Here is a 65,435-nt window from a genome sequence, read left to right on the forward strand (position 1 = left end):
TAATTAAAAATTGTTATATTACAATATAATGAGTCTTAAAATTATTCGTAAACTCTTGGAAATAATAATCATAGTTCTTACCGTCGTCATTTTGAAACTTGTTCGTATATTCAGTCCTACTTTCCGATTTCATAATCAATAATAAATGAATAAGAAAATGGAAAAAAAATAGAATATGAAAATAAGATAAAGGAAGTTATTAAAACGGGATAAAGAAGATTTCTTCGTTTTTGTGCGAAAAAAAAGAAATTTGATTTAATCGTAGGAAAGAAAATCGTACGATTACGAAACAAAAAATTATTATTCCTGTAATGAGAAATAAAAAAAAAAGTAAAAGAAATAATAATACGTTCAGGTTGATTTAAATCGCAAAGAAAAACCCTGCGGGGAATTTTTCGTTTCTCTCTTCTGTTTCACACGACGGGAAGAAACTTCATTGGAACGTTTTAATTTGTTCGTCTCCTCTTCTCTCAGCCCGTGGAAAGATAAAAATTCTCTTTAATATTTTTCGAAATTTTGATCTCGATAATTTGATACTCCAGCACGGTCGCGAGCATTCGATTTCATCTCTGCCCGACGCAAATATCAAATGGCTCGCGAATAAATGGAAAGCATAAGTAAATAAAACAGCTCTCCTAGTAGAAAACAAAAAAATACTGCAAATTTTAAATAAACAAACCAAAACTCGTTGGTCGTCATTTAGTTCCTCTAGCATTAGAAAGAATACAGTATCTAAATAACCTGTTGTTCTAAGTAAACGAGTAGTACAGTTCTAATATCGATCGAGACAACATTTCATAATTTATTTAACAAATTTATATTTGGATTCAAGAAAAATATTTTTCATACGATGAATTATTTGATATTAGTCTAATTGAAGGAATATTTTTATTTGATCTCTCTCTCTTATTTTCATGATTTATATAAAAGATTTATATTTGAATTTGAGGAAAATATTTTTCATACAATAGATGATTTGATATTGTCCTAATTGAAAGAGAAGTAAAATAGTCATTATAATTTTAAAGTCAAATGAAGAAAAGTAATATAAAATTCGTGAATAAAAATGGAACGGTTGACAGGACCGGGACCGGAACTCAGGATCTTTCGTTTTCCGGTCAACTGCTATATCCATTAACCAATCCAGGTTTGACCTCTGGATAGGGGTGCCAGATTGACCCGAGAGTTGACCCCTCGGTCAATTTCCTCAGGAATATCTATTATATTTGGTATCAAGTTGTCCGATAACATAGTACCAATGTTACAGCTAAATCTCAAAAGCAAATGTGCACATTAGCTAATCTGCGGATTAACTGATTTGCTTCGTTAACGTGTGGAATTCTGAATTTAATAAATATTTTAAATAGCATTGTGTTAATTTAAATGTACAGAAAAACGTTCCAGTTGTTTCCAGCAAATATTTTATTTATAACGCTTTATTAATTTGCACATAACCAGATAATCTACAGATTCATTTTTGTATTTTAACATTGAGTACAGAATATAAATAATTGACAATTTAAAATTCCTTTTCGTGATACGTTTAATGTTAAAAATAACTTTTACGAGGCTCAAGAAAAAGTAAATCTTCAATGTATAAAATGAGAAAACACCGGATCATGAACGACCTGTCAACGATTTATACTACCTTCTCAATAAGCAATTTCGTGTCAGTTTGTTGGCAGAGAGAAATTCTAGCACTTGCGATGCAATTTAAACTGATAGCTAGAACACCAATCCGGTGTTAGTCGTACGCTCGTTAATGGACGTTGCAACGCAAGTAATGCACCTATTCTACCTGTTGCCGTCACGGAACACCTCGTTTAAGCCTACGAGCCAAATGCCAAAGATTTTCTCTTTTGTCGATAAAACGGTAAAGTTAAAAAAAAATACAAAAAATGAAACGGGTAGTTTAAGTGAAATGAATCTATTATTAAACTGTCAGAGTCTCTTTAGCAAACCAACTACGTTGTTCATCTTGTACCTATTTTCAACATAATCTCTTTCCACGAAAATACGAAAGTTCTTTTTATTATTCGCAGACCTGCAAATCTTTTCTTAACTCTTTCAGACATAACAGTATTAAAATTGTCCTATTTTTTTGATACGTAAACGTACGTGGTAAGATTATTTGGGTCCCATTTTATTACAAAAAATTTAATTGAATTATTATTATTATCTTTTTATGTTTTAATAATAAGTAAACCAACTTTATATGCAATTTAAAAACGAAATCAAATTTATGTCCTACATGGTTCCTTTTATTTTCTAACATTCCGTGCCTCAAATGGTTAAATAATTTTACTTTTAAGTAGTACAACTCATTAATTCATGCATGATCAGATATATTTTAAGTAGTACAAGTCAAGCATCTATGCATGCTCGGACATATTACTAGACAAACGTACGAATGAATTTTTCATTTACAAAAAGAAAAGAATATTGATTAATAAAGCGTGATGATATTAATTAGAAAATGATTATTTTATTTAAAGTAGACATCTAATAAACTAATATGACAAGTAAGGACATTTATACGCATGTCAATAAAAATTTGTTATTGGATGTCAACGCACGAAGAATTTATTGCAGCACTTTTTTTTTTTGGATTCCCTACTATTGGAATTTTTTTTCTTTTTTTAGGATATTAACTTTAACTCGGTGCTATTCGTCATCCAAAAAAAAGGGAAAAAAAAGAGAAAGGGAGAATGGTTTTCCGTTCAATTTCACCAACCGGAAGGAAGCATCTTTACTCGTTTCTTTTGTACTTTCAGATAAATTTAAAAGAGCGGATAAAATTCGATGAAAAATAGAAAAAATACTTAGAGAATTTTCGCTGCAACTTTGTTACAAACTTTTAGATGTCATAAAAAAAGATTATTATGAAAAAATTGTTCACAAAAACGTTCTCCTATTAAAGTTTATTCGTAATGAACTAATTCGTAACGAAGTTAAAGAATTAGACTTAAAAAATTAAATTAATTGTGTAAGAATTTTGAAGGATTCGAAAAACTATATGAAAGATTGAATTACGTTTATGATTTCGTTGAGAAATCATTGTAATAAATATTAAGTATATATATTACTTACTTGAATATCATTTATTTTACGATTAGGTTAACCGAAAAGTGTCGTTTCTGATGAGAAGGTAATCGAATGACCCTATTTCCTGGCCGAGAGGAGGAGATCGATACGAGAGAGAATCGAAATTGCAATGACCAGGAGAATAATCGGCGGCGATGCCCTTAATGGTTCGGCGACGTAATGATGGTGAACCGGCTTATATCGAATTATAGGGAAACGGGACGGGATTTAACGATGCGTCAAATACCAATGACGTTATATGCCTAAGAGATTGCTCCGCATGTGTTCTCTTTCTATCTATCTATGATGGATAGAATGATATATACATAGTACATATCTGTACTATGAAAGTGTTTCTAAGTTCAATCTAATAAGAAAACAGACAAAACGATAGCACGTAATTGAACAAAAAATAATATATATATATATATATATTTTATAAAAGAATAATGACCCCGTGTCAAATACCAATAATGTTATATGCCTAAGAGATTGTTCGGATACGTTCTCATTCTATCTATCTGTACTATGAATGATATACTTTAAACGAAAGTGTTTTTAAAGCTCGTTCAATTTGATAAAAAAAAGACATAACTATGGTACGTAATTGAACAAATAAAAACATGTATATATTTCATGAAAGAACAATGATCCCACTGTCTCAGATTTGTTTAACTTTATATAAAATATTTACGAGTATTATTAATTACACATAACATTCTTATAAAATGATTTTCATATAATACAATAAATATCATTCCCGGGATTCGTACTATTTTTGGAATTCGCTGAATACATTTTCGATGTAAGGATAGAACGAATCAAGATAAAGGAAAATTGAATTTGTTCTCAAATATAAATCATAAAAAATTAAAAATAATTCACACTATAAGCTTGTACTATTTTGAGACTAAATTTTCACATATAGTTTATTCGTACACGTGCATATACATACGTACGTGTGTACACTGTAGAAACATGGACGATGTTAACGCAAAGCTCGGCATCGATAACACACAGTTTTAGATCCTTTGTCAGCATTCTGTATCACGTTTACCATGGACACAAATTTCAATCGAATAATTATCCAAATCTCTATATCCATTTCTATTCGATATTATTACACAAAATATAATTATTTTGTAAATATGATAATAAGGTATATTAAAAAGAAATTGGCTACAATTAAATAGCAGAAAAATAAGACTAATTTTGATATCATTAGCAGAGAATCTTAGACTATACTTGTTAAGGTGTTTATTACTTACAGACTCAAATGTTATCATGAACATAAGTTTCAAACGAATAATTAGCCAGATCTATATATTCATTTTAGTTGTATTAAATGTTATTACTTAAAATATAACAATAAGGCAAATTAAAAAGAAGTTAACTAGAATTAGATGGCAAAAAAATAAGACTAATTTTGATATCATCAGCAAAGAATCTTAGATTGTACTCATTAAAACGTATTGTTACTTACAGACACAAGTTTTACCATGAATATAAATTTCAAATGAATAATTAGCCAGATCTATAATATATTCATTAGTTCTATTAGATGTTATTACCCAAAATGTAACAATTTTGTAAATATGACAATAAGGTAAATTAAAAAGAAATTGGCTGGAATTGAATAGCAGAAAAATAAAACTAACGTTGATATCATTAGCAACGAGAATCTTAGACCATACTGTCGTTAAGACTTATTATTACTTACGAGAGTAGAAACACGAGGACTCGTTCCTCGCATCAGCTCAAATAAGTACTTCAACTTTTACTCTTTGCTCTCTTTTACAACTTCTTCTCGTTACCATCCGCTTGAAGTAAATTCGCACGAAGTAGTCGGGAGAAAGAGTAATTGCGGTCTGGTTCTGATAAATATGAAAGGAAAAAAAATAAAGAAACGAGGCAAAAGGGACGAAGGAAATGGTCGTGAATGATAGTAACAAGCTTGCATTTCATACTAGAGAGATTCTTAACGAAAATAATTGAGCTCGATAAATGAGAAAAAAGACGTGTGGAAGGTAAAATACGTAGAAAATAACGCGAAAAAGAAAGAAACTAAGAGAAAGGAAGAGAGTTTGAAAGAGACGGAGAGAGAAAATTTTATTTTACTTTCACACGTAAGTAAAAAGAATCTCATCTGCGGCTGACTTTTTTCCTTCGAGCATAATTCTCTTGTTTTTCTCTTCTTATTATTTTTTTCACTCGTTTTCTTCCCCACCATGTCAAGGATTCATTTAATTTCTTTATTCACCGTCTCCTATATTTCTCTTATGAGAAAGTACTATTTCCTATTTTCTATTCGATTTTCCCCTGAGTCGCAACCTAACTTCATCTGTTTTACGTTTCGATAAAAGAATATAAGAAAAAATTGAAAAATGTAATCAAAAGTCTCATTTATGTTGGGAATTCCTTCTCTCTCTCTCTGTCTCTCTCTCTCTCTCTCTCTCTCTCTCTCTCTCTCTCTAGTGTGTCTTACGAAAAAATAAATTCTGACGAAGGGGAAAAATAGAAATTTCAGATAATGTTGATGAAAGGTTTGATATAGAAGAAAACCACGTTTCTTGCAAAAATGTGATTTATTCTTATAAATGGAATATAAAAATAATAATAACACGTTTAATGTATGTGAATCGAATTATTTTTGCTAGACTTTTCATTCAAGTTAATTTGACATTTTGACAAGTGTTAAATAAATACGTCAGTGTACACCACCGATGGTATCACGGAACATGATAATACAGTCAGACGTTTTACATATGGTACTTTCACGTATATACTCAAATTTTATCTTATCTTCGCAGACACACATTTATTTTTATCTATTATCGTTTCAAAAAATCATTTCATTTCGATAGAATATAATTAAATCAAATATATATATATATCAGATAAGTTTTCTCGAATCTTTATTTTATCGTTCATCTTGAGTATACCTAATTCGATTAAAGCAACCCTTTTTGTTGTATTCTTTCAATTTATCTTGAACATACTCAAAAAAAATAAAACAACGACAATGAAATTGTTCGTAGAATAAATACAAAAATGTTTAAAAGACGAGACTGTCGACGTTATCGAGTAAAAAATCCGAATCGAAAACCTGCAGTTTATGCATTAACGCGAATCGAATAACCACGAACAGGTAGGGATTTTTTTCTTTCCACTTTGGTGAAAAGTTTCAGCAATCCTTACTCGTACGAGGCAAGCTGTTCAATCTTCTGTAATCGATGGGGAAACAACGAGGAGTTGAAATATTTCAAAAGCTGCTTCGATCTATCTCTTTCGACAGAATGCACACTTTCTTGTTATCTTTTTTACGCTTTTGCGTAGGATCGGCCGACTCGAAATATGTTCGATCGAACGGAACGGAACGGAACGAAACGGAACGGAATAGAACGGAATAGAACAGAATAGAACAGAACGAAACGGAATGGAATGGAACGAAACGAAACGGTCCGTTCTACACAGGAATGAAAAATCTGTTCGAAATAAAACAGACGTTTAAATATTTTTTTTTTCGAGTTGATGTTAATTTTGGCAAAGAAAGAACGGAATATAACAGCATAGAACAGAACGGAACGGAATGGAACAGAACAAAACAGGCCGGAACAGAATAGAACGTAACAGAAGAGAACGGAACAGAACAGAACAGAACAGAACAAAACGGAACTGAACGGAATAGAATGGAATGTAATGGAATGGAACGAAACGAAACGATCCGTTCTACATAGGAATGAAAAATCTGTTCGAAGAAAAACAAACGTTTAAATATTTTTTTTTTCGAGTTGATGCTAATTTTGGCAAAGAAAAAAGAAAGAGAGAGACAAAAAAGAATTAGTGGAGTCGAGTAGTTAATGGGGTCATCTGGATAAAAGATGATATAAAGATGCAAAAAAAAATAGTGCTGGTGTTCCTGATGATGGCAACGATACCAGGAGCTAAGGAAGGCCCAGTTAAAGCCGTTAACGATTTTCCTTAATGATCCAGCCGAGAAACTATGAATTAATCTCCTACGGCGTCCGGTATAAACGCGTAAACCGTATTTCTACTGAATATACTCTCTTTATCTATCACTCTCTATCTTATTCGTTGCACATTCTATTTTCTTGTCTATTTTTATTCTCTCTCTTCCTTTTTATTTTTTCTCTTTTTTCAACACTCTTATTTTTCGACAACGAAAACAAAAGCGTGAATCACCGTTCGAGTAAAGTTCGCATGCAGGCTTTGTGTAAACAGCCCAAGTATACTTAAATTTTCACGTAGTGTTACCCTTCACAGTCTCAACGGAGTTAACATCCACGATTTATGGACTATAAAATAAGAAACATGCAACCAGATTCGTCTTTTCTTTTCGCGAGTTTTCACCTTGCCTAGGATGAAAACACACAAATTTTTAACAGTTTTTTTCCCTCCAACGTATATTTCGTTTTTGTTTTTTTCTTTTGTTTTTTTACATTATTACACAGTGGTGGTTTAGAAATAAAAGAGAAAAGAGATATAGAAATTTCTTTTTAAATTAGAAAAATAGAGCGGGAGAAATAGAAGTGTACGAGTGTACTCTTTAAATCAAATATAAGTTTAACAAGCAAGCGATAAAGAAAATAATCGATAACCCTCAGGATCCTTATTCTTTTCAAAACGCATTCGATGTAATTATCTTGCCACCCAATTATTGTACGAAAAGTGGGTGAACAAGCGATATCTATAAACTAACGGGAGAAGAGCTGCTTGTAATTAAATAATTATTTATTGAAGTAACGAATATTAATTAACTTTTATTGAAACAATGTATCAAGATAGATAGATAGATAGATAAGTATATTTTTGTAAAATAACGCGAACTTGAAAAATCATCTTAAAGAGGCTTGAATGATTCAAACGAATAAGCTCATTAATATTATTTCCATTAGAGGTCGAATCTTTCAGTAGCACAATACCTGCTATTCCATTAAAATAGAAGTGGTCAGAGAGAACACGGATAGCAACAATAGAACCATTTGCAAGCTTTTCGAACTACCAATCCGATCCCACCGACCACGTCCAATCCGATTTGAAGTTAGAATTGTCTTAAGTCGTTTCTCTCCTTCCCATGTAAGAACAATCGTATTTGCTCGGGTTTCGATCTAGAACTCTCTGTTTGCCCGTTCTAACCTAACCGAAATAGAAAAAGGAAGATATTTAGGTATTTACGTAAAATCCTAGAAGGGGTCTTAATAAAAAAAAAAAGGAAAATAAACAAAGAACGTGATAGGCATACAAAGTACTCGTTAAGAGTGTTTCTATACAAATGGAGAGAAAAATAAGATGAACCAGTATAAGAAGGGTTGGAGAAATTCTACAATATCGTAAATGTGGTCTAGGAAAAAGAAAATAAAATAAAATAAAAGAGAAAGAAAGAGAGAGAAAAAAAGAACACGAAGATTTTTCTCGATGGCTAATATATATATATGCTATATATATATACTATAATATATATATTATTAATATTATATTGTATATATATTAAATTATTAATTATATTAATTATATTAATTATATTAATTAAATTATATTATTAATATATATATTATTATATATTATTATGTGGTCGTGCGTGTAGTGGTCAAATCATAGAAATAAATATGCACATAACTACAATACAAAATACACAGAGGAGACATATATGTGGTACACTTGGAAGGTACCTATACTTAGAGGTACACTTCGAGGTTGATTTAATTTATGCCACCGAAATCGGCAGCCAGGACTACTTGCTTTGTCGTATACGACAGAACAACAGTGTACACGATATATGCATAGATATATAGTACATATATAACGAGATTAACGTTCACCACTCGGGTGTGACGTCTTTGCAACGTAAATCGCAGCACGGGAAGCCAAAAGTGTAGGTTGCCATTTGGGGTGGCTAGGTGATGTACTTTACTTACATAACCAACAGTGGTGGGTATCTTCGTGTTCCTCGAGGTCGATGTCGCTCACCGTTTCGAAAATTATAGGTCCGCACTTTCGAACAAAGTCTGTGTGGATGTGTGTATGTGTGTGTGTGTGTGTAGTGTCACCCGTTTTCCAGTAGTACTACATATATATGATACTATGTATGTGTGTTGTGTGTAAACGTGTATACGTTTAGCTGACACATGCTACGCTTCTTAAGATTTGTTGAACCTGACGTGTCCTGTCCTCTTTCTAGTCGACCTCGTACTCGAAAAAAGGCCCGAGCAGTTTGAAATTTCCTTGATGTATGCACACATAAATCATTCGTCTTAACGTCGGCTTTAACCTTAATGTTACATCCTTACTCTCCTCCTAGTCAAAAATTCATATCCGTACGAAATTTAAGCGCGTTCGGAAGTTTCGCGAGAAACTCTTTGATTTTTCTTTTGATTTCTTTTTTTTTTCTTTTTCTTTCTCCTATCTTTCACTCTCTTCAGATCTCTTTTTTGAGATCTTATCGAATTACCAAGTACCCGGTAGTATTTCCTGTTCCACTCGAAAGTTTTCTTCTTCTATTTTCTCTATCTTTTCTTCTATCCACTTCGTCCGGGGGATCAAATTGAGAATAGCGCGTCGAAAAGCAATAAAAAAAAGTCGAAGATTTCGAGGGAAAGAAAAGTGACCCATCGAGACGGTTTGAGCAATCAAGATAGAAGAAGAGGGTGGAAAACTGATAGCATCGAAGGATGAACATTCTCTACCCTTCAAAGATACCCACTCCCTTTCTTCCTTCCTTCTATTTCTCGTAAAATAGTAAATAGTAATATTTTGAAATTGGTGATGCAAGTAGATTTTCTGTTGTTTCGAGAAAATGAAATGTTTGCATATTGGTGGAGTCAATTGAAAAATATTCATTAATTGTGTCAAGTCCTAGCAAACGTTTCTATTAATTTATCGATATGTCATTTGATTATGCTAATTTAACTAAAATAATGTATATTTACAAGCTGCAAATATACTTACACTACTTTCATTAATCAATCGTTATGCAATTTCATTTATTCTTCAATTTTCATTTGAAAACATTGGCATATTTTAAGATATTAAATACTAACAAGTTATAAATAAAAAGTTTACACTAAATTAAGAACAAATTAAGAGTGGCATATCATTTTTTTTTTTAAATAGACTTACACCACTTTCAAAATGAACGATCCAATTCTTGTACGAAGAGTGTGAGTATGAGTATAAGTGAAAGAAAGAAAGTAAGACGAAAAGTAGTTACCAATATTATTCTTCACTTCTATCTTTCTCTTTTACTATCGGCCAATCGTCCTGTGTGTTTTTTTTTTCAGAGAAAGGGTTTTGAAATTGAACCCTTCTTGCGGTCGGACGAGTAACGATGATAAAAATCGTCTACGATGAGGATAAGTACATAAATGGAGTTTGCTAGAAAAGAAAAAAAAAGAAACGAAAGAAAAGTATTATTTTTCTTTTTCTCAATTTCCGAAGAAGTTATAAATAAAAAAAAATAGAGAGAGAGAGAGAGAAATATCACGTACCGACAAAGAGTAAAACATGGTTCATATGATTCGAAAAGCACGAATATTTCCTACGATTGGAACTTATAAGTGGATAAAATCCTTTCACAAAAAGAAGGAAAAGAAGAAACACGAAAGTATGGCGAGTCGATTTACCGTATCTGTCTTTTATTTCCTATTCTTCTTTTTTTTTTTTTGAAGGAAAATTTAAGAGGTAAAGGACAGAGTCGGATGAATCTGAAAATTTAGTCACGTACAACAGTGACTGGCACAGTTCCAAAACGCGTAAGGCGCTGATTTTACTTCCGATCTTGGTCAACGTTTGTATAGACGACCACGGACTCCCTTCATTTATCTTTCTTGAAATAGATATTACCCTAATCGAACCCACCTCGGTGTTCTCCCATCCCTCAATACCCACCCACCCCTTTTCTTCCTTAATCTTCTATTTAAATTTCTCAATTTTTGTTTTCTTCGTTTAAGATTTCCGTACGTCGTATTACGTGCCACGAAACGAAGTTTCACAAAATCTTACTCGCTTCTCAATAAAACATTTATTATCTGTCTGGAGACCACCTGCTTCCACTTTCGGAGAATCGAAATTCTCAAGTTGCTACTTTTTCCTTCTTCGAAACTTATTGAAAGAGAGAAAAAAATAGAAAGGAGAAAAAGAAAGAGCACGAAAGAGAAAGAGAGAGAGAGAGAGAGATAGAGAGAGAATTTCGTAATAACTCCGATATTACGTTTCCGACAACGTTGACTTATATCACTGACAATAGCACACAGTGATCAATCGTTATACATAGTCATATGATACGGATCAATGAAAAGCGAATATTGATTTACAATTCAACGATGTTTCTTATATTACAATAAATGTAAACAAATAAATACAATAATTACAATAATTACAAATAAATACAAATATATTACAATAAATGAAACAAAGGTTTTAATAACATTAACATTGCATATGCTATTTTAACAGATTAATAATAAATGTAAAAATAAAATGATCAAATTAACGCACAATTTCGCGTGTTATAACAAATCTTGCTCGACTAACTATAATAAGAGTAAACTAGACAAAACATAATTTATAACTACGTTGGGTACTGTTCAAAAGGATTCATTATTTATTTCTTTTCAACGTTCCTTCCAACGATGTCCAGATGAGAGTAAAAATAATAATAATAATAATAATAATAATAATAATAACGAAATGATGACGACTACGGTAAAGTGAGTATCCGTCTGTGATTCTTGAAAGTTTCAACACCGTTGAGCACAACGAATAAAATCTCTCTTTCACGATCTTCATTTTCTCAGCCTCGATTACTTTGACACAAATTACATTTTTAATGTATATTATATTTCATATGTATTTACTCTTCTTTTTCTTCTCTCTCTCTCTCTCTCTCTCTCTCTTTCCTTTACTTTCTGAAAGATGCTTTATGGTTGTCTCGAAAAATAAAGGAAACTCACTGTGGCGATAAACTTCGAACTTCCAGTTAGTCCTTGAAAATATGCAGTTACTCTGGTCTAGAGGCATGAATTTTAGATACTTTTCAAGTGCAATAAGAAAAAGACAAACAATATTTTTACTATCTATTTTTTTTTTTACAAGATATTTATTAATATTTAAAAAATACATTAAAAAAAAAAGAATTGAAAAAATTAAAAATTGAGAAAGATATAAGTTAATGAGAAGTGGGGGATCCCCAAAAAATTGTGCGCAAATGATCGTTGTAACCCTCCTAGTAATCTGAAATGAAAAATAAAAAAGATTATTAATCTGGAGTAACGCTGCTATAGTACTAATTCTAAAAAAGATGAGAAAAAAATTTCTTTTCGCTAAATTGCGGCTGCCTGAAAAAAATGACTAATCTTTGTACCATTTTTTTTGACTTTTCAGAATTTTTAAAAAATAGTAAAAATTGAAAATTAGTGTTAAACTATGATTAGTACGATAGATAAATGTATAGAGAAGACTCACGCCAAATTTCAAGTAAATCGGTTCAGTAGAACTTGAGAAATCTTAACAAGAATTAACAAAAAAATAGTTTCGAGAAAAAGTGTAATAAAATGATATTTTATACTTACATTTATTCAATCTGCCATTCTTGCTTCATACATGGGACCTTCCTCGACTTCGAAAAAAGCATTTTCCGCGTTTCTCTCTTCCGTAACTATTTTCAATAATCTCTTCTTCATCACTTGACTTACTCAATTTTGCTGTTGATGCACTCGTAAAACTACTTTCTTGCTCTGTCGTGAATCTATTCCCGTGGAATCAACTTTTTTTTGATCGATCCGTACGCGAAGTACTTTCCTTTTTGGGTTTTCGATCCATTTTACTTTAAAAAATTCAAATTATAACTCAAAATATTTTAATTTCACTCAAGGCACATGCGTCCACGTGGTTTGAAGGTTAGAATTCAACTGTTAGCAACTGGATCTAACTGAACACTAAATATGAAAGATTATTTCAAAGTACATTAAGGTAAACTTCGGTTATTATATTTCAACATATATATTAGGGTACAAAAGGTTTTACGAGGGAACACGATTTGTTCCAGCCGAGCTGGTTTGGATGCCGCGTCGCTAAAACAGTTATATATTCGAAAATAATTTGAATTTTAAAAAATCCTCTTAAAGACATATTCTTAAAGGGTTAAGCTTTGAAAATATGAAACAAAAAAATCGTTTTTTTTCAAATTTCTAGACCAAAATACCCCCTTAAATCAAAATTGTTTAAAACAACATAATTAGGTGTATAGTATTTGACACGATCGTTTATATTAGAGTGAACTAAAAGTTCGTGAGTTCATTGTGTTCTTTCAGATAAATGCAATATGTTTGAGATCAATAAAAATGATTTTATATGCAAACGAAATATTCATTTAAAAATGCACGAACTTTTGGTTTGCCATAAAAAGAAGCATAATCGAACAACGATCGAGTTGATATCTAGTTTGACAACGAGATAACAACAAAGGATGCTTTATCGTTGTCTCGAAGGACAAAGGAGGATGCACCAGCACCGTGGTGGTACACCTCGGACTTCCTGTTAGTCCTTGGGGCTATGCGGTTGCTCGGTTAAGCCTTCGTGACACGCTTGCCGCACTGGGACAAGCTTGTAGTCCTTGATTAGCTGGCCGATTGTTCCTACCCATTTCGAGTCTACCATAGTTAATGCGTGTTCTATGTGCGTGCGTTAAATAATACTTCTCGTTTGTCTTTATGTTAATGCTAAAGTGCAGAAATCAGTTATTCTACAGATTATCTAAGTAATGTGCAGATTAATTAAGATGATTTCATTTCTCAAATTACCCAGATAATCTGCACTCTGCACATTATTTACTAACCACTCGTTAAACTGAAAATAAAATCTTAAGATTTTTGCTGGAACAACAGCAACGTTTCTGTACATTTAAATAATCAAAATGTTATTTATAATATTTATTAAACTCTAGATTCCAAAGGTTAACGGAGCAAATCAGTTAATCACCAGATTAGCTAGGTAATGAGCAAATTAACAAGGATGATTTCATTTCTCCAATTACTCAGATGATCTGCACATTATTTACTAGCCACTCATTAAACTGAAAATAAAATCTTAAAATCTTTGCTGGAACAACAGCAACGTTTCTGCACACTTAAATTAATAAAATGTTATTTACATTGTATATATATATATTAAATCAGTTTTATAATAATTAATAAATATTAACTGAAAATATAAAATCCTAGTTAACTATGTTGTTTAATATATTCAGGGCAAGAGGAGGAGGAGGTTTAAGGGTGCTACTCGAAAGAAAAAAATTAGCGGCGCCCTTTTCTCGAAGAAGGGGGGGCTCCGCGCGAAAAAGAGGGTGAAAACGTCCTCCTGGGTTCGTCGTGGTGTTGTCCGCCGGGGGTGGCGGTGGCGGCGGGGGCGGGGGCGGGGCTGGTTGCAGGAGCCGTGACTTGGAACGTCGTGCGGGTGGCGGCCGGGGTGCCCCCTGCCTTGCCACCATCAGCTCCTCTGTCGCAGGAAGTGCGGGGGGTTGCGGCCCTGTCGTCGGTCTTCCCTCCTACAAGAAACGTCAAGGTAAATCTAATTTTTCAAAACTATTCGTCATCGTCATCATATCTCCTCCCAATTCATTTATATCCTAATTATTTATCAACCAATTATCATTTGTATTATTTCGATTTAACGCGTAGTTTCCAAGGAACTTTTATACCAGGGTTTTTCAAAAAAGAAAATTAATCAAATTGGAATTGAACAGAGAACGATGAAAATGAGGTAGGAGGATTGAACGAACGGTGGGCCCTGGACAACTCAAATGGATAAAAACAGTCACCTGGTAAATTAAAAATCCGTGGTGTTCGAGTCCCCGGTCCAATCAGAGTCCTACGACTCAATTGTTTCACGAATCCTACAACATTAACCCCTTACACTACGCTGAAATTCGGAATAAGCCGTTGTAGCAGCAGAACCAGAGTTTCGGAACTTTAAACACGATGTCTTACGACTGACAATAAGACCACGAGTACGGCTCGTGATATTCACGTTTGGCCTAAAATTTTCCTCACGAGTCAGACTCGTGAAAATATTGCAAGGAATTTAATGATGTTAAAGACGAATGTATAAAATAATTTAGAATAATTTGGAATACCTTAATCTGATCAAAGGCAGCGCACCCGCCTGGAGCCGTGGAAGTCGTGGACGCGGGAGGGGTCGCGGGGGCGGCGCAAACCTACTTGGTTCCGGTGTCGCCCCCGCGAATTATTTATCGGGACTACAGGCCGTTGGGCCCGAACTTCGGGAGGTGGTTCACATTCTAGGAGAAAGGAATCAAGCTGGCACCTTAACTGGGGTCGGACCACCACCGGGAACTTTGGATTCGGAAGGCACCGGAGATGAGGAAGAAGGAACCTCCATCAAAAGACCACCTAGGCCTCTTTACAGGAGGCTGATCAATTACGTACGACAAGCTTGGACTGGTGTCAAGTTTGCTTTAGGTATTATATCAATCTTTCACCCATATGTCCCCATAATTATGAAACTGATCTAAATCATATTTCTCTTGTTTCGAGATATTCAAAGGATTACAGTTGAACACTGAATGAATTCTGTTTAATATTGAAATAACAAACATTAGATAGTGGTTCATTTTTAACAATATCGTGTGAAAATTACATTGAATTAATTTAGTTTAAAATAATGTGTAATGTTAAATATAGCTGATAAACTTATATTGTTTTTTTTAAATCTAAACTTAGACCACTTTCGTAATTTTATGGGAATATATATATATATTTAACTTTCTATCTCTCTCTTTGTCTCTCTCTTAGGATTATTAATATGAACCAAAAGTTCGTGAGTTTTTGTTTTATTAATATTTCCAAAGAAAATTGTACAAAAACAATCCATTATGCGCAGTTTCAAAGTAAAGTTTCAACACAGTGAACGCACGAACTTTTGATTCAGTTTAATATTATCGAAAGGTACTCTGTAGTTGTACGTTTGGTTGAGATACGTTTCGGAAAACGGGTACGTAAATTATTCCTTATCTTAAACTACTCTCGATACATAACATCTTAACACCAATTGATGATAAGGTCTCCCGTGGCAAAACTCTACTCCTCTAAACTAAGTATCCGTTCGTGGTGTGGTAAAGAGAACACATCTAAGAGAAACTTCCGAAGTCTCTTGGGTCAATTCTTAACAGTTTGGTCAACCCTGTAAAGCTACTCATGTGTTACATCGAAACATTAATATTCTCTGATCTTTACCGTGTCACGTTTTCGTATTTTTCCCTTCGCGTGTTTATTTTCTACTGATCTGTAGAAAACGAGTTTAAAGATCGGTTCTCGTTTTTTTCTACCTTCCAAACTTTTCCTAAAACCAAATTATCATCGAATTCGATAAAAGTAAGTAAGTTTTAAGAAATGTCCTTGAATATATAGAGTGTCTCACATAACTCTAATCACGATTTTTCAAGTTCTTGCGATAACCTGACAAAAAAATACTTTAAACAAAAGTTGATCTGTTTTTGGTTGACTATTTTTTTTCCTTTCAATGTCATCCAAAAGCCATAGAATACTATATCGTTAAATTCGTATTAATATGGGCTATAATACTGTCAAGTCAAAAATACTAAGTGCCACTTAAAAAAATAAAGGTAGCCTCAAAAAACATTTAAAAAAAAAATGTTTTGAACTTTCTTTTATTGCAATGTATAGTTAATCAAAAACAGATCAACTTTTGTTTAAGTATTTTTTCGTCAGGTTATCGCGAATACTGGAAAAATTGTGACTAGAGTTATGTGGGACACCCTGTACAATATCTAACGGTTAGAGTGATTCTTAGTCCAACGGAAATTGATGTTGGATTTTATTTATCCTTTTTAACATTTTCGATTTTTATTTTTTTTCCGGTTTATGTTGAACCGTAATGTCGAATGATCGTTGAAGTAAAAAGAACGATAAATAAAATTTGATATTAGCTCCACTCGGCGTTCGTGAAAACAGAATCTTTTCGATGCAATGCTCTAGAGAATAAAAAAGAGAAATAAAGAAACAAAATGAGAGAGAGAGAGAGAGAGAGAAAGAGAGAGAGAGAAAGAAAGAAGGAAAGAAAGAAAGGGAAGGAGAAGTTTGCTGCATATTCTATTTTGACGTCCGGGAGAGTTCTGAGTCGCAAACCGGGCTTCATGAAAATTCATATAAACGGTTCAGACGGTTTTCGTCCCTAAATTACGTTTTAGCTCAACGATTTATGAAAGAAATATTCTATCTAACTGATAGCGCATCATACGTTGCGCACGTTCACCCTGCCGGAAAACAACGGCTCCATAATGAATCTCTCTCGTGCATCTGTTTCAACGATTATTATTATTGGAGCATGTAAATTATATTCATTTTCTCTTTCTCTTTCTCTCTCTCTCTCTCTCACTCTCTACTCGATTATTTTTTGAAGTTATACTTCTTTTTTGTTAAATAATTAAATAATAATAATTAGTAGCTTATCTTCTCATACTTCCAATCCTCCCCATTTTTACCTATATATATTATATATAGGTTACGCTATATATATATTTATAAAATTAAATAAATAAATGAATAAAAATATAATAATAAAAGAAAAATAATCTCTCGGCTTACATTAGCGAATATTATCGATCATCAAACAGGGAGGGAGGAACAGGTTTCTTTATCAACTATATTCTATGTAAAAATAAAAGTAATAATAATAATAATAATAATAATAATAATAATAATAATAATAATAATAATAATAATAATATGTAATCATTGTGATAGTTAATCTGTAATTAATTATAAAAATATCGGGAGTGTGGCATAAAAGACTGGAAACGTATCGTGCAATGTGAATGTTGTTGTTTTTTTCTTGAAGTTATTTTTGAGGTTATTGAGGTTATACTTGTTTTACAATAACATAAGTACACACACCAGTTTTTTTAATGTACTTTTCTATTTCTACGATATTCTTCCTACTTGTTCAATTAAACGTGTTATTCCACGTTTCACATAATTAATTTCAACGGAAAACGTTTACACGTGAACGTGTAGGATTTTGGTGGTGGTTTTTTTTTGTTCTTTTCTTCTTTTTTCTTGTATTGTTTTATCCAAACGCATTTATGCCAATAACACGGACCATTTTTGGATTTTCATCGGGTCAATCGAATTTGATATATGTGCCCATAATTATGAAAGTGGTTCTAAGTCAAAATTAAAAAAAAATCAGTTTATTAGTTATTTCACACCACATTATTTTAAACTAAATTAATTCAATATAATTTTCACGATATTGTCAAAAATGAACCGTTAGATAGTGTTTGTTATTTCAATATTATATAGAATTATTTAATGTTCAAATGTAATCCTTTAAATATCTCGAAACAAGAAATATATGACTTATATTTTATATTATCAATGGTTCTTGCATCGCTTATTATTATTATTATTCGCTACGTAATTTGTTCTAGCGAGAATAATATAATAGTCAGGTGTTAAACCAATCAAATAATAAAGGAACGTTATATAATAATTATATAGATGCTTGACAACAAAACTTGCCGTGTCATTAATATGTAACGATTTTCTATAACGCGGTATTTATCGTATTATTTGTTACACGTTGGATATTTATATAACGTATAGGCACATTCGATAAAATAATATAATAATAAATTACCATAGGAATATACGTGTTATTCAAAAAATAATTCGAGTTGTTTTCCGGAATTTAATCTTGTTCCTCCTCTCCTTCCCTTCATTGTTTGTCATTATAGTCCACAGATACGCAGAAAAATACGCATAACTCGTATATCGTTCGGTTTATAAACAAAAACAAAAATAATAATAATAATCTTTCTAACGAATGTTCGTTTAATTTTTCATCCTTGTCTTTACGTTTACAAAATAAATTGATCGAACATTACGATTATTCAAATATTTGTAAGGATCGAACTCTCGTTATATAATTTATTCCTAGTTGATCCTAGTTGATGTTCAGAGTCTTTTACATATTATTACGAAGACATACATTCTTATATTTTTAAAAAATAAACTATACTTAACATTTACGCATCGTTATATCCTAAAACTGTTATATTCAAACACGTAATCAAAACAATACTGATTCAATCTAGATTTGTGTCTAATAGTCTAGGTATCCTCCAACTTCCAATTTTCCTGTGACACTTTTATTAATAATTTTATTGTTGGACGCGATAAACAACTAATTGACATAAATAATATATATTATATTAAAAAAAAAAATATCAAATTTTCTTTTCAAACTTAACGAAACTCGTAGTAGTTAAAAAATTGTAAAAAAAGGAAAATATTCAAACAGTATTATAGAAATAATGGAACGTATTTTTCGAGTTTAACATCGATAGATGAGTTGGATCGATATTATTCGGTCGTGATCAAAAGGGCTAACTTGTTCCTTGGGTTAATTATTACGCGATCGATTATTCGTAGTCTATTATCATCGCATTCATCGGCTCGCATACATACACACATACATACATACATACATATATACATACGAACGAACGAACAGCAAATGATTTTTCGACAACGTTTCCAAGCACCTGCGTCCGACGCGAGACATCGTTTTAAACCGCTAACGCTTTCGTACAAATGAGAGAGAGAAAGAGAGAGAACGAGGGAGAGAAAGAGAAAGAGAGAGAGAGAGAGAGAGAGAGAAAACAAAGTATGGCAGATTGCTGCACATGCCGAAACAAGCTGACAATAATTCCACGCGTTTTTCATTTTTGTTTTCACATGCGTCCGATATATCAAAGGAGAAGATAGAAACTGATATACAGTATCACACATTTGTAGTTATGTGTTGTATGTATATGTGTGTGTGTGTGTGTGTGTAGATACACATGATAAAATTCACACTAAACACGAACGAATAACCGTTGATCGTCATTGTCCCATTTCCGGAAAAAAAAAAGAAAGAAGATATCGTCGAGCAAATTTAATTCACACTGGCGTGGCAACGATTGGTTAAATATTCTATGTCGTGTTCACCGTTTCGCTGGCTATTCCTATCGATGTGTCCCGAGCGACGGGTTTGATAATAGTGAGAGGTAGGTAACGTTTGAAAAACAAAAAGAAGAAAGAAAAAAAAAGAAACAGTAAAGGGGTATATATAAAAAAACAAAAACGAGAGGACCAAAAGTGTGGGTGGAAAAAATTGATGCGAAAGAAAACGGGAAAAAAAATAGGTAGAAATTTTGTGTTGTTTAACAATATTATTATATTCGAGGAAACAAAAGAATACAACTCGAAATTTAATTTAAATTGTTTTTATTTTGTTGTTTATATATATATGAAATTTATTTGAGGAGGCGTGTTAGATTCGGGCGTTAATACCGAAAGATATAAATTTTTCGGATAAATAATTCTTGATAAGGGTTTAACACGGTCCACGAGTTAAAGATAAGAAGATATAACTATGTTCTATCTATCTATCTTTCGTAGCTTGCTCGATAAGGATTATCTTGGATTGAACTAGTAGTTGTAGTCGTTTATTGGTCAGCCGATCCTCTAATAAGTAATAACAGTCAATATTAATCGGACGGAGAAACGTGTGAACAACGACGCATGCCAGCTCAACGAATAATTCGAAATTGTGATAAGTAGATTAAATAAAATATTTATCTCTCTCAATTGTCAGCGAATATTGTTCTTATCATATATATAGAGTTTAAACGTTAATTTGTAATTTTATTTAACAGATATTTGATGAAAAATAACGATCACACGTATGATCGTGAAATAAAACGAAATAATTTTCGATTAAAAATAATCTCTGTGATGCTCGTCTTGAAATAATTTATTCATACGATATTATTATCATTCATATTTATTTAACATTTAAATGAACACTTAAATCAACCTTCGAGAACGTAATTATTAATTTGACAAAAGATATTTGATATTAAAATTTTGTATTTTAAAGGATCGTTAAAGATTTAACAAAAAGAGGAGGGACCACTTTCCAATCGGTTTTTTTTAAAACAATGAGACCACCACAGAAGGATGTCTATGTTTTAAAGGAAACAAAGCTACAACACAGCACGCTCAGATATATCTCGTAAGATCAAAGGACGTCAGTCGCACACTCTCTTATCTTTGAATTCGTTCTATCTTGTCGTCTTCGTTGTAATATATGTAATAGGAAGGTAAAACAAGGAGACCTTTCAGCAGACCTTACTAGGATTTAACTTAACTACCCCTCGTCATTTTCACAAAGACTCCTCACAGACAAAACAGATGCATCGCGTGCATGCCACATCATCTGCACGAAGTCATAGTACGAATTGGACCGTTTATTTTGAAACTAGTGGTGCAAGTACATTTTCTGTTTATTAAAGGTTTGCATTTCTTCCGGAAGGAAGATATTGTAGCTCTAAGTGATTATAAAGAATTTCGATCAAGATATTACACTTACTTCATTGATAGAGACATTCAGCGTGATTTATGATTTATGATTTGCATTTAATTATAAATTTTTATTTTTAACATTATTTTTGATGTTTTGAGCCGATATTACTATTATACAACTATTATACTTTTATCTACTTTCAGTGCGTTACAATTACAATGATAAGTTTAATAATGATTAAATAAATTTATTTTCTGTTTTGTTTCATTTATATATATTATTACATTGTAATTAATGGCCTTTGGGAAGCTTAGGCTCTAGGGTCAATAAAATATAATTAAATAAATAAATAAATAAATATTGTAGTCAATTGAAAAATATTCATTAATTATGATGTCAAGTCTGTAGCTAATGTTTCTATTAATTTTTTCGATATGTAATTTGATTAAGCTAATTTAATTAAAATAATAAATATTTACAGGCTGCAAAAATGAACTTACACCACTTGCAAAATAAACGATCCAATTTTTACCAAACATTTATGTCAAATTTTCCTCTTCTTGTTAATAGAAATTTTCTCTTTTTCTAACAAGAATATTTAGCTTTTACCTTGTTAGCTCTCAGAAAAATGGATAAAATAAGACAAACAAAAAGTATAGTAGATAACATTCGTCCAACGATGAGAAGAAAAGACGCGTCCATTGGGAACACCCGTCGACCTTTTTCGAATCTTCTTCAGAGGAAAGAACGAGTCTCGAATATAGATGAGCATAGTCGGCATTTTTATATCTTATCTCTTTCGTCTCTACCTACCACCTACCTATATACGTTTTTACCTTCTGCTCGGTTGCTCTTCGAATTTACTTTTTCCCTCTCTCAAATCTGGACGCCATTTTTTTCCCGTTAACGTAACACCATTCGCTATTTCCCACCTTTAACTTCTACAACGATCAAAAATAATAATATGTCATTTTTTATTTGATTTTATTTGATTTTATTTTACGGGATAAACTCGTTAACACAAAATTTACAAAAAAAGGTCGGATAATAAGAAATAAATATTGTTAGAAAAAAAAAAAAATATAATTAAAGAAAAAGAAAATAAAGATAGTTACAGAAGTAAAACGCGTTTTATGTCATAATATTATATCGATTTCGAATTACCCCTGGGTGACTACTTGAAATCAGATCTAGAAAAGTAGTAGACATTTGGCGTACGCTACGAATCTTGTTCAAGTACCGATGAAAACGTTCAAAATCGTTCGATATCAAAAAAGGAAAATAATAATCCTCGTATCAGTCGTTTGTCTCGAATATCGATACGGAAACGTTCGCGTTCCGTTCAAATGGATTATTTATTGCCAAGAAAAATGATGTAGCATCGTTTCGAAAGTATGAAACGTTAAAGGATCTGTAACACGTTTCTGATACATGTGTTTCTTGGCTAACATAAGTTCCTGCTTCGCGCTATAACTGACAAGGAATATTAGAAGATTCGACTTTTGCGATTATTTTATATTCATCCGCTCACCCCCTATTTTTATTTTTCTAAGTTAAGACTTCCTTAGTATCGTTGTGATTTGAAACTCGACGAAACGAAAAAGTGACACCGAAATGAGAACAAACATTTACATCTATAGGTCATCCACGAGAATTGAATCAAATCCCAGCAGAAGTATCGCGAATTCTTCAAAATGATTACAATCGCAAATTCTAATGATTCTAATGCAAATTTTGCATCGGATACAGCGCTCCCTTTGATGGAGTTCCTTGCCACCAAATTAAATTGAAAAATATGAAACAGTCGCATTGAATCGGCAACAAAATCGAAAACAGCAATTGACGGCTGTATTTCAAAAATATATTGATCAAATCCAAACCAAAGCATTTATTTCATACTTTAATTAACTTAAGCCACACGTGTCATTTGTTCAAAATTGAAAACTTGGTTGAGTCTGTATAAAATGTAAACCTTCGTCTCATTTTCAAGTTCAGTTTTTTGAAGGTTTCACTTCTACCCCACGTGTAAACTGCACGCGCGTGTATTTTTTTGTTTTTATTATTTTTACATAATGGTACATAATAAATACCCATCGTATAAAAGAAAAATATGTCACGAGAGCATGCAAAACACGTTTTCCTTATGCGAACACGTTTCCACTCTTATTCTTCAAAAACCACCAAGATATTCGTTCCTACCTACACATGAATAATACACGTATCTTCAAATTTTCAATCTTCCAACGTTCTAATTCTACTCTTGAGAATTTTCTTCACTTTTCTTTACTTTTCTATTCTTTACTTTTCTTTTCTTATCTTTTTTCTTCTTTACTTTACTTTTTATTTGTTTTTTTTTTCAAATCCTTTGAAATCGTCCAAAAGTTTTTGCTCGTTTTACTTCGATACTAAAATCGAGGGAAATTGGAACGAACGAACGAACGAACGAACTGAATTCTGCGATTTGAAAACGATGAAGAGAAAAGAGAAAATAGAAAGAGATAACAAAGAATCGGATAGGTGGAAAAAGGGTGTGGGCTTGGGGATGGGTAGGGGGTTAGTAGTAATTAACGGACTCAACTACCGCAGTGCTTTTCTAGGAAACTTCAAGTTCAATTAGAAATTCAATCTCGCGGTCGTTGTTTAGGTTCACGGTGTAATTTCAATCCAGTCCCGCGAGTATTTCGAGCGCGTATTCAAACCTCACATCTGTCAACACCGTAACATCTGGTCTTTCTATTCATAAACGTGTAAATATCGGGGACATCGATAAAAGCGATATTCAATGCAGGCGGTGGGGGGTGGGGGTTAGATAAAGATGAAGACAAATATTTTCAACCATTCACAATTCGTTTTCTTTCTTTCCTATCATTTTTCTCCATCCACGGACAATCGATTTATTTCTTATTTTTTTTTATTTTTTAAATGAAAAGATAAAAGATAACATTGTGATACTCTTAAGAATGACAATGTGTTGCAAGCTCAAAAAACAAAAAGTAAAAAGTAAAGAAAAGGAAATACGAACATGAGTAAAATGAGAAAGAAGGAAAACAGCCAAAGCTAGTCAACGAATTTCTTATACTTAAGCGGAAGACTTTTTCATGATGATCTAGAAAAAGAGGAAGAAGTTTTCTTCTCTTTCTATTTAAGGTTTCTCTTAAAGCAAAAGCACAGAATACTTTGGACTTTTGACATTCTTAATAACGTAACTATCAAGCGTGACAGTCTCTCTTCAGTTCGTAAACTCGTAAACTCGCTTGGTATTTCAAAAGAGCAAACGAGAAACATCTACTTCCAACAAAAGATTCTCTTTCTTCCTCTCTCTCTCTCTCGGTCGTCTGTAAATTCGTGGTTAGTATCTTCGCACAGAATAAAAAAGACAAAAAATAAAAGAAATATATTAGTAGGGAACAAAAGCTTTGAACGATGATATTACGAGTCTCGATTTAAAACCGAATTATGATAATCGCATGAAAAGTATATTCCGAGGAGACTGTTGAAAAAAGAAAAAGAAAAAGAAATGGAAAAAAGAAAGAAAAATAAAAACATTTTCATTTTCTTTCCGTTCCCTTTTTTTCCCTCGTTAACTCCGTTATCTTTCTTTGTTCGCATCAATGAACGTGTCACTCCTTTCATATGAATCTTCAAAGGTGTATATATATATATGTATATGTATATATACTTAGGTATATACCAACGTATCAGCAGTTCGTAGTAACTTCAATGTTTCAACTTCTCGATGAAAGAGGAGAAAAGGCTGCCTCGAGGGAAATAAAACGCGCAGGGCTAGAAAGAATCTTCTCCTTTTTCTGACATCTAACTTTTTTTTTACGAATTGTCGTTTGTTCTTTTTGGTAAAATCGACTGTGTAGCTTTTCAACGTTGTTACTTTTTCGATAAGAGAATAGCAAAGATCTTCTTCAAAAGAAAATAATTCAATGGTGCGTATTAAACAAATATATTCATACATCTTACCATATCTACGTTTGTGTAAAGTTATTGAAAAATATTTCAAATATACTATATTACATATATATATATATATATATATATATATCAAGAATATATAATTACAGAAACGAAAGGATAATATATAAATTACGTATCAAAAATAAAATTAAATTAAATGTTACGCCTGCCACCTACGTTTACGTAAAGTAATTGACAAATATTTGAAATATACTAAGAATACGTTATTACACAAAGAAAGAAAGATAATAAATTTCGTGTAAAGAAATAAAGTAAAAAATAATAATAAAAATAATAAGAAATAAAGTAAAAATATTTCAAATATACTAAATTACATTAACAATACGTTATTACAGAAACAAGGATAATACATCTCATGTCAGAAATAAAATTAAGTAAAATTGGCTGACCTAGATATATAACTGTGAGATTCGCGTTAATCATTGTCTATCTATCTCTCTTTCTCTCTCACACAGACATGCGCGTGCACACATATAAATATACACTCGTATCGCCATGTAACACACGTCTCTGACATTACTGCATGTTATATTCGAACGCGTTTCACATGGCTCATTAGAGTACCACGCATGAACGTTGTTAATCCAACGCTTGTCGTAACTTGACCGTAAACGCGTGAAATCACGATTTTATCACAAGGACAAGCAGATGTTACGGCAAACGTCTGAAGGCATCTTTTCCCTTTGCTCTGCTAACCTCTAACTCTCTGTGATTAATTAATTAAACAATTCTACGTGCTACACAACAGTATCTTCTTATCTGTTTGGTTTTAGAATCAACTATAACAGAGAGAGAGAGAAAGAGAGAGAGAGAGAGAGAGAGAGAGAGAGAGAGAGAAACAAATTTCGTGTCAAGAAATAAAGGATAAAAATAAGTCCTACACCTTACGTTAACAAAAAGTAATTAAAAAATATTTGAAATATACCAAATCACATTAAAAATACGTTATTAAAAAAGCGAAAATAACAAATTTCGTGTTCAGAAATAAAGTTAATTTCAAAGAAGAAGAGATAGAGAGAGAAAAATATTCGTAGATGATACTCTTCTTTGATCTTTTCTCTGTCGTTCTTACTGTTTATCCGTTTCTCAATCCCTTCTTTTTTCTGAGATTCTATCTTCTATTCTCTCTCTGAGTTAAAAATTCGTCAAGAAGAAGAAGTAGAAGAAGAATAAAAAAAAGAAAAAGAAACTTCGTAGACGTTTCTTTTTATTTTTACGTTCACAGACTCGGAATACGAAGAGGAACAAACGCCAAGATATAGGCCGGACTCTTTGGCAAGTCTCTGTCGTGCAACAAGATTCACAGAGGCCGAGCTTAAGAGGATATATCGTGGCTTCAAGGCCGAATGCCCCACGGGAGTCGTCAGAGAGGAAACTTTCAAGTGCATCTACTCGCAATTCTTTCCGCAAGGAGGTGAGTAGTAGTTATCTTGTTGAGCCTTTTTTCCCTTTTAAGGCGGCTTCTTCCATTTTACTTATCTCGAGTTTAAAGTTAATCGCCTTTGTCAGGTAAAATCGATATCACAAGTATATATCTATTAGTTTGTAACGAGTTTATTACTTAAAAAACTAATTTAATCGGATATTCATTTCAAGATTGAACGTATTTATCTACTGAATTATAGTATTTTAACAATGTTATAATTGCAAGCAATAACAAATAATTATTCGGTTATTCGGTATATTACTTGGTTCAACAAACATCGTATCAGTTCTACTTACAATTAGTGTCTAATAAATTCCTATTCTTCTTCGTATTGTCTTCTACGCATTATTTGATCATTTATTTATAATATGCATAGATGTGTGTGTTTATTATTCTATTATAAGATATAATTATTATATACATATACATATATATATATAAAATTTATTACAGAAAGTCGAATGAAAAGATAGAAGGTAAAATAAAAAATATAAAACGAGAAACATTTTGACGACTTTCACGACCAATTGAAAATTCTTTGGTTTACTCTAACAGAGTTAAGAAAAAAAAATTATTTCGTTTAGGGTCGATCATTTAGCAAGTGGAACTTTTTTGTTAAAAGGAAATTCATTGAAAAAAAAAAAAAAAAAATAGAAAAAGGGACACCAACGGGGTTGATTCTCCTCCGTCTTCATTCCGAGCGGATACTATGCATTATTTACAAAAGGGGAAAGGAAAAGCGTTGTTTCTCAAAGCGCGTGCCTGAATAATCGCAATGTGCTCGGGGCAAGGGAAAAGGGAAAGGGAAAGGGAAAGGGAAAAGAGGAAAGAAGAGAAAAGAAGAGAAGTTCCAACAGAGCAACAGCAGCAGCAGCTTGTGTATTCTTTGTTTATTCGTTCCTTCGATCGGTTAAGGCAACAGAAATGTGTTTTTAAGTCGCAACCTTTCTCTACTTCGAGACAAAGAACAATTTATCTCGTTTTAAATCAAATTTATCTCCCCCTTTTTATCTTTCTTCTCTCGAATAATAATAACTTGAACTGATCTACATACATATATAAACCGATCTTTAAAATAAATTATTTATTCGTAACTGCGTGCATTCGAATTTTTTTAACGATTATTATTCACCTCGTGTACTTGCTTTTTTAATGTTCGACGGTAAAAATCTAAACATGACGACAACGATGACGGTTTTCTCTTCTTCTTCTTCTTCTTCCCTTTGTAAGATTTAGATGAATTATTTGTTTAATATTCTTGTATTTAATATTTTCATACAAAACAATTTTCTACGAAAGTTCGAATAATATATCGAAACCCCTCAACGATGATATAACCGAGAAATATATTTTCTTTCATTCGCAAGCAACAATAAAATAAAATAATGTCGTCGTTGAGTTCAACGATAGAAATTCAAAAGATGCAACAAAATTCCGCGAAGGTAATCGTAACTTTGACGCTCTGTTTTTCTTCTTTTCTTTCTTACTTTTTTTTCCAATTTTTGTTCTTTTATTTCGAATAGATGGATAGAAAAGGAAAAAGTATATAGCATAGGTGAAAGAAAAAATTCGTAAAAACAGCGTTAAAAACGTTCTTCTCTTCGTTCGTTTTTAAACGAAAAGCACATAGGAAAAGGGAAAATAATGGAATGTCGTAGAGCACATTGCTAAAATTACATTGCGGCGTAGCTTAGCGACACGGTGGTGCCATTGCGTTTAGCTATCGTACGAAATATACTATAATATGGGGGGAAACGGAGTGGCAGGGAAGGAAGGAGGAGGGGTAGCACGAAAATGTGTGGAAAATTCGTAACAAACGAGAATAGGAGAGTTACGTTCCAAATTTTCTCCTGATTAACGAATATTTATAGTACACCGCGTAGATACATACGTGTATTGGTAATCGTCAACTCTGCCATATAAATTAAATTCATTTATCGGTTTTCTCCCCCTCTCTCTCTCTCTCTTTTTCTCACACTCATCGTAAGGATGGTAATTAAACGCATGTCACTTTGGTGATTTGTAATTTACGAGAAAAATTATACCCTACATGTTCTACGAAATTCTTCGATGGAATGTGCAAAAAATAAAGGTAGAAGGAATTGAATAATCAAACGTGGAGAACATTTATTGAATTATTTTGTAAAACGGATAAAAATAATATATTGTTTAATTGTCTTATATAAAAATAATAATAATAATAATAATAATAATAATAATAATAATAATAATAATAATAATAATAATAATAATAATAATAATAATAATAATAATAATAATAATAATAAATAATAATAATAATAATAATAATAATAATAATAATAATAATAATAATAATAATAATAATAATAATAATATAATAATATATAATATATAATAATATAATAATATCATATATTATTTGATTTATATGATAATTTATATCATATAAATTATATCAGTAATGACATCATTGTTGATGCAACCAATTAAAAATAAACTGTTACCAATAAATAAAAAAAAAAGACAAGAAAAGAATTGCACGAATCGAATCAGAGGTAGGAATTTTTAAAGACAAAATCCACATTTTGCCAGCACGTTTTGATTAAAAAATAAATTTCAAAGTTAATTGAAAGAGAAATGTTACTTCTTCCATTGTCTTCGCGTAACACTGCTTAATTATCCTTTTTCTTTCATATTTAAATCTCTCTCTCTCTCTCTCTTTTTCTTCAGAGATAGAAATAATTTTTGACAAGACGAGTAGAAAAGAGTAAGTTTCGTTACGCTTATGTTAAACGTCACTAACAGCAGCAGAAGCGGTAAAAGCAAAAGCAGCAAAAGTAAAAGCAGAAACAGAAGCAAAAGCGGAAACGGAAGTAACAGACCCGTTTGTTCCCAGCTTTTATTAACCGTGTTCTTTTTCTACGCACGGTTACCGTAGTATCATTACACGAAAAATCTTGCCGAAAAATTCGGTAGACCATAAAGAGAAAAGAAAGAAAAAAAGGAAAGAAAAAAGCACAACCCTCTTTTACGGAGGGTAAAATCCGCGTAAGAAAAAAGAACATTTCTTTGCTACTTATCTCTCTGTAACCATCCCGAAAACGATTGAGAAAAGGAAAAAGGAGAGAAAGAAAAAGGGAAGAGAATGTTTGATAATACGCGAAAGAAAATTTATTATATACTCGAGAAAACTGGCTTGAGATACACGCGTGTGCATACACACACACACATACACACACACGCGCGTCACAAACGTACACGTATAGAAAAGCATAGAAATGGAAAATAAGAGGACATTACCGAAAAGATTACAATCGAATAGATGAATTATGTTCTCCCGTTAAGTTTCATAGTAAATCATGAAAATAGGTAACGGTAATATCATCTCCACAATGGTTTTCATTTATTCAACCAAAAAATCTATATATCCCTTCAAACAGGTAAAACGCGTTTTGCTAAGGCACAAATGTGTCAAAAAAATGAATGATTTTGTTGAAAGCTAAAGAAAGAAGAATGAGAAAAGAAGATAAATCTATCGTCGAGTCTAAATTCTCGACTAATGCGTTATCGAACTTTTTTTTTTTATAAGAGTTCTTCTTCCTCCTTGATTTTTCCTATCGTATTTTCCTCTTACAAATTATTCTCCAGGTATAAACTGGATAAGAACGATAAATTTGTCAAAAATGAGAAGGGGGGATGAAAAGTAGAATAAAAACCATGTCACATACGTCATCGTCTCTCTCTCTCTCTCTCTCTCTCTCTCTCTCTCTCTCTCTTAATCGAAAACTCGTCAGGCGTGGAGGATGGAACGGGAGGGGGGGGGAATCTACCTAAGAGCGTTAAATCGGTATTTTTCCAACGTGAAATCCCGGACTGTTACTGAGAATTATTTGATCCGTAATGTTTCTCGCACCCTCCTTCTCCTTCCCTATCCCTACCCCACCACCATTCGATAAAGAAAGATATCGCCGGAAGGGTTGAGGTGAAGTGGGGTGGGGTGAGGAGGAAATGGCGAACTTTTACGCGACCTTGCATAAATTTTCTTTTAGTACGTTAGCTCGGTTGTAGTTGGTGTCTCTTTGCTTCCTTTGAACCATATTCTGTGGAATAAATTAAACGCAACGTATCGACCCCCCCCACCCAAGCAATATTACGAACTCGACTTTCTCCACAGCCCCCTCTCCTCCTCTCCTCCTCTCCCTATTTCTACATTTTCCTTTGCGGAACTTAATTTCTTCCTCTTGTAACTCGTTGGAAGAAGGTTTGCGATATTTCCGAGCAAGAACATATTCTTCTCTTTTAAACTCTCTCTCTTTGTCTGTGTTTGTTTGTTTCTTTATTTATTTATTTATTTATTTGTTAATTTATCTATCCATCTCTAGCGGTTTAATAATACTTTTCTTGCGAGAACCATTTGAAATATTAGCGGCATTTACTTTATTTTTCCTTTTGTTCTTTTTTTTTTTTTCTATACATATATATTTCATTCGTAAATTGAATAACGTTTGGAAAGTTAAAAATTAAATTGCGAATTTATTTATCGTTCAATTATCCTAACACTCGACATAACTTTTCGTTTTATTCGTCGTACTTGTGCGTCCCTTTGTTGGTTTGTTTGTTTTTTTTTTCTAATATAGATAAAATTAATTAATAAATTCGATGTACAAAAAAAAGAAATATCTTTGCCCCTTTTCAATTCGATAATAGCTTTTGTGGGAAATTTTCTTCGTGAATTCAATATTATTCGTTCGATGAAAAACATTATCATGAAATAATTTATTTAATTTATTAATTATTAAGCTTACGTCTATTTAATTGTAAATATGTATTTATATGTATGTACGTATCGATCTTAAATAGGTAAAGAAAATCGATATGATCAGACCGTACTCTTGTTGTGGTGGTTCTTCCGTTTATCCTTTTTTCCTTCCTTATTTCCTGTAAAGAAAATGAGAAATTCTAGAATAGCCAAAGTTCACCTCTCGACACTTCTATTCTAGCCACGTCGGCCAACCCCTTAACTTGTTTTTTCAGGGACTCCGTTATTTCCTCCTGGGATCATAAAGATGGAAAGTAATTTTCTGTTCAGACACCAAACGACAACTGTAATATTCCGCATGAGTTGATACGCGATTCTTAAAAGAATTATTAACTTTGTCAGGTTAATCCACTTTGTGACTTTTGTTCAATCTCTTAAGAAAGAAAATAAAAGGGGAAAAGTATTAAGAAAAAAAAAATAAAAAAGAAGCAGGGAAAATGAGAAAATAAGTTCAGATCAAGATCAAACAATTCGGTTTAACGCGATAAAAGGAAAACAAATCGTTCGTTTGGTACGGAACAAATTACTCAAGGTGACGATATTGTCAACGTAATTAATTGAAAATTAATCAACGTGGTTATCCTAAAGATAATTTAATATGTGCATCATTTGTTATTAATTAATATTCGATCGATTAATGCGTAACTATGCGTGCCAATTGTTTTTACATGATATTTCATACCATGAAAGATCGTTCGAAATACATTTTCTTTAAAGGAAAAATAAAGAAAATTAATATTATGAATTTGATGCATAAATGATTATATATATATTTCATTTATATATAAATAAATTATGTAGATTGTTAAGATCGTATTGAATCGATTTTCTTGTTATCTTTTATCGAAGAACTATGAACTTGTACAGTCAGATAAATAATCAGTTCATTAGCTATCCCCTTTCTTCAACTTTTTCTTTCCGATCTTTCGAGATAATCTAAAGGAAAGGGCCAGCTCGTTACTTAACTCAGGGAATTGGAGTTCTTATTAAGGCCAGCTTTCAGACATTTCCTCAAAGAAGCCATCAAAGTCATCGCCAAAGTCAAAGTATTTTGCTATTTTTGTAGAAAATCGATAGAACAAAATTTCTATCCCTAATTGATATCGATTACGAAGATTCGTGCATAGTTATAGATACAATAAATTCTTACGACAAAATTAATAATATATTATTTCAAGATAATCGATTACTGTTCATTATTATAATATTATTATTATTTATATAAATAATGTATTATATAAATATTATAATGTATTATATTGTATATAAATGTATAATATATTATATATTATAATGTATTATATAAATAAAAAAGAAAGGATTGACATAAATGTTTGTTTTTTGTTTAGCAAACACCAGCCAATACGCGCATTATGTCTTCAACACTCTGGACCAAGATCACAGTGGTCTACTCAGTTTCGAGGTAAGCTCGCATCTCATTTTTCATAGTTTCTTACTGGTCGTCGTCCTTCGGATTATTCGTTCCGTCATTGTGGCACATATAGGACGTCAGCTGCATCTGAAAGTGCACTTTTTGGCACACTCTTCTCGCGCATCCAGAATAGTCCGGTATTAAAATATGAAAAAGACAGGTAGTAGTAGTAGTAGTAGTAGTGCAATGTGAAAGGAACATTCGACGAATGACAGATCGCGTTCGATGCAATTTTTCATTCTCTACAAGAATCGCTTAGGTACTTTCTCTCTCTCTCTTTAGTATTTCTTGTCCAATTATTCAAATATGATTCTCATGAGAAATTCTATTTTCGTTCGTAAATCGTCCACCTAAGCGCATATTTCAAAATGGGTGGCATTGGAAAGGAAAAGCTTCTCCTCCTATATCTTTGTCTCTTTCTTTTTCTTTTCTTTTCTTATCTTTTTCTTCTTTTTTTCTCCTCCGTAAAAACTAATGTTTCACTGGAGATTACTGGCATATGTAACTGAATTTAATGCTCTTATATCTTGAAATAATCACTCGAAGAAAAATAGCTCTATTAAATATTTCCCGTGCGGATAATTACGTATGTATATATATACACATATGCACACAACGTATATACGCGTGTATAATGTTGTTTGTATTACGTGTTTTAGTTTTAATCGGAATGTTGATATAAACGTAACATAAATTAGCCTAAAACGGACAACCTGTTTGAACTAAATCCGAGGAACGGGAATACTCCTGGGAAATAACGAGGGGAAACAGTTTGATACGAAAGGTTTGTTAAAAATAGTTACGATGGACGTGTGCTTTTGTGTTGGTTGTCAACGATAAAACCGGGAAAGAGGATTTGTTTTCCAATGAACGGTATCGTTTAACAATGTTAATGCGTTCGAAATGAAAAGAAAAAAGAAGAAGAAGAAGAAAAAGAAGGGAAAAGTAAAAAGGTCCAATGGGAAAATTGTCGGGCGAATAATTATGGGAATAGTAGTAATGGTTGGTAGATAGTATGGTGCTAGTGGTGGAGGGTTTTAGATGATGGTGGAAGCTAACATAATTATCTCTCGTAACTAGAGATCGTGATTGTACTTTGTATAATTAACCCGCGGAGTTGCCCTGGAGCTTTTGCGAAAAGTTTCATCAGTTGGGGTCTAGTCTTCCTAGTCTTCCACATTTTTCACCATTGCCAACATTCTTTTCTTTTCTTTTTATTCATTTCATTCTTTTCTTCCATATTAAACCTTTCCTATCCGGTTTCATTTAATTAAATCGACGTTAACAAACTAAAAGTAGACTTTTTACAAATGTTACATACCACGAAAATCTCTCTCATCCGATATAGGTTTTTCTTTATTTTCTTTTTACACGAACGTACGTACTATCAAACAAATGAAATGAAATCGTACATGTGTAACGCAAAATACGGGCATTAATAAAAGTAAAACTCTTTTCTTTATTTGCAACAAGAGAAAAAAACTCTTATTTATAGATTTTATTTAGAAAAAAAAAACCCCGTTATCCATTTTCCGTTCCATTTTTCTTTTTTCGACCCCCATAAAACTCTACTCGTATAAGCCCGGGTCTCCTTAAAGTCTCCAAATAGCAAAAAGATTACTTTGATAGCTAGTCGTCTGAGGTCGAACCTCCAGTAAGATTTTTCTCTTTTTCCTATTGGTCAACAGTATTTTTCGATCCTTCAAACTCTTAGATTCTTCTCTTGACTATTATCATCTTTCACTTCTTTATCTATCCTGTTACAAACTACTCAGTGTGCTTTTCCCAAAAACGAACTCCAGTGACCGTTATCCTTAATCGTATTACCCCCCTTTCCGTCTTCACTTTTCGAGATATTCCACCCCCTCCCCCCAAGCCCAGCCCCTTTCATCCTTTCAGTCTCCAAAGTAGCTAGCTAGCTAGCTAGCTACAAAGTTGCAGATACAGCAAGTTCACTTTTGCAAATCTCTTAGGTCGTAATACGAGAACGTATATTCACTTTCCGGAAGTCGTGCAATCTTGTCACCATTCATGCGACAACCTCCTCCTCCCCCCCACCTAATCCGCGTTACCTAGCGAATAAATAACAATTTTCGTTAGGAAAGGAAACTGAAATTGGAAAAGGAATCCTTCATATTAACCTTTCCACGACGGGAAAACCAATTATCTCCGCTTTATTGTTTACCCTTTTCTGTCGGCGTGGAAATAAAAAAAGAAAAAAAAAAGAAAAAAATAAAGGGACAGAGAATGTAGGGATATAATATAGCTTCGAATTTTTTTTTTATACTACCTTCCTATTTTCTACCTCTTTTTCTCTTTCACATTGAAAAATTTATTGAACGAATCAAAGGAAAGTATGCTGTGCTCTCTTTTTCTCTCTCTCTCTCTCCCTCTCTTTGTGATAAAATTATTTAATTAAATACTCGTTTATTTTCTACCTATTCGTTGCATTCCTCTGAGAAAGTGCAAGGTCATTCTTATTAAACATAATAAAATAGCTTGGAATTTATAACGACCCTGAGAAAAAAAATAGGAGTTTCCTCCCCCATCCTCCTTCCTCTCTCTCTCCCTTTCCACAGTCGAGGTCAAACTTTTACATGAGTTGTTTCGTATATTCTTACGTATACGCGTACATAGATCTTGGATAAAAATGCAACGTTTCTCCAAAGATTTAACACTAAACCTACCGACACTTCACGTATACTTATTCTTATAGTGAGTGGTCAAATGACCGCTTAAAGAAAATTAATATTGTTGCGGCATTACGCAACTGTAGTAATGAACCATATGGCATAGGTCTTCGATATTATTTTAAATCGCGAGCATCGTATCCGAAGATGTAGAAGAGACCTTATAGCGCATTTTTGAAGGCCATAAACTTGTCAAAGTCCTATGTTAGCTGAGAGGTATCGATGCGACGGACTTCGGTCGCCAGACCTTTGAAGTGGTGTTTACTAACTGAGTAAACACACGTGTTCCTACCAAGAAAAACGATTTTCTTTATTCCGAATAAGTTTTTCCCGTGCCTTCTCTCCACCTCTACCACAGCTAAAACCTTTGGTCGTATGCATCTATGGACTATGGACCTCTCTTCTATTGGATAATCTATCTAGGGAAAGGATGACGATCATCTTCTACTTATAAAAACCCTTGAAACTACAGCACGAAAACCATTCCGAAAGAACACTTCAAGAAAGCACATTCAACGAGAACATCACGAAGAAGAACGCATCGGCCCCGGACGACACAGCAGAACAACGAGAAAGATCACGAGAAGCATCACAGCAACACATTATAAATCCACAATCAACGAAGTCATCAAGCAGCGCATCGTCGGAGTATCGTTCGACACATCACGACTCAACAACGAACGACAACGCAACAACACTCGATATCACATTACAACGGCATTATTTACGATAAATAAATAACGTAGTACCTAGCAAGGCACCGGTACCTCAACAAATATATCGTAATATAGAATGAGATTTCAGCCAATTGGAGAGTGAACTAAATATTTTCTTTTATTTACAAACGAGTAAGGTACATTTTATATGCGTTTTAATAAATAAAAATAATATATTATATATTATTATATTAAATTATAGATCGACGATCGATTGAAATGTAATTTTGAAGTAAACATAAAAGTAAAAGTAAAACTAAACTTACTTTACAATTTCACATTTGGAAAACACACAACTGAATCGTACGTTTTTTTTTGGTATAAAACATTAAAGTTACTTAGTATTCCGTAGGTAAAACTTAGACCCTTTAGCTGAATGTCGACCTTAAATTATGGAGACAAACAAAGTAGAAGTATATACGGTGAAAGAGAAAGAGAAAGAGAAAGACAGGCGGGGTCAGACAGACAGACAGACAAAGAGTAATAGTAAGTAGAAAAGTGATGGGGTGAGTGGTAGTAGGGGGAAGGGGGAATAACAGCATCAAAGTCATTTGCATACCGCGAAGTTCACATGTGGATCTGGGCCAAGAGGTTAGAAAGCATTTTCATGTATTAAGCTTTAAGTTCGAATTGTACCTCTTCCTACTACGAATTATCATTCATTTTCTTTGGATTATAGTCAACTAATAATCTTCATAATTTCCATCGACTTCATCTGAAGTGAGATCATTCCTTTTTGATTAATAAATTATATCGAAAACTTTGAAGACAATCATTCGTACTAACAATCATTTTTAATTGGATAGCATTATTATCTATGTCAAGTATTATAGATCAACTATACGTAAACTGGGGACAAACAGGATTAATTTCAAATTGGTAAATAATTTGCATGGAAATTTTCCGTTTCGTGAATTATCTTCTTATCTATCTTTCTATCAACGAATATTCAATTCTTGCAAGTTACAAAATATTATAATTCCTCTTCTTCTTATTATTATTATTATTATATTTAATTTTTGTTATAATATGTTTGTTTTAATTTGCTGTTTATTTAATTATAATTAACTTTTGATTATTTATATTACTTACTACCTATAATGTTAGCGCGTAACATGCAAACATATATATATATGTTAATTTATATAATAAACTAGAATTAGATACTCTATTATAATAAATAATTAAAATTTAAATATTTAAATAAAATATTAAATGTCAAATAATTAAATTTATAAGATTTGGCGGTATTTTATAAAATTAGAGGAATCTGTAAGTTAATTGATGATTCACGATAAGAAAAACTTATAAGAATTTATTTATGTATTGCAGTTTCAAAAATTTTATTAAGTAAAATTTTATCTTTAAAATTTTAATTAAATTCAAGTTAAAATATAGTTTATATGAGAAATTTATGGATTACATTTTTTTATTAATATTGGATAATTTAATTTAAATTAAATTAGAAATTGGATTTAATAGTAAATTTAATTAATTAATTGATTTGAATATAATATATAAAATGTGTACAAATTGCCCGTCACTTTTAATAAAATGAAATAAGTCGTATATATATATATATATATATATATTATTACAATTAATACTGTACCGAAAACAGTACACAAACGTTTCTTGAAACATCGAAACCACTACGACACATTCTTTCACTAATAATGGTCTCATCATCAATATTTGATAGTTGAAACTTATAGAATGATGAACGATGATAATAGAATCATGAAATATTTCGACATTTCGACATTTTCGAAACATCGAAAATAACTTTATGATGCATTAATTGTTTCTATCGGAATTGCGTTGACAGATGTTCCCAAATTGATTGCACGACATAATCTATAATCTATTCATTTCGCGACCACTTACTCATCGTTTAAATCAATTTATATGAAAAACAACGAAAACAAAATTGTACACCTAATTATTTTTCTATTTCCATTAAGTCACGTTTTCTCTTTCTCTTCTCGACGACATAATCACAGCGACCTAAATAAACAATCGCTATTTGTTCTGACCTATAGCAATTGTTTACCGTTAAGGCCCGTGTAAACGCTGATCGGCGTATTTGCGGACTGGGAATTCCTACTTCGGGACCGTTATATATCATTTGATTACACTGATAGCAAAGCTATACACAGCGACGTATACCTAATTCCTGACAATACGCAAGAGTTACCTTTCAATTCGAAAATCGCTAGGAATCCATATAACTACTCGTTTCATATCAACGATAGCTCCAATGATTGGAACATTTATTCAAATTTATTTATCAATTCTTTATTAATGAGTTTATCCCGTAAAAAAAAATAAACACAAAAAATAATAATAGAAAAAAAAAGAAAAAATAAATAGGGGAAAGAGGGAGTAAAGAATAACGCGTGAACATTACGTAAATGAAAGCTTTTTCCAAGTAGGTATTGTAAACTTAGAGGAAAGGCGGGGTAGAGGAGAGGGAGATAGGGGGAAATAACAAACTCGTTATATCTATCCAAGCGTATGATATTGCTCTCTCTTCCTCTCTCTCTCTCTGTCTCTTTCTTTCTCTCTCTTTTTCTCTCTTTCATCCCCATTCTGTACCTCTCGCGTTACGTTTACATTACCGAGCTCGAAATAACAAGGACGATGGAGTACGACAAGACACACCATATTCTGGATTATCCTACATCATTTGCGTAGCAAACTGTATCCGATAATGAGGCCGAGCTCGTAATATGACGAATGAAAATGATCGTTCGAGATATCATAACGGATTCTGGTACTAACAGATGTTTTTAATCGCGAAATCGTTCCCGAGAAGATTATTTATGATCACTTTATTTTATTAGTATTATTTCGCTACTACTACTACTACTACTACTACTATTACTATTCTCGTCGTTTCCCCAAAAATCGTAATTTTAAGTTAGTGGTTTTCTGATTTATCTTTGAAACTAGCGAATGATTATCAAACTATAGAATATACGTTTCTGATAATAATAGATATAGTTAAATGAAAACTGTAATAAAGATGTATTATGACATTTAACAAAGATAAGTATAGGGATAAGATATCAAAGTTAACGCGTTTTGGTAGAAATAGATAAGTACTGAGACAAAAGGACTTTGGAAAGTTTGGTTGTCGGAAGTAAAGTAAGATTTAGTGTCGACAGGTACGATCTATACCCAGCTTTACCTGTTCCATCGAAATTTACACAACATTCAACGATTTACCTCGTTCTCTGCTACCTTTGTTCTATTCTTCCTTTATTCTTCTTTATATTTATTCTTTTTTTACAAACGTATTTCAAAATTTAAGCTTCGTAAGTAGTCATTTCTAGTACAACATTACAACGAGATCATTTAAGGGGTTTAAAATTTACAGATAAGAGGTAAATAAATATCGTTAAACAATGCAAATAAATTGGCTACCTGGGCGGGCTACAAAAAAATATATTGACTACTTTGACTTTGAATTCATTTGACTTTAATATTTATTCAAATGTTCCATCCAGTATTGATATTTAATTGAAATATTTCATAAAAAGTCACATACGATGATTTCACCGCAATTCTTTTGCAAATCACGGAAAAAATAATAAAAAATAAAAACAAAATAAAATTCAATTCACCGCGTTACGAAGTCAACAACGCATTTTACGCGTATCGCGCTTTATACCCAACAACCATTTGTTTTTTTTTCCATTTCGAAAGGCCATTTTGTACGTTTAACGGTTTCAACGTATGCGCGATTTGATCCGACTCGAAAAAAGCGTTACGTAAAATGCAACGACTCGTAACCGCAAATACTTTGCCAAGTTTTCTTTTTTCGACGAAACGTTTTGTGCATGCGTGCCGGAAACTCTAACGTATTGTTAAACGTAAAACCTTATGCGAATGACGAAACAGTAACGTGATCGAGCCAAATTTGAATAAATTTTACAATGGAAACTACTATTAAGAAAACTTGAAGCAATTCATCTGTCTTTCCATTTCTTTTTCTTATTTTAACCCTTTAAGTGTAGAATACTTTTAGCTAAAATGTTTTGTAATGACGTAATAGTTTATTATTACCAGATTCTAATAATAAATTATATTTAATAATTAAAGTTTTTGTTTCTGAATATAATATTCATGTGACAAGACTCAAAAATATAATCAATGCGCAAATCAACATTACATTATTTTACATTAATATTGACGAACACGTATATGCGATGACAACTTTTACCAAACGCATTTATGCATCCATAGCAGTCAAAGGGTGAAAAGAAAGTAACCCACTCATTAGCATTTCCATATTAATTGTTACGGCAAAACGGTGAAAAGTATTCACCCTCGTAGCTAGCCCTCTTTTCGTTCGCGTGTGGTTTATTCGCATTTTACGTTAATAATCCTCTCCACTTTAGTAGCATAGTCTTACCATTTTCCTCGATTCGATTACCGTTGGGTAACTTCGGTAACTTTATCCCGAGAAATACGTACCATCGCGTTTTCTTCGGTACTCAAAGGAAAGAGAAAGAAAGGAACGTTGTAATTACAGAACCCTTCCGTTAGATATTACTTCCAACTAAAACTTCCATTTAGATTAATAATAAAAACGTTATTTTTATATAGTCATATTTCTGTAATTTCTTTAATAATATACTACAATATATATTGTAATTATATATATATATGTTACCATCAAAGCCGGAAATCCACCATTGCTAGCAGTTCCTAGACATTGTCAACAATGCAAAGCGCCTTTCGACAAAGTCGGAAACAGAAAAATTCTTACAGCTTTTCCTAAGCATTGAACATAATACTTTGGCATCCTATAGAATATCAAATTACTATCTAAGTAACGTTGAAAAGAATACATTATCAGGCACAGGACACACAGCATACGCACCCCCCCTCCCACAAACCACCCATACCCCGCTCTCATACACACACACAAAAGCGAGCATGGTGAAGGTTGTTGAGATTGTGCATGTTGCTATACTATACGTACCTCTATAAACTGAATCTTAGTTAATGTTGGTGTGTTATTATATAGGGTCCACTGTTACTTATCGTAGAAGAAGATTATATTATGTTTAGACAGATATTCGTAGAGATGTCCACGGAAAATTTGTATCTTTTGTTCACTATCGTATTGGAAAATAAGCGGGTTTAGAACAAAATGTTTTATACCTGCATTCTATTCAAAGTATTATGTTTAATGCTTAGGAAAAGTCTGTAAGAAGTCATATTTCCGACTTTGTCTAAAGGCGCTTTACATTGTCGACAATGCCTAGGAATTGCTAGCAATGGTGGATTTCCGACTTTGACGGTAACATATATATATGAATAATATATAATATATAATATAATATAATATAATATATATATATATATATACACAGGGTGTCCCATATAACTCTGACCCGCCAGGCATTGTTCACATTGACTAACCCGCCAACTTTTCTCTGACATTTTTGAACCTTTCCAGATCGATTTATAACTCGACAAAGTATTCTACGCGTAGAAAAAAGAGTGTACTTTAATTTAATATAAAAATCATTAAAATCCGCTTGCTATAAGTATAAAAAAATATTAAAAGTATATTCACGGAAGCAAATCGCAGTTTAATGTTAACTTGTAGAAAATGTAGACTAACAGTGGAAAGGTTGATATGTTGCTAATATTTGGCGAATTTAAAAGGAATGCACGTGAAGCAGTAAATCTGTATGCTGCAAAGTACCCAGAGAGGCACCTGTATAAAGCGAACTGTTTTTGTTTTGTTTAAGTAACAATAAATTACACACATAAGTAAGTTCTTTGTTTTTAAAAGCACTTGTGCCCTTTGTTCGCCGGCGACAAGTAAAATAATTTTTTGTTGAAATTTTTATTTTGTTGCTTTCAAGGTCATCCAAAGGTCATAGTATACTATATCGTTGAATTCGTATTTATATGGGCTATAATACTATTAAGTCAAAAATACTAAATGCTATTTAAAAAAATAAAGGTAGCCTTAAAAAACATTCAAAAAAATTTTTTATTGCAATGTATAGTTAATCAAAAATAGATCAACTTTTGTTTAAAATATTTTTTTGTCAAGTTATCGCAAGTACTTGAAAAATCGTGACTAGAGTTTATGTGGGACACCCTGTATAATTATAATTATATATATATATATTCTTTTTATATCAAAATGATTCATGTCATTGAATTAACGAAGACTTCAAAGTACACTTTCCTTAATAATAATTAAATACAGTATCGTTATCAAGTAAGTAAGTCCTTTTATTTCCCAACGACTAGTTATAAATTTCACGTTAGTTATTATGAAAGGAACGATGTAATCTGATCTATATATATATATATATATATAAGTATATTATATATTCTATTATATTTCATTATCTGAGGAACTCTAATTGCCAGTCATAAAGTTTGAAATAGGATGCTCACTAATGAATATTTGTTAGCGACTCAATCATGAAATACCATTTTCCCATCGTCCTAGATAACTATATCGATACTTTCACATATATATCATTTTAATTTTATTCGTAGAAAAGCGATCTCGTTTCACTAGCATTGATCTTCACCTTTTACTTGGTCCTTTTTTTACCCAATTAGTAGTACCACTTTGCTTCGTTCGATTACCATGCCTCGAACAGACAGACAGACAAATAAAAAGAGAAAGAAAATAACTCGAAATATATTTCCTTTCTGTTCCGTCAAAATTCGAAAAAAGCTGAGGAATTAATTGCACCGAATTAATTGCAATTCTTGACCGTGATGACCAATTTATCGCGGATGAGCTATAAAAATGCCAAAGGATTAGGGTTATTTTCACGAAAAGGATTAATTATATTTACTCAGTTTACAACAATCAAGAATCTCTTTTGAAATGTCTCAACTTTTGGTTCACCCTAACAATAATTAATAAGCGAGAAACAGTTCACGACCGTATGAACATATACCATTTTGGTTTTTCTTTTCCCTTCTCCCTCCCTCCTATGAAAAAAAAAGAAGGTCAATTTTGTTTTTATAATCGCAGGACTTTGTCATCGGTCTGAGCATACTATCACGTGGCTCGATAGACGAAAAATTACGGTGGACGTTTTCCCTTTACGACATCAACGGGGATGGCTGTATTACGAGAGAAGAAATGACGGACATAGTAACTGCAGTCTACGAGCTCATGGGAAAATTTGCTGACCCGACGTTGGACCACGAGGGCGTGAGAGAAAAGGTCGACCGAATGTTTCAGGTGAGACAAATGAGATAAAGGAAAAAAAAAGAGAGGAAAAAAAGAAAGAAGAAAAAAGCAACTCGTTAAAAATAAATTTTACGATTGTATAATGGTTATATTAGGTATAAGTAATGAACTCGTTATCTTGATATTAGCCCTTTTGTTATACAGGGTCGTCCAGTAATTGTTAACACTTAAATATTTCCGTTTATTTGTTATAATATAGAAAAATGTTATATGCAAAACTTATATGGCATGCATTAAAAATCTATAATTTCATTTAAAAAAATCGAAGTTGACCTTCGTGTAACTTTTACGCGTTCATCTACATAAAAACTAGTAATATCAGATAACGTATACCCGTTGAACCATTGAACTTTTGTCTAATACATTTTTTTCTACTATCAATAATTTCGAAAATACTTAAATGGATCGGTTTAAATGGAACACCATATATATACAATTATTCGCTTGAAAATATTAAATATATCCCTATAGAATATAAGATGAAAAATCCATAGAATTAAATCCATATAAAATATTTATATATAAATATTAAATATTATTTATTATAATAGATTAAATCCATAGAAAATATTTTCAAACGAATTTCATCGAGAATAATAAAGATTATTTGGAAGAGTAACCAAATGTAGAAATTATTTTCTAAATAAATTTGTTCGAAAGGTTATAGAACCTTTAACGACATCAATTCTTGATGAAAATGAATGATTTGAAACGCCATTTAAAAGACATTCCGCAAGTATATCTGTAGTAGTAACAGTCCTTTCTAGTCAGACGGCAGTAGTAACAGCTGTCTGGTATAGACACTGCGCTTTAAATGAATTACCGAGTAAATTGAGTTACCTTAGTTACGCGGAATGCCTTCTCTCTGTTAGAACAGTTTCGAGGTGTTAGGGTTGCTCTCATTTAGCCATTTTGACGTTTTCTTATATCCGATTAACAATAAAAAAACAAATAACTAAGGCTTTTTTCTTTTTTTTTAAATGAAAATAATATTTCAAATGAACATTTCTATTCAACACGTGTAAAAATTCTATTTAAAATATAAATGATGATTCATTTGTGTTTAATTTTCTTTGACGATATAAACAATTGAATTTGATTTGTACACGATAGATATTAAAAAAAAAAGTCCACCAAATAGTTTTGAAAGATCGTAAAATAAAATTGCACGAGATAGCTGACACCTTAAAGATATCAGAAGGTAGGGTGTTTACAATTTTACACGACAATTTGAGCACACGTAAGTAGCTTTTGAAGTGCGTGTTGCGTTTGCACACGCCAGATCGAAAACAACAACGCGTCAACGATTCAGAGCTGCTATTTGGAGCTGTTTAAGCGAGATAAAAAGGATTTCTTGGAGCAGTATGTGATAATGGATGAAACATGGATCCATTATTACACACCTGGATGGAAAAGATCGTCAACCAAGTAGACAGCAGCCGATGATAGTCGTCCAAAACTCAAAAATCAGCTAGCGAGATTATGGCATCCGTATTTTGTTCATCAACTATCTTGAGGAAGATGAAACTATCGATAGCGAATATTACATGACATTATTGGATTAGTTGAACCGAAAATTTATTGAGTGATGTGATAAAATCATCGATCAATTTCTATAGAAAATGATCGAAAGAGAAAGTTTCTTCTTGATTTTGTACGAATCCGGTCTCCTCTCGATGAAAAAACTCGAAGATTGGACGATCAATAATACTTCATCGTTTGGCATATACGAAATGACAGTGCGCGGAAACAATCGGCGTAGTGGAACACACCCCAACAACTTCATTCGTTCGTTTCAACGATAGAAAACTAGTGTCTAAAGGAGTATAGGTTGAGGGTTAGGGAGAATTGACAGAGAGAGAGAGAGAGAAAGAAAAAAAACCAACAAGAAATACAAAGAGTAATAATAGAAAAGGAATAGGGGGGAGGGGGAGAACGGAGGAAATACCCTCACGAGGTTGGATGATACAAGAAACGAAGATTTGTTTGTATCAGCTTGTCACATTGTTAGCGGTGTATGACAATGTCTGTGGTATTTTCGCTTATATCTTCTTCCTACCAACCTAAACACAACAAGCTTGAACCCAAAGCTCTTCTTCTCATTGTCTCGTTGTCCTTTTTGTGCTTTTTTCTTTTCTTTCCTTTTCTTTCTTTTTTCATAAAAGAACGCATACACACAAAACGAGACCTCGTTTCAAACGAAATGCAATTTTCTCGCCCGTGTAAGTTTCCGATTGAACTATGAATGAATTATTGTCGCATCTATTCTATACTTTCTTTTTTCTTTGGTTTCATTTTATTTATAATATGTGAAAAAGTAAACGATGAATTACGAGTTTCGTTAACTTTCGTTTTGAATTAAACTTTGATCATAATTAAACTCCCCTGTGTTTGTTAGAATAATTCAATAATAATTAATATAGTAGGTGAACATTTTGGAAATGATACGACGAATTCGTTTCTCGATCAAAGAAAACACAAGATTTTCGTAGCATACCCTTTTTCTTTTGATCGAGAAACTACTGCATAATTCAAGAATAATTTTACTATGTAAAAGGAATAATATATTACGTACTTTGTCGTTTCTCAACTATCAGGATAATAAAATAAAATGTAATAAACCGAGAAGAATCTTAAGAATCTAAGATGAAAGTACAAAAGATAACGGCGAAGGAGGAGGGAGGGAAAAAGCAAGTAAATAAAATAGTTCAATAATTTGATTCGACGATTATTCGATAATGAAGAGTTGAAGTTACGAAAACTTTTCTTATCGACGTTGCCATTAAAATGCATGAATATTATTGAAAATCCGATATCGTTGTTATACCAAAAATACAACAAATTATATTAACTTTTTCTTAAATATATATTTTCTTTCTTTACGATTATTCAAGAAGAAGTGTAAAAGTTTAGTTTCGAGTAGAATATACAAATGCTTTCGAAATGTGCTGTTGCTGTGTAATATTCTTTTTCGAAAGAAGAATAGAAAAGGAAAGAAAACAAAGAATAATAATAAAAAAAAAGTATAAAAGAAAAATGTTTGGACACAATCGACGCTAAAAGTTGAACGAATCCTTTACATCGGTATATGTTTAACATTTTCTATCAAATAACAAGAACTAAAGTTGAAGGTTGCAATAAATTAATTGCACGAAGAATAAAACTAGTTTCTTAGGTTGTACCTTAGAGAGGGAGTATATTTGACGTAAGACGAAAATACTTTTCCACGCTTTAAACGAGCTTTTAGCAAAAGCTTCCAACCACCACCGTTTCATGATGCGCGTAACATGAACGTTCTTGAGAGTGAACCTCTTTACCCCACCTCGGAGATGTATAACACGTCAAAGAGCCGAGACTTCACGAGGCTGTTAGCAACATGGAGGAGACCAGTGCAACATGGCGAAAAGTGCAACCAATGGAAAAAGAAAGAAAAAGTAGAATGAAGAACGATAATAAAAGAAAAAAGAAAAAAGAAAGAATAAGCGTGAAACTGAATCACGTGTCTTCCAATCTACATACAACTTTAACAAAATTGATTATTTTGTTTAATCGATCGAAAATGAGTTTTCGATTGTTAATCGATTCCACGAAATTACGTTCGACGACAGACCGAAGACGTCTAATTATGCAAACTGTGAACTCGAATCATTCGCGGTTAACGTTGAGTGCGAAAGCAAATTAGCGTGGTCTAACCGAACCGCAAAGTGCGAAACGTTCGTAGATTGGGTTTGTCCTAGATAAAGTGCATATTTCGAATCGTTCTCAAGTTCGTCCCAAGATTTGTCGTCGTGAATTTCAATTTGAGAAACTTCGTCGATACGATCACCACTTACGTGTTTAAACATTCTTACGAATGTGAGCATTCGATTTTCGTGAAAGTGAACTTACTTTAATACTAAACGTACCATGACCAATCATCAAATGATCGCGTTTTTTAATTTGTAAATATCCTGTACTGTTTTTTGAAAAATTTCATTAATCAAAATTTGAAATTCTGATTCTTCTCGTTCAAATACTACAAACATTTACTTCAAATACTTGACATCTTCAATCAAAATTCATTTCAATATCATTTTATATATGTAAATGTATTTAAAACGAACAATTATTTTCTGCCTTTTTAATTAACATATCGAATAAATTTATTAATGAGTTATTTAATGGTGCATTAGCCAAGAGATTGTTTACGCGATAAATACCAATGAATAACTCTGTACCTTTTACTATGATAAATATAGTTAGTCTCTATGTTAGGAAAACTGGGCCAGGTAGAAGTAAAATGCCATTTTGACGGGCTTATAAACGAGTTATCACCCTCAAATGATGAGATATATTACTAAATAGATTTAAGCTCGACGATCCACGACTAATCATTCACAATGACCTTGTGTGTCCATCTTAAAACGGTTCCCTTAGAACCTATAGTTAAAGATTTGCTAATCTGTAACGACACAGCAATGTATTACTAAAGGATAAATATTTCATTTAATATTTTTACATGAGTTTATCTCCGTCTAATCTAATATATATACATTCCAAAGTATTTCTTTAAAATCAGATTATTTGCAACAACAACAAAATTAATTGAAATAATTTAACAAAGTATCATATATTTTGATTTTACTTCAAAGAGAATATTTATGAAATACGTGTGAAAGTGTAAAGAAAAAAAAACTAACAAAATGTTAACAGGAAAAATTGAATAGAATGGTAAACGTTATAAACTATAATGATATTTGGAAAGGTTCGATGACGAAACCAGTAACTCGTAGTAAAACGAGATTTCAATTAACCACGCCTACCGGAACACGAATTTACATCGTTTACCACCAACACCACCACCACCACCATTACCACTACCACAAAACGTACTTCGTCGTTCGATACGAGCATGCCCGAAGCTTTGTGTATCACTAAAGGCACGGTAATAATTTCACGATTCGTTCCTGTCGTCTAACGATTTAGTGGTCGTGCAAAATCCACCAATGAGCTCACCTTCCTGTCGTTCCCCACCCCCAAACAACGAAGAATCCTAGCCGACTTTTAGATCGTGTTGCGGTTCTCATAAACAAACTATACCAACGCTAACACACTTCCTATAGATAATGACGGAACTAATTAACATTTGATAATTAAATGATTTACGAAATGTCAATGGATATTCAATTAGAAAATAAATTTTCGTAATATCCCTCTACTAGATCGCTTAACGGTTTGACAGTTTCAATAAAGAAATTTCATTTGTACTTTAAGTTTGTTATTACATTTTATTAAATATTATTTAAAAATAAATAAATAAATAATAAAAGATAAATTAAAACATTTTTTATAAGCCGTGATTTCTTTCTTTTTTTTTTATTTACTTGTCCAGGGGGCGGAAAATATAATCAAGAAGAAAAACAAACAAAATTAATAAATAAATATGATATGAAAAAAAAAAGAAGAAGAAAATTATTTCACGGATTATTAAAAAAAAAACCATGTATGTTTTAGAAAATGGATGGAAATAAGGACGGTGTAGTTACACTGTCCGAATTTCTGGAAGCATGTCAGGCCGATCCGGATATTTCAACGAGCATGGCGGCATTGGACACGGCCTTCTGACACTCGGCACGACCACGATACACACCATGGACTTGAAGGAGGGTCAGAGTCCTTTGGCTGCTGGAGATCGATCGTTTGGCATTTGAACATTGTAACTTCCTGGAACATAGGAAGCATCTTTCACGAGAAGGAGACTCGAATCTCCGTGTCAGTTGTGTCCCCCAGAGGATTCCAAAGTTGCTGTCTTATTCGCACGTCGTTTTCGAATTGATCTCGTTTAAAGAAATAAAAAGTGTACGAGACAAATGGAACAAGAAGAAGTTACGTCAGATATACATATATATATATATATGTAGATGATATGTATGTATGTATGTATGTATGTATGTATGTATGTATGTATGTATGTATGTATGTATGCATGTATGTATGTATGTATGTATGTATGTATGTATGTAACGGATAAGAGGAGGAGGAGGAGGAGGAAGGGGGAAGGAAGAGAGAACAGCCAAAAGATTTCAGGGAATTTTCGAAGAATACGCCTCGAACGTTTTCTTCTTTACAAAATAGGAATAAAGTATACTTTGTTCTTTGAGATCCTGCGAAAGCAAAAAAAGAGAGATAGAGAGAAAGAAGGAGAAAGAGAGAGAGAGAGAAATATATATAAAAGAAGACAGTTGTTGAAAAGAGATTAAACTGATGAGAAAACTATTTTGGATTCACATCCGATGATGTTTTAACGATAAATCTTACCATGTTACATGTAAAGGCGTACGTAGTTTTGTTGTAAAAAAAAAGAAATAAAAGGGAGAGAGAGAGAGAGAGAAAGAGAGAGGACAGTTTAGAGACAAGAGACCGATGTATATCAATATGTAATATTTGATTTTTCTTTTGTATTTGTCTTTTTTTTTAATTTGATTTTTAATTTTATTTGTTATATGGGTGCCAAAAAATTATCGTTATGTACATGAAGATACGTAAATCGTTTGTAAAACGTACGATTATCGAGTACCGTTCGTTGATTGGTTGATATAAGGAAGACAAATGTATGTAATGATGTATGTAAATGATGTAATAATGTGATCGAATTTTTCAAATGAAATCTACAAGAACTGATTAATTTAATTATTTAATGGGCACCTCTACACTGAGAGAAAAAAAAAAGAAAAAAGAATACGTTACGTTGCTGTAACTAGAGAAATTAACGAAAATAATTCCTACGCATGATATAACTAACGTTAAATAATTATTGTATTATTTATATTGAATTAAATGATTTAATTAAACCGTATTTATCGTCGCGATAATATCAGAGAGAGAGAGAGAGAGAGAGAGAGAGAAAGAGAGAGAACAAGCGGACACGAGAGACCAAGTTAACTATAGGTGGTATTTAATTTTAGCGAAAAAGCAGTAATTATAATATCTACGATATTGTAAGATTAAAACGAAGAAAAAAGAAGGAAAAAAAGCAAAGAGAAAAAAAAATACAGAAAAAACAAGATAAAAGGTTCGTTGTAAAAGAAAATAGTAATTTCCTAGTTAACCGTGACCAAAGTAAATAATTAATTAATTACTTACTCACTCGAAAGCAGCTTACGATATAAAATAGAACAGAAATGAAAAAATTATAACGAGCAAAGAAAACAACAATAACAACAATAATAATAATAACAATAATAATAATAATAATAATAATAATAATAATAATAATAATAATAAAGTTACACCGCATAATATTACAGAATCGAGATTTCTTTCAGTGTAGACACGCGGAATATAATCCTATCTTTTTTCCTTAATTTTGTTTTTTTTCTTTTTTGAGCATATCGAATAAATAAATGATTATTTTATCTAATTAATAATAAAATCGCGACGCATCGACGCCTGACAACAACGTCTTTAATTGACATAATTTGCGCTTCCTATTGATTTTCAAAATCAAACCGCGAATGGTCGTGCGACGGGTAAACGAAAGTCACTCGAGAGACGAACGATTTATTTTCTTTTTTTGCGATTTGTATCGTAAAAAACAATGCGTAATTTCCTAAACGTATATGTGTATATATATATATATATATATATATATATATATAATTATGTTGATAATAATGACAATAGTACGAGTCAAATAATTGAAAAGAAACATTTATTCTATGATTAATTATTTTGCGATATAAATAATTGTAATATAAAATAAATCATAAAATGAATTATTCCAATTGTGTGACTTAGTCCATTGTCATAATTACCTCGGCACAAATATGTAAACGTAATTAGTAGAATTTTTGGTATGTCAGATCAAAACGAGTAGAAGTAGACACTCATACGATTTTTAATGACAGTTGTTGTGTGCAATTTCGCCTATAAACTAAATGTGCGAAAACTAAACAAAAAAGAGAAAGAGAGAAAGAGAGAGAGAGAGAGATAGGAAGAATGTATGTGCGTGTGAAAAAGTATGAGAGGAACGTAATAAAAAGAAACGAGTATCATAAAGAAAAAGAAAAAAAATTATATATATATATATATATACATATATAATATTAAAATGCGTGAAAAGGATATAAAAAAAAAGAAAACTATTGGTAAATCTCGTTTTGCTGCCAAGTATATAGGACAAAGAAAAAAAGATAAATAAAATAAAAGAATAGTAAATGAAAGAGAAAAAGAAAAAATGAATAAAATAAAAGCAAAAAGTCTATAAAGAATGCAGGGGATTTATTGTTCTAATAATTATATTAAAATAGTTAGGGTAATAAGTAGATAGGGGTAAATGACATAAAAGCATTTATTTTTGTGAAAAGGTAAAGCAAACGTTACCCTCGATAAGAAATTGTTTAGCTCGTAAAGACTGCGTGCTGCTAAAGATGAAATTTGGATGAAAATGAAAATAAAAAGTGAAAGAAACAGAATGAAAGAAAGAAACAAAGAAAGAGAGAGAGAGAAAATTGGTAGAAAAAATATGGGACACGGAAAACGGCAAAGGGGTCCGTGAATTTTCCATTCGAATGTTCTTCGATCAAAAAAAAAAAAAGAAAAAAAGAAAAGAAAAACCGCGTGCATAATTGTTATTATCATTCACACACGCACATACAAAATATTAAATACGTGAAAGCTTTTGTCGAGCGGTCGCCGATCGATTAGCGGAAAATGGACCAAGACGAGAGAGATTATAATAAATACGTATATACATATATTATATATACCGATATATACCGGAAAAATCTGTCCGTTTTGGAATTAAAATAAAAAAGAAGTAAAAAAAACGAAATAAATAAAATAATATATTGTCGATATAACGAATGTCACTGAATAACATCGTTTTTGAGAGCACATATGTAAAAATACAATGATGAAAAGAAGCAGCAATTATGAACAGACAAAAGAGAATGACATTATCGAACAGAATTTTTCGGTAGGCCTAATATATATGTGTATGTGTGTGTTTTATGTATATTTGATCTTTTTCCAATCACTGCCTACTTCTGGTTAACTATAAATTAAGGAAAGGTAATCAAAGAACGATAAAAGAGAATAAGAGAACAAAAATTTAATGCAAGAAAGGATTATAAAAAAAAAAAAGATCAAAGTTACGCGCGCGAAATATTTATTATTACTTTTGAATACTTTTGAAAAAGACTCCACCGAGGGGATCCTTTATTTGTCTATTTTTTTTCTAAGAAGTCGTCTATACAAAAAAATTGCAAAAGAAAATTTCCGGCCTTTAGTCGTGATAGAAAAGGAAAAGTGCTTATATACGAACGGATAAAAGAAAGAAGAAAATGAAACGTTATTATAAACGGAGAAACGAATTAATATTGTTATTCGATTTTTAGCAGCGCCTATAGTTTTAGAGCATAAGATTTATGTGTATAATAATATAATACTATTTTGAGATAAACATCGAATGTTGTCTCATATCAACTCGATCACTACCGCATGTCTTTGAAGTTAATTAATGTAAGTGTATCGAACCGGGAAAAAAACAAAATAGGGGTTCGGGAGGAGGGTGGAAAAGATGTTAAGGGGGTTGGGGTGGGGAGAAAAAGATCGTAAGAAAAGATTTAATTAAAATTAGGGGGACGGGTGGGATGGGGGTTCTAATTACGTCGTCTAGATATTTTCGATTCCAATCTTGTGTGAAGAAAAAAAAAAGAGAAAAAAAATCCAGACGAAAAAGAAATAAATAAAAAAGAAAAAAAAGAAGAAGAAAATACAGAAATTAAATAAATGATCCGTGGGTGTATATTAGAAAATTAGATGATATATTGATACTTTCTTGTCCATAATCTCTTTAATCGAAAAATGCGATAGATTGAACACGCACACATAGCAGAAACATACACGCTCTCGCACACGTACACGAACGAACAGCGGATTTTCAATACGATAGTCGCTGTCCTAAATTCTGACGATTGATCACGTATTTTTAAGTGGTTCGAAGAGTTTAGCATTGAAAAAAAATTTTTTTTACGCCAAATTAGATTGACCTAATAAGAGATTGAAAAAACAAAAAGACAAAAAAGGGAAGGGAAAATAATTAATTTGTCGTTAAAAGTTGATAATCTTTGTAACGTTAGACCAAGATTATTAACGAAGGATAATAATGATAATAATGATAATATTACAAAATAATAAATAATAATAATAGTAAATAATAGTAATATTAACGAAGAAGGCGTAAAATGGAAGGTCTTCATTGCGTGTTAGCTCTTATAACTCATTATACTTCACTGACGCAAATATATTCACATAGATCATGCGTATTTGCTACTTAACACGTTCCCTGCCATGCTGTTTATGAGAAGATGTCATTTCTAGGCCAAAAATTACTGTAAACATCATAACGTCATATAAGACAGTGTTACCAGCAATTACTTTTAAATGAAAACATCTCAAATTAAAATATTCAACTTGACGTACAAGTACATTTTAACGTACCGAAAACGGGGTAGAAAACGTGTTAAGTAACCATACATTTTGCAGTGTTTCTCTCATAGAGGGTGGTTTTACATATGTAACGTCTAATGTCTCTACAATTAGAACAAATATCTTTCTCTTGTCTGTCGTTTACTCTTAACTATCTCGTAAAAGTAATTTAAAATGCCTGTCAGCACACAGATCTTTTTAAAAATGTAAAAAAATAAAAAGGAAGCATCATCACGCACGTGCACGCATGGTTGCACAACGATTAGGATTCTCGGGATAAATATAACATTTAAAAAGAAGAAAATGAAGAATTAGAAGGAAAAAGGGCACGAACATTTTAAAATACAAATCGGCTTAAAAACTCACGAACACAATTATGATCTTAAAATTATGTATGTGCGTATGTACACATTCGATTAATTTCCAAATGCAACGTCACCTTTATCAAGCAACTTCATCGATGTATCATTATATTTTCTTGTTTTTTTTCCCCTTCTATTTAACGTATTATTACGATGACAGATGGATCATAAAAAGGGTACACCGTCAAACGACGTTTAATAAAATCTTAATATCTCTCAATATCTTCTTCGAATATCTTTATCTACTATATAATAAAATGATATCATCATTATTTATTTACACGATATTGAATATAATCGATGATGTTGCTTCGAGTATTAATATTTTTGATGATTCTCCGAGAATATGAAAATGAATATAAAAAAAAAAGAAAAATCTTGAAGAAAAAAATAAAGAGAAGAAGAGAATTAGAATGATTAAAAAATATTAACACTAAACGTACAATAACCGGTCAAATGACCGCGTACTGTAATTTGTAAAAATCCTATAATTTGTACAAAATTCGTTGAAAACTCATAAAATGTACATTATTCATTTCTAAACAAAAGAAGATAAATTGTTCACTATCCAATTGTCTAAAAAATCTCATTCTATATATGAAATTATATATATATATATATATTAAATCTCTGTATGTTTAGTGTTAAAGCAGGTACAAATTGCGCGTGTATTATCTTATATATCTAATATCGTAACTCGTGAGAAACACACACATACTCTCTCTCTCTCTCTCTCTCTCTCTCTCTCTATTGGAAAAAAAAAGAAAGAAAAAAAAGAAAGATAAAATATAGAACTGTGAAGATCTATCTTCTCTATAGAACAAAATCTATCTCCTTGTCGAAATAGTTAGCACGAAGTATAAATCAATTCTTCAAATGAGAAACTTACTTCCCTATGGTATCTTTTTTACACGTTATCTTGCTGGACAGAAAAGGAAGAAATTAAACTTCGACTCCATCCTTTGGTAGGGCCACGAGAAAACAAATTCAAAATGGGATTATTTGCAACAAAAAAATAAACACTAAAAAACAAAATACAAGAAAAAGAAGATATGAAGAAATTTAAAGTAAAATAAAAGTATAAAAGAAAAATTAAAAAGGTGGACGAAGAAAATCTATAAAAAAAATCCTTAAAACGATCTCGAATGTTTCTAACTCAAAGGAATATTAAATGATCGGGCTGTGCTTGTAATGGATGACAGATGGTCCAAACATAGACTATTTATTATAAGGGGAAGCATAAACGAGAACTTAAAAAGAATAGCCTAACAATTTTTTTTAATACGCGGCACGTATTAAACGCAAGGAAAAACAAAACAAAAGATCAAATAGAATAAGTAATAAAATAGATTACAATAAAAAGAGATGATATTAAACAAATAACGAGAAAATATACGACACACGAAATTGTTAATACTTTCTTAGCATTATTATTAATAAAATGTAAGAACACAAAGAAAAAGAAGAAAGAGAAAAGATCTTTTTTTTTTACTTGTAACTTTATACGTGGCGCGTATCTAAACACTATAAATAATAATATAGACAGAAATCACTATACGATGTTAAATATGACGGATTTTAAACGAAAGATTATAATAGAAATATTAATAATAATGATGATGATGATATTGATGATAATGGTGATGAAGATGATGATGATGATAATGATGATGATGATTATTATGATTATGATGATGATTATGAAGATGATTATGATAATGATGATCATGAGGATCACGAGGATGAAAGAATATTCAGACAAGGATATATTTTCAGTGTAAATCCAGTATGTATACATATATATACACATGTATATATATATATATGTATATAAACCTGAGATAAGACTACGTATCTCATAGATTCAACGTGTCTTGTCGTTGTAACGATGGAAAGAACCTTTGCGCTTCTTCGAAGAGACATCGCTTATTTTGAATCCATTCGACAAAGAAAATAAATAAATATATATTATATATGTATATATAATATATGTGTGTATATACATATATATATTATATATGAAATATATCTAACATAAATGCAAATGAAAGAAATAAAGCGAAGGTCCATTCGAAAAGAAATAAGATTGCGCAGAGGAATAATCGTTTGAATGTTGATTGTTAAATGTTAGGATAGATGAACCGTGCTTTAGGATCCCCTCTCAATGAAGACAAATCTATACTGAGAGCTTCATTTTAAATTGCATTACTATTATTATTATTATTACTATTATTATTATTATTACTATTATTATTATTATTAATATTATTATTATTATTATTCCGCGGTTTTGTATAAATAATATGATCGTCGGTAAAAACGAAGCAGCGATCGAGCGTTGGTTTTTATGTTTAACAAATAACGTAATATTTGCTGACAAAAAAATATATCTTTTTGTATATACGTATTTTATTTATCGAACGTCACAACTGATAAAAATTAACGAGTAAATTTGACTCGAGACGTTTTATTTTTGTGTTTTATTTGTTCTATCTTTTTTCATATGCTTTTTTTTTTAAATAATAGTTCGTGACGCTACTCATCAGATAAGATTTCGAAGGATAGAAGAAAAAGTGTGTTGTGTTTTTATATTATCAACATACGTTAGCCGAAATAAATAGAAATTTTGAAAAAGTATGCTTTCCTATATCATTAGGGTATCGTTAGATCCTACAAGAGGGCCAGTAACTAATAAAAAAAGATTTCAAAATGCGAAGAATAATGAAAAGAAAGGATGCAAATTCTCATATCTAGACGTAAAAGCGAATCGTCCGGCTCGAGCAACACAGTCACTGCCCGTCGCTTGTCCGCAACGAAAATCGCTTCTCGTTTCAGACGATCCGCTACTACTGCCTTGAAAAAAAGGCATATGTAACTATTTTGAGATGAAAAAAAAAAATAAAACGTCTCACGTTTTTTAGTAACAAAGCCTCGGTTTAATAAGATTTCTATAAGTTTGGTAAAGGGTACTATCAAATTTAGCATCCCTTTTGATAATAGAAATGCTATATTAAAACGTGTGTTAGGTTTTTATGATTAGTTTATGCAAACGCCTAGCTGTTTATTATAATGAATGATTATTGCCAATTAATTATGTATTATACACGGGAATCTGTAACTATTTTATAAATAAATAGATATTAATGTTCGTCACTGCACACTACTGTCTCTCCCAAAGATTCCACATTTTATTTTTCGTTTAAAAGATCTCACGATCGAGGTTATATATTTTTTTGTTTGAATGCAAACTTTTTATACAGGCTAGATTTATTGCATCTTTTTTATTTGTTAAAAATAAAAAAATTAGATATTTTAAGAAACATAAGAAATCTTAAAAGTTATCTTGTAAAATAAAATGACCTTGTGACCATTATGTCTTAATATATACATCTTATCATTGTTAAAGATAAAAGTCAATTTATAAAAGTTTCAATAGTAAAACTATGTAACGATTACCTATATAAACCTCTTGATAAAACCACAAGAATAGATTTTAAAAATATTATTAGACAGTTTCTAACTTCTGTAATAACTGATTGCCAATAAAATTCCAGTATCGTTTCCTTATCTTATCGTGTTTTTCGGATAGCTCTTTGCACAACTATAAATAATATAAATATCAAAATGAAGTTTGTGAGTATTCAAGGAATAAATGTTTTATAGTTAAACAATGTATATTCGTATTTTTAAAATATTACCTTAAGAGCATTGTTTATGTGAAATATTGATTCAGGTGATTCGTCATTTACATGACTTTCTTGACAAATATCAATGATACATGCTAACAAATGATTGGTCCGATACCCTTCCTCATAAAGTTCTATACATTTTTTACGTACTTTGTCATTATGAACTAAACCACCGCTTTGTTGCATAAGAATACTAAAAAAAAGAGAATAACATATGATATTCTTGCGCATAATGATGCAAGTAATTATAACCAGGTAAAATAAGAATAAAATATGATAGTACCCTCTAAGATAATTCCAGGCACTTTCATTTGCTTTAACTAAAGAAATTTTCTTCAAAGCGAAATCAACTTCTTTGTCGATGACATTAGGCTCGAACTTTGTTGTATTACTTATAACAAAATAACGTTGATTCCACGCAGAATTATTTCTAACGTCCTCCATTAACAACTCTTCTACATATTCCAACTCCTTGTCGTATAAACTGCAATTAAAGACAATACGCTATAATTTATAGGAAAGTGCCTATAAAAGTAAACAATAAACACGACAACAGAACATTCATACTAACTTAAACGTTTTAATACACCACTGACGATGTTGCCAAGCGTGATAATTTTTAGCATCCTTTTTTAAGATAAACTCAGTGAATTCCAATTCTTCTGAAGCATTTTGCAACCACTCGACAATAACTTTTCTGTGATACCAAACTTGATAATTCTTGGAATTATATTTAATAATCTTATTGATATATTTTAACTCTTCTTTAAAATCTTTTCCTAAAGCCTTAAGTATTTCTCTTCTGAATTGCCATACGGTGTAATTCGCAGGATTCAACCAAATACAATCTTCCGTCAATCCTAATGCACGCTCAGACTTTTCACCAGATTTTAAAATTGCTCGGAAATAATCATATGAATCTTTAACTACAAATTAATAAATGATACATATAAACAAAGTATATATGGAAGAGTAAACATGAATAAATAAGAAATGAAAGAAACATTTTAATGTTGCGGTTAAATTTAAATAACATCTTAAATTAATAAAATACGAGAGATATGAAATTAAATTTGAAAAATGCAACTTACATTTTTCTGAATATGCAATAGCAACAATTGGATTAGGACCATCGTCTTGAGATAAAGGAGTCACGTCATTCCATTCATCACGATCTTTGTATAAAACCCATTTTTCGTTTCCTTCTCCACCAGCTAATTCCTCATCCGAAGTATCCGACATATTTTAACTTCATAAATTCAATATAATTAAAAAGAAAAGTTTGTATTCAGTCTTTATTATCAATGTAGGCTCACTTAGTGGTTAGTGTACAACACGTACGACACGCCCTCTACAATTATTGATATTCCTCAGGAACTAATCTAGATCTAAAAGCGACCTCTTGTGTTTTATTCATATAGTGCAATTACTTTAATCAAAGAATACATAAGTACATATAAAAGCACACAAGTCCACTTTTCGCGTAACCACATTCATTTTAGTTACCTGACCACCAGTGGGCAATTGTAGGTACTTAATGCGATGATAGTATAATACTATCAAAAAATACGGTATTCTTTGATAGTATTATGATAGTATATGATAGTTTATATAGTATAGTTATATTGTAATATACTAAAAATTAAATAATTATATTTAATCTAATATAAAAAGGGGGGGAAGTATAAACATGTGTGTACCTTCAGAAATGCATTTAAACATATATTTTAAAAAGGAGTCATTTAAGGCGTTCCAATAGAAGAAAATCTGAGAGATTTGTTGTTAAATCCCACGATATCACTTGTAACAAGAAGAAAACTATATTAGTCATACAGTCAAGTGATACAATAGCCTGACATATAAATTGTCCAATTTGCAGATGCACTTTTCAATTGAATTCTCTATTTATTTTAATCAAATCTTTATTTACCGTTATAATGAAATTCAATTTAAACGCGTGATTTTATATTTACATAAAATAAATCAAAATATATATAAAGAAATAGGAAAAGTAAAAATACTAAGTTACTAACAAAAATATCTAATTATTATTATGAAATACTTTTAAACTGTATTACATAGAAAAGAAAAATTGCAAATTTAATAAAATATGATCGCAGTAAAAAATTGTTAAGACGAAACGAGAAAAGAGAAATTACCGTAATTTTTACCAAACGTTATTTAAGCTTTAAAATTTAATAATACAGATACTTGATATATAATATAATACGATAATAATTCGATATTATTATTAATATTAATTATATATAATATTATTAATATTAATTATATATAATATTATTATATAATAATATATATATATATAATATTCGAAATTTGATAATACAGAATCCTTCTTAGTCCTTTTATTGTTGCTGTTATCAACTCGTAACCGGTCAGAAATTCTCTCTCTCTCTCTCTCTCTCTCACATTCTTTCTATACATTTCTATAAGTCACGTAGCTTAAAAAAAGAATAACGCTTACCTCGATAAATATGAAGATAAAAAAGAGTAAACACAATTGTTAGACTGAGTATATGTATTCGTGCTGGACTCTCCCAATGCTCGGAAACCTAAAATAAATAACAAATAAGAATACATTAGTACAATTTAAAAAAAAAACAAATACGTGTATATTGTATGTATGCGAGCTATTTATACTTATGTATATATGCCTGTATGTATGTGTATGTGATAAACATCGAATTTAATACGAAATACGATCTTTGAAGACATAATTATGAAAAATGATTAATTTGAGAATCATTAGAGATGGTAGTAAGTATCGATACCGTAAAGAAAATGCTCGAAATTAGAAAAAAATATTATTAAGTAACATTGGTGAAATTTGGATGGTTGTACATGGATGATTACATTTTCACGGATATCTGTCGAACTTATCAATATTTCGTTTTGAAAACACTCACGTATAAAAATCTTGTTTATTGTTATCGTTTGATAAATAATAGGAAGGTGTACGTTACAAATATCTTTTAATTACTTGAATTAAGCGGGACGACAAAACTTTCGTGCGATCTCCTGCACCGACGCCGTGAAAAGAAAGAAGGAAAATCAGCAAAGAGCGCTGATTGGCTGATAATTATATCGGACGTGAAGTGACCAATTAGAAATTCTAAGTAACCAATTAGAAATGTAATTCACGCACACAAGCTTGCCGTCACCCGTACGTAATTCGGCTTTCTTCATAACCACGTTAATCAAGTGTGATATTGTAATTTATTGATTAAATAAATCAAAGATTTATTCTATTTTTCTATTTGAGGTATACATATCTTGTTAATATTGAAAACATAACGAATAGAATAAAGATAATATACACTAAAAACTTTATCACATCGCACAGAAAAACATGATAAAAATGAAAAAAATGCTAAAATCAGAACGTTACAATCTTAAATTCTATTTATTAAATAGATTATTCCCTTTATGCACATGCGCTACGTTCCGAAAGTCATGTAAACAATATTTAATAAAAGAACTTTCATACAGGACAACATGCCGGTCTGAAAGAGAATTTCGAAGAGGACGACACAGGACATATACTCCGAGCTTTTAGACAACAATAGACACTTGCATCGATTAATTAACAATGATTTTAATGCACTAATGCACTCTACTTATATTACAGAAGAATTTTACCCTCGAAGTTATCACTGCTCAGGAGCGTTAAAAAAATTACATAGAAATGAAGATATTCGTAGTACAGACACACGAAACATAAATTTTTTCGACATACACTGCATTTTATGAATGCAATTTTCTCACACGTAAATTTTATTTTTTAAAATATATATATAAATGCATTTCTGAATACATACAGAGAGAGAGATGCTTATGCACTAAAAATTAAATATAATTATTTAAAATTTTATTACAATATATATATATTGTAATAATATAATATAATTAATAAATAAAAAAATAATAATATAACTATATTACATATACTATCAAAGAATATATTATACATTATCATACCGTCATCGTGTTGTGTGGCGGAAGGGAAGCAGGAACTTGAATTCTATTGGTTCAAACACTGATCGCCACTACTATTTTTATGTAACATTTATTTATTCATAAACTATTACAAAACAAGAACGGATAACAAAAATACGCTGTTGATCGAGCACGTGTAACTTCTTAATTCATTTCTTTATTTATAATAACGGAAGAAAAAAGTCCTTGTAACTATGGAAACATTAACGTTCCCATAGAAACGTTGTTAGCCGTGATAAAGTGCTAGCGCTAAAGTAGCTTGGCCAAAGAATCAGCGGTGAGGATTGCAGCGCTAGTCGTCGCATGGGATAAGGTAGAAATCTGCTTATCGACAGCAGGCCACCACAGTACTCCACCCCGAGCGACTTAGACTAGCCGAAATCGTGAAACGTATCCTCTTCCTAGGCAAGTACGTTTTAGGTTGGTTTGAGATCGGAGATTGACTGTCGTTGTTGTCCTCCATGGTTGGGGTGATGTCCGTTTGCTCAGTGGCCTCGAAGAAAGCTGGTTTGAGTCGCTCTGTCGAAATCGTCGACGGTTTTCCATTAACGTTGACGCGGAAAACGGTGTCCGAAATCCTTTCTAACACCTCGAATGGGCCCTCGTAGGGTTGACAAAGCGGTCCTAAAGAACCTCCGACCCTGACAAACACGTGGGTGCAGAAATGCAGAGTCCTATGTGCAAACGCCCTAGCCTTGGAGTGATGCGCAGCTGGTGCTGATCGAACTCGACGGATTCTCTCCCGAAAAGGCTCGAGGAATATCTGCGGATCGTTAGCAGGTTCGTCACTGAGGAAGTATTCGCCAGGAAGTCTTAGCGTCGTTCCGTAAACGAGCTCTGCTGCTGTTGCTCGAAGGTCTTCCTTGAAGCTGGTGCGTAGGCCTAGCAAAACGACGGGAAGAACGTCGACCCAGTCTTGTGTACCGTGGCACATGATTGCAGTTTTAAGCGAACGGTGCCATCGCTCAATCATTCCATTGGAGGCGGGATGATACGCGGCTGTCCGAGTACGTTGGCAACCTAAAAGTTTCGTTAAAGCTTGAAAAAAGATAGATTCGAACTGCGAACCTCGGTCTGTGGTCACGATGGCGGGTGCTCCGAAGCGAGCGACCCAACCGCTGAAGAATGCTTTCGTGACGCTATCGGCTGACATATCGGCGATGGGGATGGCTTCCGGCCACCTAGTGAAACGATCTATCATCGTAAGGCAGTAACGGTAACCTCTCGATAACGGCAGTGGTCCAACGATATCAATATGGACATGATGGAAACGTGTGTCTGGTATTGGAATTCGTTCCGGAGCGTTCTTCGTGTGTCGTTGAATCTTGCCGCGTTGGCACGGCAGACAGGTGCGTACCCAACGGGTAATATCGCCGTTCATGCCGGGTCAGACGAACCGTTGCGCTATTAACCTCTTAGTAGAACGTGCGCTGGGATTTGCCAGGTTGTGCGAAGTATCGAAGATGCGTTTTCGCAGCGTCCGGAATGTATGGTCGGACATCGGTTCTAGAGACGTCGCAGTAAATGACTGTCTCGGTGTTATCGACGCGTAACTTTCGTAGTACGAGCGACGTTGTTGCTCCAGGATCGATCAGTGCAGCGAGTTCCTCGTCTATCGCTTGATGTTCTGCCAAGACATGTGTGCTGACAACAACAGGCATGCTAATTTCCTCTACCCTGGAGAGCGCGTCCGCGACTGTGTTCTCGTCGCCGGCGATATGGATGATATTGGTGGTGAACTGCCCAATATAGTCCAATTGTCGTAGTTGTCGTGGTGACGCCTTGCTCGCCTTCTGTCGAAATGCGAAAGTTAATGGTTTATGATCAGTCTTAATTATTAGGTGTCGTCCTTCGACCAAGAATCGGAAGAATTTGAGGCTGCAATAAATTGCTTGTAGCTCTCTATCGTAAGTCGAGTATCTGGTCTGCGTTTGCGATAGCTTTTTCGAGAAGAAACCTAAAGGTTGAAATTGATCTCCACTCCGTTGCTGCAAGACTGCCCCTATAGCGTTGTCGGAGGCGTCCGTCTGCAGGATCAGCGGTGCATCTGCAATAGGATGTGCAAGTAGTGATGCCTCAGCGAGTTGTCGTTTGCACGCATCGAACGCGCGCTCGGCGTCCGGAGTCCATTTGATAAGTCGCCTGTCCTTCTTCCTGGCGCCTACCAGATAGGTGTGCAGTGGTGCCTGCACCGATGCGGCGTGCGGAATAAAACGACGATAAAAGTTAACAATTCCCAAGAATCTTCGTAGGCCGCTCATGTCCTTGGGTTGTGGATACAGTTGGATGGCATCAACGCGCTCCTCCACTGGACGTGTACCTTGCGCGTTGATCTTGTAGCCGAGGTACTCGACCTCGCGGGAACCGAAGGTGCATTTGGATACGTTGATAGTGAGGCCGAATTCGCGTAACCTCTCGAATAACGTGCGAAGGTGCCTTGTGTGCTCATCCGACGTTGACGACGCTATCAAGATATCGTCGATGTAACAGTAGCAAAAATCCAATCCTCGCAACTATCATCAGATTCCAGTAGCTCCGGAGGATCGCCCAAAGACAGCCGTCATCATACCGTTTGGCCTTTTCGAATTCAACGTCATGCCCTTCGGACTTCGGAACGCAGCACAGACTTTCCAGCGTTTTATGGACAGCGCGTTGCGAGGATTGGATTTTTGCTACTGTTACATCGACGATATCTTGGTAGCGTCGTCAACGCCGGAGGAGCACACAAGGCACCTTCGCACGTTATTCGAGAGGTTACGCGAATTCGGCCTCACTATCAACGTATCCAAATGCACCTTCGGTTCCCGCGAGGTCGAGTACCTCGGCTACAAGATCAACGCGCAAGGTACACGTCCAGTGGAGGAGCGCGTTGATGCCATCCAACTGTATCCACAACCCAAGGACATGAGCGGCCTACGAAGATTCTTGGGAATTGTTAACTTTTATCGTCGTTTTATTCCGCACGCCGCATCGGTGCAGGCACCACTGCACACCTATCTGGTAGGCGCCAGGAAGAAGGACAGGCGACTTATCAAATGGACTCCGGACGCCGAGCGCGCGTTCGATGCGTGCAAACGACAACTCGCTGAGGCATCACTACT

The 65,435-nt window shown here is 32.4% G+C and overlaps 3 protein-coding genes and 1 long non-coding RNA gene across 4 annotated transcripts; 2 read left to right on the forward strand and 2 right to left on the reverse strand.

The window, feature by feature from the left end:
- Positions 1-9,026: 9,026 nt before the first annotated feature.
- On the forward strand, positions 9,027-10,682 carry LOC122523497. Its single transcript, XR_006305312.1, has 2 exons — positions 9,027-9,089; positions 10,383-10,682. It is a non-coding gene; the product is annotated as an uncharacterized LOC122523497 (long non-coding RNA).
- A 3,780-nt stretch (positions 10,683-14,462) lies between these two features.
- On the forward strand, positions 14,463-49,651 carry LOC122523496 (Kv channel-interacting protein 4; the record flags this gene model as incomplete). The annotated part of the gene is made up of 6 exons (XM_043645265.1): positions 14,463-14,661; positions 15,249-15,578; positions 26,705-26,893; positions 33,056-33,129; positions 43,575-43,787; positions 49,290-49,651. Coding segments are annotated over 6 exons (1,116 nt in total), but the record flags the coding sequence as incomplete, so codon positions are not given.
- An 8,123-nt stretch (positions 49,652-57,774) lies between these two features.
- LOC122523495 (protein farnesyltransferase/geranylgeranyltransferase type-1 subunit alpha) lies at positions 57,775-59,691 on the reverse strand. Its single transcript, XM_043645264.1, has 5 exons — positions 59,409-59,691; positions 58,889-59,243; positions 58,601-58,801; positions 58,327-58,510; positions 57,775-58,229 (listed from the first exon to the last, which is right to left on the reverse strand). Exons 1-5 carry the CDS (start codon positions 59,557-59,559, stop codon positions 58,134-58,136), a joined length of 987 nt encoding a protein of 328 aa, XP_043501199.1. The 5' UTR covers positions 59,560-59,691; the 3' UTR covers positions 57,775-58,133.
- Positions 59,692-62,659: 2,968 nt separating this feature from the next.
- Positions 62,660-63,715, reverse strand: LOC122523340. The gene is made up of 2 exons (XM_043645015.1): positions 63,289-63,715; positions 62,660-63,216 (listed from the first exon to the last, which is right to left on the reverse strand). Exons 1-2 carry the CDS (start codon positions 63,713-63,715, stop codon positions 62,660-62,662), a joined length of 984 nt encoding a protein of 327 aa, XP_043500950.1.
- Positions 63,716-65,435: the final 1,720 nt, after the last annotated feature.

This window comes from Polistes fuscatus, unplaced genomic scaffold, assembly GCF_010416935.1.
Source record: "Polistes fuscatus isolate 324 unplaced genomic scaffold, CU_Pfus_HIC Scaffold6, whole genome shotgun sequence".
NCBI classification, from domain to species: Eukaryota; Metazoa; Arthropoda; class Insecta; order Hymenoptera; family Vespidae; genus Polistes; species Polistes fuscatus.

What these genes read in the sequence shown, in the direction of transcription:
- LOC122523495 (XM_043645264.1), bottom strand. Translation starts at nt 59,559, where the DNA reads ATGTCGGATACTTCGGATGAGGAATTAGCTGGTGGAGAAGGAAACGAA. An exon ending in TATTGCATATTCAGAAAAAT is followed by an intron (nt 59,244 to 59,408) that starts GTAAGTTGCATT and finishes ATTAATTTGTAG; the next exon opens with TTAAAGATTCATATGATTAT. An exon ending in GCCTGGAATTATCTTAGAGG is followed by an intron (nt 58,511 to 58,600) that starts GTACTATCATAT and finishes TCTTTTTTTTAG; the next exon opens with TATTCTTATGCAACAAAGCG.
- LOC122523340 (XM_043645015.1), bottom strand. Translation starts at nt 63,715, where the DNA reads ATGAACGGCGATATTACCCGTTGGGTACGCACCTGTCTGCCGTGCCAA. An exon ending in AATGATTGAGCGATGGCACC is followed by an intron (nt 63,217 to 63,288) that starts GTTCGCTTAAAA and finishes TCGTTTTGCTAG; the next exon opens with GCCTACGCACCAGCTTCAAG.